Below are 61,100 nucleotides of genomic sequence, written 5' to 3'. Positions count from 1 at the left end.
TGTGATGTCTTTAAGCTGCTGCTGATAACTTCTATATAATGTTAGCAGTTTATTCACACACACGATTTGCTACAAAGAGAAACCCAAAAAAGGATCGTGACTTCTTAAGGAAGGTGTTTTTGCTGTGCAAGTGCTACTTTTGCTCTTCAAGTTGAAGTGGTCCTTTTTCCCTGGGTGTAGTCCAAGCCGAAAGCAGACAGTTAATCGGGTTACAAGGAACATAGTTGTGGGTATGTGGTAGACTTGCTGTGCAAAAGCACTTCTGGAAATACACTAGGTCTTGATCATCACAGCCATGTAGCAATTACAGATAAGATTAAAGCATTGTCAGGTAAACTGACAAACAGTAGAAGTAAAGGCGAGTTTATATAGTTGGTTCTTTAACGAGAAGCATCTCAGCGGATATAGATTTATTTTGTTTGATGCCAAACAAAAATAACACTGTTCATCACGGTCTTACTGGAGTGTTCTCAGTTTTTACAGAAGTAAATAGAATTAGAATGAGCAGTGAAATTCAATACCATATTTGTGTTGTTTGCATGTTATGTGTGCCTGAAAACACCTTGCAAGCATTGGCTTTGACTGGGCATTTCAGTGTTAAGATTAAAACAAACAACTGAACCTAAATATTTTAGTAGTAATGGAGTATGTCCAGCCTGGGCTATTTTAGTACTGATGAAATATTTTTATCGATCTTCTATCACTGGGTACTAGTTCCTGCTGTAGAAACCTGGAAGAATTCTACCTTCAATTGTTAAAAGGTTGCTTGTTTTTTCAATAATGCTAAGGAAGTCTGGTTTTCTCACTCTTAGAAAACAAGCTGTGTTTTGTTGGTATTATGTTAAGCTCCTAAATGCTTCCTAAATGATTGTTAATCTTTACTTTACATAATGAAACCAAACCGTTTCCCAGATTAGTTAACAGTAGTTAAATGATAGCTGCTGCTATTCTGACTTAATAATTCTTGACAAGTGTTGCTCATTCAAGCAGAGAGAGGAGTCCTTTTTATACATGAGAGTGTCAAGCCATAAATGGATCTAAAGTTTATTATACTGAGGTATTTTCTTATCCTAAGTACTACAAAGATGTACCCGGTGTATTTCAGTGGTGATGACTTTGGCTTAATCACATCAACGTCTTGGAAATACTGATGGGTTTGCGTCTGCCTTCAAGTCCCTTCCCCGAAAGTCTTTTTTACATTTTTTAGTATAAGTTGCCTCTCCTGAGAAACCTGTGTCACTCTGAGTGTCTGGGACTTCTAAAAATTACGCAACACTTATTTGCCTGGTGAATGTTCTTTTCTAAGAATGTTTCTGAGTTCTTTCTGAACTTAGAAAATAGCCTTGTTCCAGACTTACTGACTTCACTGAAGCTTTTGTTCACAACCAAATGCCTCTTAACAGATACATACTCAAAATGTCTGAATATTTTTCTGCTCTTTGTCTAGGGGTGACAGAACAGGGACAATTTTCAGTGTACAAAGATCAATTTAAAGAAAGTGAAATTGCGTTTGCTATTAGCCTTAAAAGACCTTTGTTCAACGTTCAGCTTTTCCATGTGTTTTTCAATGTTACCTTAGATAAACAGGTTAATCTCTGATTTAGTTTTGTTAATAATAATAATAATGTAGAAGTTCTGCTTCCCTATAGTCAAACTGTTGTGAGATGTAATTTTTTTTTTCAGACATTTGGAGAGTCTTGACGCTCAGGAGCTTAAATGGGACAGTACAGACAGTGAAACCGGTGATGGTTGCATTTTTGATGCTCTTGCATTTTTGATTACTGTTGCTTTCATCAGTAGCATTAATTACATCACCTGTGTGAAAGTACAGAGACAAGACATGTAATTTTTATTGCTGTGTTTTTTTTGCGCATGTGTAATTATGGTTAGTACTGGGACCAAAGGTCCTTAAAACAAGAGCATTAGACACAGTAAACAGAAGAACACACATCACCTTCATCTTGCATCAAAAGCTTTGTCAGATTCTCCTTTACGTGTAGCAGAATTCAAGTAGAGCCCTGGCTCTAGTTATGGAGGAATGAAATCAGCTGGGACAAAGTCATTGAAACCTCTGACAAAACCATGATGTGTTCCTTGGCACGTTCGTAGTCACCTGGAAGAGAGACAGTGCGTTTTTCTCAGTGGGATTCTTCAAGCAGTAGGAAAGCAAAACACTTCTGCTGGCTTTTCATGGATGTGGTGGGAGAAAATGAGGCCTTGCAGCAGTTCTTTGAAGGTAAGAATCGAATTTGAGAGAGAGTCTTGATAATTCCTGGTGGCAGCAAATAATACAATAATTGTTTGGAGTTAGTTGAAGAAGAAGGAGCCCCAAAACCCTATTTACACAAAGTTATTGTGTAAGTTGATACCAGAAGTGCCTTTATCTTTGTGCTTCGGCCAGAAGACCGAGGGAAGGGTGGACCCAGCAGAGCCTGCAGTGCTGCCGTGGTAGTTGTCAGGAAGAAAAACCGGGAAGTGGCTGAGGTCTCCTTGCAATTTATCACTTCTGAAATCTTAGCCGTTTTCATGAGGTTAGAGAGATCCCTCCCTGCTCTGTCATAACATGTCAGGTTAAAAGAGGGTTTTCTTTCCCCTAATATCATTCTTCTGAAATGGCCTCGTTATAATTGGTGAAATGGTAATTGTGGCAGTGTCCTTGGGATCCTTCTGAGAAGATGAAGTCAGATTTTTTAATATTTTTTTTTTTTGTCTTTTGGCTGGGATCTGCCCTTCTGCCTTTTTCCCAAGGACATTTTACATTCAAGTAAGGTCCCATTAGTCTCCTGCCTTTCTCTTAACACAAAATTTGCTTTCTAATAGATTCCATAATCAAACTGCATTTCTCAGGCCCTGGCATAACATGATTCAAAATGGCTGTTCAAAGGCTTATGTTTTGGAGATTTTTTACTATTTTACTAAATCTTTTCTTTCCCTTCCTCCAATTTACACTTTGCCTTTTTTTTATATACATTAACTTTTCAATTCCAAGCCTCTCTTTCTGTATTTGTTTTCCTTCTGTTACCTGTGCAGGTACTCATGTGATACTGATCTCAGAGTAACTTGGAAACTACTTTTTCTGTTTTGGATAACGTGGACAATTTTTGTTTCCCTGCATTTAATTTCCATTGTGCTAAATAAGCGATTTTTTTTAAATTTTTTTTTTCCTGGCAGCCTGTTGACCAAAGTGAGAGGTGGCAACTCAAACTTTTGAGTTTTAATTTCCAACTAGGAAAGTAAAGATTCTCTGGCATTGATAAAGAAAATGTATTTAAGCCAAGAAATTTAAATCAGTGAACCCCAGTCTAGGGCTGCTAGCCAGAAAATGTGTCCATAGGTTTTAGCAAATTCATACCACGTTTCTTAAGTTCACCTTCAGTCACGGGGATCAAAAGCTAACAAACGGACTTGGCTTTGCTTTCAGAAACATATTTGTTTTTATCAAGCTATTTGTTCAAGTACTGCACTGTAGAGCTGTTAAATGCTCAAAATAGGGTTGGACATGAATTATATAAAATACCAGGAAATTTTTTTAGGAACTGACTTGGAAAACAGGACTCTCTAGGGAGTTCGGGCTAGGTTCTGTTGGCTTTTGTGACAATGATACTTTGATGGTAGAAGGTGTCTCGGATATTTTAACTGTGTGTGCTCTTTACTGAGAATTACTGATTGTAATTCTAGAATTACTGATTTAACTCTTTTTAGAAGGTAGTTTGATAGAACATCTGTCTGGGGCGGTGTAAGGAGGAGAAGCCCTGTCAATTCCATTTAATTGCGGGAAAAAGAAACATCTTGGGAGGTTTCCTCAGTAACGTTGTGTGGTTCTGTGCTACAGTATGACAAAGGTCTGCTAATGCCGTGCAGGGATGCTGTCAGATGGATGACTTTAGTTATCGGGACACTGAGATTAGTTAAGTGTCAAGGCTACAAGAGCTAATCATTCATTCAGCACGCAGTAGCTGGTATCCTCTTGCTGTTAAACCACAGGTAAGTTGGAAAAGGGAACAAGCTGATTTAAAAGCAGGGTTTGCGTTATTTTCAAGCAAGGGTTAGCCTCACTGTTGAACGTTAAGGCGAACTTTAACTGACGGCCTCTCTCCAGCTTAGCACTACAGCTTGTGCGTTGCCTTTATAATGCCACCTCGTGCAGCAAGAGCAATAAACTGCTTGGTGGCCTCCATGATTAGTCATAGCAGTGCTAGAACATTGTCTTTCAAGGCTACAAAAAAAGCTGAGTCCTGCAGTATCGGGTGGAGAATGCCGCCACTGAGGAAGTCTCTCTGCTTCGTCAGTGGTTCAGGTTTGGCTTCCAAATGCATCCAGCTGGCAACTCAGCACACTTATAGATCTGTTTTGTAAGCTTATTTGAAATTAATGGCAAAACAGGTCCCATTTCCCCCATTGCTTTAGTTCCTTACAGTGCACATTTCTTTTGACACTCATTAAAGTCCTGTTTACAATATCGAGAGGGGACAGTCTGAAATAGGAGGACTCTTTCAAGGACAAGGAGATAATGTTTGTTTTCCTGTTGATCACTACTTTCAGTAGTCAATAGGACTCTTGGATTAGATACGACTCTGACTGGGATTTGACCTTGGCTTTTTCTTAAGAGTAAATGGCTTTTCCTTGTGTGGCTGGTCTGGGAAGTTCTTGTCTTTCTCTGTCTCGTTTCACTTCTCCCACACTAGAGATTTCATCTTCGAACAGTTTTTTCTATGATTTCAGTTGAAATGAATAATTTTTAATAAAAATACTTGGGTTTTTTAATCAGTAACTTCCTGTTTGTCAGGAGAAGGTCAGAGCTCCTGATTAGCTCCTGTGCCTGTCCATGTGTAGCAAAGCTGTCTGTTCTTGCTGATGTTATCAATGGGTTGAGAAACAGAATGAAGGCCAACCTAGTTACACGGATAAACTCTGTCTTCTGTTTTTTGTTGTTGTTGGAAGGAGCACTGAGGTGCCTGAAATGCGTGTGTTTGGTCTTGGTGCTCTCTGGGCTCTAAAGAAGGTTCTTAGTGGAATCACCATCTCCCTGTATATTCATGCTCCTGGTATTATAGTTAAGAGCTCTCTGTAAATAAACTAAGCTACAGAACAGACATGCTATTAAACACAAAACACTTAAACCACAAAGGTGTCTCATGCCATTTTAAGGATGAGAGATTGGAACAGGAATAAAAGATGAAATGAGAAATTTAAAATATTCAGGATAAGATTTGTTTCTCTGGACAATGTTACTTTGGGAAAAAGCCATCTACCTTGACAGAAGCTCCCTCCTTACCAGCTGGGGTGTTACAGGTCTTCCTGCAGTTGACTGTGGTATGTCCTGGCTGGCTGCAGTTCTGCCACCTGCAGAGGTTTTGTCCTTAACTCTTTCCTGTTTATTGCTGCCGTGTGCCTGACGTTCCCCTCCGTAGTTCTGCTGGCCCAGCAGCTTTTACCGGTGAGTCCAGGTCTGTTCCAGTCAAAATGAACTAGACTATCTTGAACAGTTCAAGCAGTCACCAGTACGTGGAGTCCTTTAACATGAAAGAAGCTTATGAACTATCAGCTCCCTATGTAAGACTTCCTGTAAGTCCATGAGGTTCAGCTGGACTTTCCACTGAGCCCATATAGCGGAGCTCATAAAAGTACTGAGGCCTGTTTTAGTGGTAAACTATCTTCAGATGAAAATCAGTTAATAATTCTCAAGCAGAAACATTTCCCTCAAGTTGCAAGAGTTTGTAGCAAATGTTATTTGTCCTTTCAGCAACCAGCTGTTAAGGATCTCTGTGGGTTTTTTACATCTCGAGCTGTTATTTAAGGATTGTTCCCTGTATGGAATAGCTGATGTTTTAATACAGATTTTGCTACAAATAGTTGGACTTGGCTGGGAACCTCTTGGCATCCTGTTTTAATGTCAGGAAATGATCAGTTTATTACTGACTTTTAGTCAATATAAAAAGCTTAAGAGAATATTTTATTGGTCGCGGACTGAATTTATGTTTGCAGAAAGGAAGGAGCTGGGACTGTTTAGTTTGAGGAAGAGGAGGCTGAGGGGAGACCTCATCGCGCTCTACAACTACTTGAAAGGACGTTGTAGAGAGGTTGGTGCTGGTCTCTTCTCACAGGTAATTAGTGATAGAACAAGAGGGAATGGATTCAAGCTGCAGCAGGGTAGGTTTAGGCTGGACATTAGGAAAAAATTCTTCACAGAAATAGTGGTTAGACACTGGAATAGGCTGCCTGGGGAGGTGGTGGAGTCACCATCCCTAGATGTGTTTAAGACTCGTTTAGATGTGGTGTTAAGGGATATGGTGTAAGGGAGAACTTTGTAGAGTGCAGATGATGGTTGGACTCGATGATCCCAAGGGTCTTTTCCAACCTAAATGATTCTATGATTCTATTCTATGAAAGAGCACCCTAATAGCCTGGTTATTTGGGTACTCCTTTGGAAAGTGGTGGCTGTGGTTCAAGCCAAATTCACAACTGCATGGGACTTTCTCTGAAATAGCTGTTCCATTAAAGACATAAAACGTACTGCAAGGAGTTTCTGGTTCTCTGTCCCCAATCCTTCCCTTTGCATTTAGATACTACTGAAAAGGAGGCAATTGATTTAAATGCGGTCGTATGTAAGGCACTACATGGAGGTGCTGGGAGAATTAATCGAGGTGGGTGATTCAGGGATTGAGACTGTTGGCTACTGAAGAGTGGAGTATGAAGTGAAGCTCAGGAGCCAGGTGACTACAGCCTCTGGACTGGAAGAAAGGAGGGGGGATGGCTGCCGAAGAGAGAGATGAAGCAAGCGACTGCCAGATCAGGAGGCTGGAGTTCAGACCGCTCCTTGGGGGCCTGGGGTTGGGACTGGGGACAGGCTAGGCGAGAATGGATGGGGGAACAGAAGCTGGTGGTAGAACTGAGAGGTTTTAGACTTCAGATTGAAGGAGAGATAACAACAGAATATCAAGTTTATGGAGAAACGGGAAAAATACAGTCATATGCTGTTTATGACTGCAGTCTGTTCTGCAAACAACTGCGTATGAAACACAGTCACCATCTTGGCCTTTCATCTTTCACCAGTTTCTTGGGTAGCTGGCAGTCCTCTGCGCAGTGACACTCAACTTGAACGTGTCACCTGGTGCAGACTCTTCCTGGAGATATCTGGGCACACTGCGGTGTGGAGTGTGGACTGGGACCAGAGATTCCCGAGCACAAGCTGATAAAGGCTGCTGACTCCGCGTGTCCTCTGGCAGCTCTTTGCTGGGCACATAGTCCTGCGCAGGAGGCTCTGTGTTCCCAGGGGCCTCTGGGCAGGGCTCATCCCACCACAGAGAACACACAGTTCTCTGCTCTTGCAGCCACCAAATGTCCAGGGCAGCGCCTGGCTTGCGTACTTCCAGAGAGCAACAAGAACACTAAACAAACTCCCAACCAAGTATTGGTGTGCTTCAACATCCTAAAGCCCGTATCTATTAAGTACTTACTGTGATAGAGTGCCTGTGAAATGGAGGCCACTATTTTAAATGAATTTGCATATTCTACCAGCTCCTCTGCTGCTGAAACAGATGCCAATACAAGCATGTGATGCCACAGGCTAGGAAAATACATCAGAAAGGAAGACAGAAAGTTCTTAGAGTCAAGTTCTACAGGGCGGCCAAATGTACTGGCCCCTCTGTGAACCTGCATTGAGAAGGTTTCATTAGTGGTGGCCGATCTTCTTCCTGGTGTACTTTCTTCCGCTCCCAGCACTGGCATTACTTATTCCTTCCTTCTCCTCCTCCCCATTTAACTGTTTATGCAAAGTGGAGAGATTAAGAGGGGATGATACATATTGCTCTTGTCACCACTTAGCAACAGAGCCGATCTCTGGACTGTGGGACGCCCATATTAAAGGCCCTGTCCTTGTTTGATTCATAGCTGTGCTTCGAAAGACCTTGTCTCTGGCCAGAATAAGGAATTCTTAGTTTTGTGGTACAGGAAAAACACTTCGTATCTGACCTCTAGCCTCATGTTAATAACAAAATTATTCTGCATGAGGGCCAAGCCCTTTGAACATGAGGAACAGATGGGTAAAAGGAAGAGAAGGTGGTTGAATCATTTCCCTGTGGACTACATTACATTAGCAAAAGGAGAAGTGTTTGACATTCAAGGGGGGATATCCTAAATTCAGACACGAAGAACAAAAAGACGAGAATCCAACTAGTCTGAGGAAGGCTGCAAAGGAAAGCCAGGCTCTTTGGTACTCTCCAGCTGGTTTTGCAAAGCGTGTTACCACTACCTCAAGTCTTTCCATGTTACAATTTTGCTGAGCCAAATAAGTACGCTGCACTGATTGAATCTGTCCTTCTCTGATGTGCGGAGGACAGATTTGTATGTGACGCCAATATATTGGGATCCAAGGATGCAAGCAGTGCACCTGCGAGTTGCTATCTCGCAGTGAAAGGCAGCCAAAATTAAGTCTGTGATAAGCAAACGATGCCTAGATTAATCTGTGATCACAAAGCAATTGATGTTTATTAGCAATGTGAATTTATGTGTTAAGACAGACACACGAGGGAATTCCCATGCAAGGTGGTGGAAGGATTTTTAGATGCTGCTTGCGGTTAAGTAACATCTAACCATTGGGTCAAGAAGGAACCGCGTCAGACAGAGACATCGGGAAAAGAACAGAAATTTTATGGCACGAGTCCTTGCCATGCGGACATCTGATGCTGGTACAGCAAGAAGACAGTAAAAGCACCACTGGCAGTTACTGCTCCTGCGCTCAGCAACAGCGATGGACCTTTGGCATCCTCCCCCTCCACTGCAGAGCTGAGGGGGAGAGGTCGGTGTTAGCCGCTTGGGGCTGAGCCAGGCAGCTCCGGGTTTGTAGGCCAGTCCATTTCATCTGGTGTAGCGGTGGGACAGAGCCATGTGCTGGAGAGAGCAGTAACTTCCATGTCCTTATCTTGTTTGCTTTCTGACTGGCCTCACCCGTGTTTATGGAAGGTTGGCTGGAGAGGTGGGGAGCCTACAGAGTGCTTCTCCGCGTGTGTTTTTTTGTAGAGTTCCGGTTGACTTTCTACAAAAGTTGTCATGAATTCCGGAGACATTATAATCATAAAATCTGTTTACAGCCTTTAGTTACCAAGCAACAAAGGACAAAGTACTGAACCTTTCTATTCATTAAAACGTTTAACATGTTAGTGGGCTGGTTTTTTGGGGGAGAATAAAAGGAAGCCACCGAACATTTCTAAAGCTTTACTTTTGCTTTCTCTAAGCTCAGGATGGTGTATTTTTAAACTGTGTGTTTCAGAAACCCACTTGCAGCTCTAATGCAGAAAGTGGATCTGTGTGTGACAATGGCTGAGCTTTGACCCAATCACCTGTTTTGATCCAAATGTACGAGAGTACAAACTTACCATCAAACCCCCTTCTTCCAGTAGCAGACTGGGGCCCTTCATCCCCTTGCTGTGGCAATTCAGTGAAGCCTTAATGCCATGCATGCGCTGGGGCTTGCCTGGTTGCCATGGTCAAACCCTCTTTGTCTTCCCCTGCACATCCCCTTTTACTTTGCATTTCCCATTGTCCTTTCTCCCAGGCTGACTACAGGACGGATTTGGTTTTCCTTTGCGCAGGAGAGCAGGCAGTGTTACTTCATCTGAAGTACTGATGATCTCCTCCAAATTCCACTCTCATAAATTCTGTCTTTTTGACGTTTTTAATTTTAGGGCAAGATGTCCATGGCGCCTTGGAGAATCCCATGGTGGATACAAGTATGTTGGAAGAATTCATCAGTAGTGACGTAGAGTTTGGAACTTTGTAAGTATTACAGCAACATGTACTTTCTCTCCTTAGCAACATCTCTAGAATTGCTTTCATTAGTGCCATGATAAAATCAGAACGCAACAGTCAGAACTGAAATTGGAGCTTCAAGAGAACTGTGGCACTCTCGATATTGTTACTTACTTGAAGCTGTGTAGGATGACTTGGAAAAATGAACTGAAGACAGTAATGAAAATATGGTTGTTGTCTTGTTCAACAGAATGAATGATAATGAAGTCTGGGATAATTCACAACTGTTACGCTGATTGTGGCATTAAATGCAAAGCTGTTATTTTAATGTTCCTGTAAGTGCGAGTTTAGTGTTTATGTACAGAATAAGTGATATAAGTGAGACTTAATGTATAATAAATTGAGAGAATAATGTAAATCTCCCAATTTGAGGGAAGCAGGGCTACTGTTTTCATCCTAATGCTTCATTCAGAACAGATAAACTGTCCATTAATCTCTTCTGAGATTAACTTTAAGAGATGCAAAGGGTCATGGTCAAGGGTGGAAAGTTATGCAGCACAGATCTATCAAAGACTTCAAACCCAAATCTTTCATCTAGACAACTGTCAGGTGACTATTGTTCAGTCATATTATTAATGGGCTGACACTTGCACTTGCCAAGAAGCAGAGGAAGAGGGGATGTTTTAAAAATAATTAAACATGGGATTCATTCGGGACACACTCAGCAGCACACGTATTTACTTACAGTAGGCTAAATAGGCTTCTACCCCCTCTAAATCATGAATAATGAATTGATTGTCTCTCTGCCCATGCTATAAAAGAAAAGAAGAATGAAGAGGTGGTTGTATACAAATATACATAACCTTTATTTTTAGAGTGACTAAACGTGATGCAGGTTAAACAGATTATTGAACTCCTGTATGGCAGCATTAAAATGTTATTCTTTTGCTTTTATACACAAAACATAGCAGAAATATAAATGTGTATAGATATGCTATTATGTAGCCTAGGTATGTTAGATATTTTAGTTGCAGTGCTACTAAGTATTCACATGCCAAGAAAACAATCTGGAGGCCCAACGGGATTTTACACTGATACTACAGTAATACTTCATTAATTATGGGATTAAGAAGAACATTTACTGAATCGTTAGATCTCTAAAAGTAAAATTATGAAGTATTTGTCTGTACTGCAGACTATTTGTGCATAAACAGAATAGAATCTCATAAAGGAACTTGCCAAAACATGTCAAAGAAGAAAAATATTAAAAGCCTCCATCTATATACCTTTACATACATATATATATATGTAAAAAATGCAGATCAACGTAACGGCACACGCAATACTGAATGCAGTCCGCAATGGAAAGGGTGCTGTTACCACCAAGGTCTTGGGTGCATCTGGAAGTCTCCATCAAAGACCATCTTGCATCAGACAGGCCATTGCCATTACATTTATTGTCCTACTGCACCACATGTAAAGCACCATGTGATCTCCTTGTCTTTTCCTGCAGTACTAGCTTACTCTTCAGCACTGAAAGGAGAACAAGGGTCGCCGTGTCTTTCCCACGTAGGCATTTAATTGATATACTAGGTCTGTAATACAGAATCATTTCAACTACGGAACATTTTTTCCTCAAAAAGCACAATACCAGTTTCAGTAAAGTTCTAACTTGCAGAAATATCCCTACTATCTCTGTACTTCACAAATACTTTCTTTCTCCTAGAAAGCTTCTGTCTGTGCATTTTACTGAAAGACTAACTTAAAGCAGAAATCGAGTACCCAAGGCAGCCTTTGAAAATAGGAACATGAACCAAGTATGTAGAAGGGAAGTTTTGGACTTCTAAGGATGTATCTTTTTAAATTTTACGCAGCACATTTGGCATTCAGTAGCTACGGATCAAGTAACCCACAGAAAAAAATAATAACTCAAATGTTTACTAACTCTCTATTAAAAGTTGAAAACAATGTTTAGAGCAGTAGACACAGTATTTAAAAGTATCAGAAAATTTGTTTTGAAGGACACCAAGGATTATTCTAATTTGGAATTTTTAAATTTATTTTTTAAGAATAACTATGTATTTGAAGCTAATGCAAAATGTAGGGTTGTGGATGTGGTCTGAAGTGGTCTGCTGTTGACTTAGGATGCTCCTATTTTCAATGCAGAAGGAATGAAGTGGTTTTGCTACATAGTGTGGGAACTCACCCTAAGAGAGTAATTTTTTACAGACTGTCTGACAGGAGAAACACTGTAAGTGTAAAAGCACAACAAAGCATCACAGGAAGATGTAATACAATATAACCAAGCATAGGTACCAAAGAGTAAATTACCAAGAACCTTCTCTCAAACCTCAGGTATGTGAACAGGGTGAGCTGTTGGGAGTCAAGCTGAGAGCAAAGCTCACCGTCAGCTGCACACAAGGGAACACTCACTTGCTGCCTGAAAATCAGGCGAATGCTGCACAGTAAAATACGGGCTGACATGTTCTTGTACACAGTAGTGTGCCTGAAGTTCTTTAGAAAGGAATAACGAGAGGTCATGTTTTCAGAGATTTACCTGTTTCAGTGACAAAACCCAGTGAGCACTAAAAATCACAGCCCACGCTTAAGTTGTTTGGCTTTCCACAACATCCTCTCCAAGCCGAGGTGTTAAAACATAAATCTTTCCTGCTTGGCTACGGGGTTTGGCAAAGAGGTGGCTGTGAATCACGTGGAATTTCTTGGTTCCCAGCCAGGATTCCTCTGTCCTGCCTCCAGTCCCTGGCTCTCATAATGCCTGTCAGTGCCTTCCCCTCGCTCTGCCTCTGCACTTGCTCCCTGTAATGCTCCCACCTGGGGTTTGAAGGTGCTGTGCCATGCAGGGACCTTGCCTCACCAGGGTGACAAGGGCGTTGCCCTGTGCAGTGCTGATTACCAACAACCCTGAGCGTTTGTGGAGGTGGCCCTGCATAGGACGTGAACTGGGAGATGAGCCTCTTGCTTATGTAGCTCTGTGTAGCAGGGGAAAGCAGCCCAGCTCTTCCTGAACTTGGCATGGTGTCATGTTGTGTCAGCAAGTGTCTTTATGGCAGGTGACATGGAGGCCGCTGGACGACGGTACTACATGGGGCGCTGCATGGATCTACGCTTTCTGAGCACCCTTTGCCGTGGGCAAGAGAGCCTAGGCTCAAGAAATGTTCACTTTAATTCGTTACCAATTAACACAACCTTTTGATCACTGGTTCGTGCATTGAGAAAAAGAGAATATAAATAATCAAACACTTAGGGAAACATCCCTTCCCTCACCCCTCCTTCCCTTGCCTTTTCGAGGCTCAATTTAAACCGAGCGCTTCTCCATCCTTCCCGCTCCCCTTGTCACCGCCCTCCCTCACACACCCCCGGTGCCTCCCACTGCCGCCGGTGCGCTGCGTAACGGCTTCTCCTTCCCGCTCCTCGCTCCTTACTCGTTTTCCTCGGCTCCGGCGTGGGTCGCTCCCAGCCCGCAATCCCCTCGGGGGTCCCCGTTCCGGCGTGGCGCACGCCAGGGTGGCCGCTGGGGCCGGAGCGCACCCCCCGGCCACGGTTCCCCCCGGCCATGGCCTCCTCAGCGCCGCGGCCGCTCGCCCGGCCAGCCGCCGCTCCGCGCGCGCCTCCGCGGCCGCCGCTGATTGGCTGGCTGGGGCTGTGGCGGGCGAGGGGCGGCTGGGAGCGGGTTATGGCGGCGGGGAGCGGCTAACGGCCGGCGCCCCACAGCGCAGCGAGCGGCCGCCGCTGCCCAGACCCTCCCCGTCCCGCCGTGACGAGTTATTCTTTGTTCAGGTTTCAGCAGCGCGTCGAGATCCGCCCCGCCCCCCGCAGTGATAAATTCAAGCAGTATAAATAATCAGTCAGCAATGGTGTTTGTGTTAAAACGCGATGGAATGGCATGGCTTGTTTTCTGTGAGGAATGAGAGGTTTTTTTGTTTGGTTTGTTTGTTTTTGAAGCTTTTAGGAGGCTTTTGGGATGGACTTGTTAGTACTGTCTATTTTCAGTTTTTTCGTGATTTAGGCATAGAATATACTAACTATCAGTCCCCCCATTATGTTCTTACAAATGGAACTGGAAGATTGTGTGGGACCGGAAAGAGGGAAGAGAGCTCGCCACCTGTGGAAACCCCACATTAAGCTTCTGGATTGTTTCGATCAGCTTGTAAAAGCTCTTGTTTCAAACTGGGCAGATGGACTTTCCCCCCTGTGCGGCAGCCACTGCTCCCCTCCAGGCTTGGGCTGCCCCTCCTGGTGCCGAGCGAGGCGCTAAAATGGGGCCTGCTACCGTCTGACAGGGGCTGAGAGCGCTTTGGCCAAACTAAGGTCTTAAGAAATCAGCCAGCGCATGAAGGTGCTACAGATCTTTAACCCGTAGTCTATAGAGAATGGGTTTAAAGCCCTCATGATCTCTGTGCTCAGAGTCGCTGGTGTGCCCGGAGGTAACTGAAGAATGGCTCATGGGAAGGAATGAGGCTTGAACTCAGCGGGTCATGGAGGAGGACATGGGCAAGAGCTGGTGGGGACGGGGCCTCCCTGTGCGGGGGAGAGGTAGAGAGCCACAGGAGATGGTCTGATGAAGTGTAAGTGACATTGCTCCTATGAGAAGGGGCGGCAGCCATGGTGATTAATGCTTCCTGGAGGCCCTTGTCAGTAGCCTGGTGGTCCCCCTCCAGCTGCTTTCAGCGTTGCCTTGTGGTCATCCTCCATGTCTCCTCCCAGTAGAAATTAAAATCTCTCTTTTTCATCCCTAGGCAAAGCCAGTTGCCAGACTCCCCACCAGACTCTGGATCGGAACCGTGTTCTCCGCCACAGCTCCAGAGTAGGTCACATGTATCCTGCCTCTCCCAAGCTCATAGGAAGGTTTCTTGCGCCTCTTCTTTCTCCTTACTTTCTTGTCTGTTTACTTCTTGCAGCCACATGGTATGACACTACGTGGCCCAGTGGGCTGCAGCTTCCACTCCCGTGCCCATCTGCTGTGGCACCCAGCAAGCTTCCCTGCAGGTTCATGGAGACTAACTCTGACCCCAGTGCTGGTGGGCCTCCCTGTGGCATCCCCCAAGGCTGCTGTCTGAAGACAGACAATGCTATGACTCCTTGGAATCATTCTGCATCCTCCAGCTGTTTGGGTTTTAATTATTCATACTTTCAGCCAAATGCGTCTCAGATTTCTGGGTAAATGATAAAGCTTTTATGCAAAGGATGAGACAGATACAAAAAAAAGTAGAGCTGGTAGAAGACACGGTTTAAGACTGGTGTAAAATCCCCGTGGGTGTAGGGTTTTCCACTGGATGGCAGTGTTTAGACGTTTTTGAGACACTTGTGGTTGAGGTTTCTTTAAATACCTTGATTGGCGTTCAGATTGGAAATAGGAATGGATTTCAGTCGTTAAAACATTACAAGGCTAAGGTGGGATCAACAGGTGCTTCATAACTGGATTATAAAAATATTCAGGCGTTTTGCAATACCTATTGTAGGGATTTGTCCATAAGTATCTTGTAAGTGTTCTGACAAGTGGCATGAGAGGAAAAAAAGAAGTCATATCTATGTAAACAAGTGAAACGGTATTCATATCCCATCTGCCATATTCACCCACTAGCATGTTGTGGATGCTTAATTATTTAAAATACACTGGCTAGTGCAAGCATCCAGCCATGATACCTGATACCATGATAACTGACTGACGCGTGCCAGAGGGGTACCTCCCTGGTTATGCAGAGAGAAATGTGAATTCATCAGCGTTAGTCCTGGGCTTGCAGATGCTCTCTCTCCTGTACAGACCTCAATTACGTGTTACATGTGATGTGGGGGAAGGAAGCTGGGCCTGGGTTTCTCACTGCAGCTATTTGTGTTCTTTGTTTTCCAGTAGAAGGTGCCCCGCTAGTCAAAATCATTATTTTTTGAGGGAATACTTTGGTTATTGCAACTTAAGATACAAAATACTTCTTTACCAAATGTGGAACTTCGGAACAAACCTAGAAAAAGAATAACAATTAATGTGGTGGGAAGGCTTTTCTTCTACTCGTGGAGAAACCTTAGTTTGAGTACCTACTGGGCCTGACTGAGACCTGGAGTTTGTCTTGGTTTTTCCCCCATCCAGAAGGAGTGACTATCTGTCAGGATATTCTCGTTTATATTTTGTAATAGCAGAACTTTGGAACAAGGTTTTTTTCCCTTTACACAAAGGAGCATTTTTGGAAATCTCACTTCCTGGGAAAGGGGAAAACTGTTACCCAGCAGTTTCCCCTTGAGATATCTTCATTAATGCATTAGTTTAACTGCTGCTGGTGTTTTCTGTATAAGAAGGAAAATGAGCTCATGTTCGGTGCAGTACAATTACTCAAGATAAAGCTGTGATTTTACTGCAAATGTCAGGAAACAGTAAAACCCTGACGCTTATGCACTGTGTAAATTTTTGAAAAGAGATCTATTCTCTATTCATAGGAAATAAAAAAATAAACTAACTTATGTTTTGGGAGGAAAAATTGCATAATTCAGTTTTAAAAAGCCAACAACAGTCTCCTCTCCCGGCAAATCAGAATTTGGATGACAGTACAGTTAGAATTAGATACCTTGGTGTTCTCTTCTTGTGATTCTGTAACAACTGTATTTAAACTTACAAATGAGTAATGCAATGTGTGTTTTTAAAGAAGTGTTTCTGCAGTGTCAGGCAAAAAAAGGAAGCTCTCACAATTACTGGGAGATGCCACTGATTCTCCAGTCCGGTCTCAGGACTCCAGACAAGGTAAGCAACTGTGCGAAGATCAAATTTAATGTTTCATGCCATAGACAAGTAAATATTTAAGAGCACAGCTCCTGCTGGCTCTGAAAAGGTAGTGGCATTAGCAGTCTGTACTCCACTACCAGGTTTGGAGGAATTTACCTTTTCAGCATTTTTGAAAACCAGGCCCTATTTATATTTGGCGAAGAGAGAAGGAGTGTTACAGGTTCATGTTTCCTGAGGACTCTCTGGACGAAATATTCTGCCCTTCTCAGTGTGTGAGCCTGCAGTACACAGATGATACCGTACACTGCTGGCTTTGCTTGGCGCTAAATTGGCTGGGCAAAGAAACCATCTTGGGTCAGTTTAACAGGGAACTGATGTGGTAGATGAGCAATCAGATTGCAGTTTCCCTTTATCATCTCAAATCCATGTTTTTTCTACAAAGTGTATGCATGCACAAGCTTGGTAAAAGCTGTGTGTTCTTCCCCGCCCCTTCCCCAAATTAATTCGGTTCATTGTTTTATCAAGATAAAAATCCTAAGCTTATACCAATTGATACAAAAAAGATTATCAGGCATGTACAGAAATGTATCAGCTTCTATGAAGGGTGAGGCTCTCTGTGAATGAACAGTTTATAACAAACAGATTATCTGAGGAATTTCACCCTTGTCTGCTTGTGGAAAATCTGAGAGTTGCATGTTATTTCTTCCGAGTAAGTTATTTTTCAGCATTAAATCAATCTTTTAGAATACTTTTAATGAGTAGCAACTGGATTTAGTAGGTTACTTTTCCTTTGGTTTCTTTTATTTGATCAATGTTGCTTGATTGTGACTAGTCCTCTAAGTCTACCACTGCTGGAAAGAGAGGATGAGCAGATGCTTCTGTATCTAAAATTGCTGTTACTGTTTTTGATACGTAAAGCTTTGAAATATGTTTTTCTTGGGAGTCACTGTTAATAAAATCACACAGACACATGCTATTGGAGAAAGAACGCAGCCATTGGTTAAAATAGCATGGGGATCATTTAGAAATGAGGTGTGAATTTCTTTACTGTGGGTTTTTTCTTATATTTTCACTCTGCTGTATGTCAGAAGTGGGGAATTGCACATGAAGCTTGGGCCTGAAATGATTCTGTAGGCCGTATCTTACTGTGTTGTCTCTGGCCGTGGGTGGATCTTAGCTTATATGCTCAATGACATATTTTCTCCTGACCTTACTGTAGTCCATATATCTGTGTGTCTCATCACATTCTCCTCTATTTTCATAAAATATATAAAATCTCAGAAAGCATTAACCAGTCAAACAGATGTAGTGATTAATGTGCTTACTATTTGAAAACCATGCCTCCTGCTCTAGAACAAAGTACCTGTTGCAGTGAGTTGGAGTATATTCAATTTAAACCTGTAGTAGAGAGAATGGGAAACATATGTAATTATTTTGCTAAATTGCTTCTTGCAGTGTTGCAGATTTACAGTAAAATGCATGGCTTCCCTCCCGGCCCTCGTCCCCCCAAAGGAAACTATCCATCCTTTTGGAGAGAATAAAAATAGGAAGTGCTTCTTGTATAATATTTTGCAGATCAGGAAAGCTGAAAAATTTATTTTCTGGGGCAAGGGAATATAACGCATCTTTTGGAATAACTGCGAAGGACAGTCAGATTTAAATATATATGCAATAGATTTGTGCTTTATATGTATGTATATATATGTAAATATATTTATAAAAATGTTTATGCAGGGTTTTTGGCTAATCAAAAAAGTAATAACTGAATTGTCACTATCTCTCTGCAGCAACTGTTAAGGACTATGCAGCTGAAATGCAAGAATATGACAGTGATGGACAGAATGCAGCTTTGGAAAAATGCTGTCAAGCTCTAACATGGCAACCGTATCAAACTTCTCAGTGGAACAGCTTATTTAACTCTAATTATGAAAAACTGTAAGCACTGATGTTTGCACTTGGAAAAAAGTGGTTTCTTGGGTTTTTCTTTGGCTGGTATTGTAGTTTTGTAGGAATAAATTATACATTTGGCATCACTTGTTCTTACTGAAAATAAGACTGGAGAAGGAAGTATAGCAGGCGTGATGGAATATGAATCTGCAGATATATCAGATAAGCAGAACTTTAAACACTGGTTGAAATTCATGCCAGGTTTTCTGATTTCCCTTCAGGGATTTAGGGGCAAAAAGAAAATTAGTTTAACTTAAAATACCTGTTAATTTTTGTTTCTTTTGTCAAGAACCATTGGGGTGAGTAATTACTGAGCATAACATTGAAGAAGAATGGAAATAGAAGATACCTGTGTTACTTCTGGGCTCATATAACCTAAGTTAACAACTATAGAATACATATACGATACATATGGTAGTCAAAGATTTAGACTTTCCTGTATAAATCAGTACTGTAAATAATTTTTTTGCCACATGATCTGGCAAAGGTCATTCCAAGTTCATTTTACATTCCTGGTTTTCTCCATTCTAGTATTTAGTGAATGATCCCTTTTAACAAAAGCCCTTTTACAGTGTCTGTTTTATTCCCCAGGATTGGTGCAAATAATTTGTAACTGTCTCCACAGAACTTAAATAGCATAGTAAATTTTAATTTTCCTCTAGCCCAACCTGCTAAAAGCACTCATGGGAGTTTGGAGTGTATTGGTGTCGTGGCTGGACATTCCTTGTTTGTGCACAGCCTGTTAGGGGCAATACACATCTTACTGTGTCCCACACAACCCTTCTGCTAAGGTCTTGACATGATAAGACAGTAGACAGCTCAGTGTCCGCACCTTTCCATTCCTTGGGAGCTGGTTGGGCCAAGAAACCTCCGGCTGTGTTTGTCACATGAATTGTCACTCTATATGGAAGTGGCTTCCAACTCCTGTTACACTTTCAGTCAATGAGTACATGATAGCTGTGAGCTGATGGTGGGAGATTGCTCTCCCGCCACTACCCAATTACTTATTGGTTTCCATGCACTTAAAACTGAAGTTTCAGACTCACATTTCTTGGTGGCTTGTGTCAACAAAGACAATGTGATGCTGAGCATTAAAGCATCCAAATACATGTTACTGCTGCCGTTACTGTGCAAGCGGATTGAGATATTATTTGCAGAGGAAGTCAGTATTACTTTTAAGTGAGGTCAATGGCAGTGCCTTTGTTCCAAGATGCACTATAATTATGGCACAGTGCACAGATTTTCTGAGTAGTGATCCTGTATTGTTAGCCTCAAAAGAGTCTTATCACTGCTCAGTGTGGATGGATTGGTCCTGTACCTCAAAATTGCTGTGCCCACTTTAAGGGCATTTCTCGGGTTAATTTTTATTGTCCATTTTATTGATTCACTATTTAAACCTTTTGATTATTTCATTTTCACAACAAAATGCTGTTAACTGAGGTAGATTCGTTAGGAAAGGTTACTCTACCATTAATTATGGCCTGCATTGTGTCTGCTTGGCACTTTCTTAGCCCCTTGCCCCATTAATATTGTGATTGGTGGGACTCTCTTCCAGAGGTGCTGTCTGAAGACTCAAATTCTGAATAGGCAGAGGAATTCGAAGTGTATTTCTAGTAGAGATACTTGTGTGACAGGGATATCCCTTGCTCCCTAAAAGTCCTTTCAAGTTTTACTGTACTGCTTGGTAAGACTGACCATTCCTTGTGCTATCATCAGATCAAAATAGTATTTGCTCTTAATTACTGTAAATGGCATACTCAGAAAATGAGAAACATGAAATTCCTCTTTGGGAGTCATTGTTCCAAACAACTTAACTTGGAGAAATGGAAATTTGTACTTTGCTTCTCACTCTGCTTGCCTGCATGTAAGCAAATACTCTGTAATTGCTTTAAGAATGTCAGCTAATGAACTTGCTTCACACCTAAGTCTGAAAAATGACTCCTTTCCTTACTATGAAATACACATATTTCCTACATAAATAGAAGGAGTTAGCAGTTGCAGAAAGAAACTGAAAAAGTTTTCCTTCTTTAATAATGGTGGTTTGAAGAGATGGTAGACACTTCATTATAATTTAAAATATGAATTAACATATGACTTAGTAGTTTTGAAGTAGTTACAAAGTAGTTTTCTCTTTATTCCCTGTCCCTGATAATCAGTGATTGTTTGAAAGGGGCCTTTTGTTCATAATTTATGAAAAGATAATAAAGTCTGTACGTTTCTTGTAAAGTCTTTACATTTCTTGTAAAGTCTGTACATTTTGATTTTTACAGCTATTAATGTGCAAACGGATGAGTTCTGAAAAGCCATTCTTCAGTAATTGTGTTAATGAGAGGTTCTTAGTAGCATCAGACGAGATCATCAGTATCAAACTTTCATTAGCAAGAAAAGCCAATGCCCATATAAGAGAACCTTGTGGAGTAGTCCTATTATTTCAGAATTATCCATCTCTTAAATCAGGGGACTGGAAACATTGTTGGGATGGTGAATTCACTGGCTCTTTTAGAAGGATCTTTTGATACCTTTCCTTGTTTGCTGTGAATCGTAAGGACAGAATACTCTTTCCCTTTGGGTGAGAAATTAGCCCTTTCAATAAATAGAATAGGGTTTCCTTGGTTGAGGTAGGATGGACATTATAAAGGAGAGTTTTATAGTCATCTGGCCAGAGGGTCAGTATTGATAGCTTTTCTTTTAGCCTGAGTAAAGCCTTACTTGAGTCCCAGCAGCTTCTGTGGAAGCACTTGGTGTGGGAATTCGTGAACAAAATGGGGAGTATTGCTGGCTCATTAGCACATTGTTGTCTGCAGCACTCATTCAGCTCTGTTGTTTGTAGCAATGTTATAATGAATGCTTGAATACACTAAAAGGTTTGGTTGTGCTTTTAGGTGAACAGAGTTCCTTTATACTAGATTTGTAAGTGAGGATTATGTAAGCTTCCCCACCTCTGGTTTTCAGACATTTCATGTGTCAGACTAAAATTGGGGTACACGTTTATGCATTTTAATTTTTACACTTCCAAGAGGCTAAGAAGAAAATACTGTTAGAACTGGTGATTGTGAAGATGTGTTTTGGTTCCCATTTTGTTAGTAAAAATCAGATGGATTTTCAGACCACATAAAAAATAGGAACTCAAGATGTCACTCAAATATGCCTGTACTTAAAGTTCCTATTCTTCTTGTTTTTGTAGACCTGCTGTAGGATATCATATTGTCACAGACAAAGGATTTAATTTTTCAACAACAGATGATGCATTTGTGTGCCAGAAGAAGAATCATTTCCAAATCACAGTCCATATTGGAATCACTGGACATCCAAAATATGTCAAAACTCAGCTAGGGGGGAAACCAATAGAAAAGTTTTACTTGAAAGCTTTTGGAATAAAGGCAAGTATTTCTCCTCTTTGTGATTATTACTTTTAATTAGTTGGTATGTGATTATCCATAGAATAAGGTAAATAATTGAAATGAACTCTTTTCTTAGTCAGTTTTGACCAAGAACTGACAAAAGAGAACTCTTTTAAGTTACTAGTGACTTATGTGTGGAACTCTTTTGCAAAAAAGTGACGTTTTCTGGTTGCTTATGCTGTTATATGCTGAAAGACATCATGTTTGCCTGTTTGCCATGGTTTCACCGGCTTCCCTCTCTTTGGCTGAAATTTTGTTCCCTCTGTGGGCAGTGCAGGGGCATATTCTGGTGTGTAGGTGGCCAGTCTACCCATTGGTCAATAAGAGGTCTTGAAAAAAACAATCCACAAAGCAGAGAAAAAGAATCAAACGTGTTTTTTTCAAATAGTTCATGTGTAAACTGAATGGGGAAATTTCCCCATTTCTTCTTGCCAGGCTTTCCATTTTCATTTTAAGAATGAAATTCTTCCCAGCCAATATGGGTCCACAAGCTTGCATAAGCAGAAGTAGTAAAAAATTTTAATTTTTCTGAAAAAAATTACCAGGTTTTTTTACTTGCTACCAAAATTCAGTGATTTAAAAAATCCATGTAGCTGTTTTACAAGGCAGTTACTACCAGTTTTGCTTAATGCATTCTAATGCAGAAGAAATTAGTGAATATTACTGTCATCTGTTCCCATCTGAAGCAAAGTGATGCTTGGTACCGTTCCAGAAAGGTACAGAAATGTACATTACAATAATTTATGGAACTACCTTGCACAGGTTCAGTTCTCATGTTAAATAGCTACATTTATGCTTTGGGATAGAATGAACCAATAACAGACTAGATTCAGAAAGCAATTTTTCTTTTGCAAATTAGTGCATAACTTTTCCTTTTTTTTCCCTTTCAAATTACATCCACAGAACGATTTGGGGCTTCAAACTAGCTGGAATGCAGCACTGTTAGGCGTCCGTTAATCAGGAGTCAATTCCCATGTTACTTTCTATACAGATCCATGATAAATGAGAGAAATTTTACTGTTTTGGACACAATTTGCCTATTGATTTCTGTGGAAAATGTTATGCGTTTGTAATATTCTTGTTATGTTTGATAATTCTTTTTTCTTTGTAGGTGGAAGCTCCAAATCAAACAATTGCTATTGAACAGTCTCAGTCAGATCGAAGCAAAAAAACTTTCCATCCTGTTAAGTAAGAATTTTCATAAATTTATTCAATTTTATTTCAGTACTTGATGGGTTGGAAATGTAAAGTAGCTGTTTCTTGGAAACTTATAGTAGCTGTAAGCCAGTCTCCCGATCTTTATCCAAATTCAATTCTGGGTGTCCACATAGAATCACAGTAGTAATATATACCTGGTCTCCCTTCATTAAGGAAAATTTTCAGCAGCTTTACAAATGTGTTAAGTATGCCTATACAAAATATTTATATTCAGCTAGCGTCACTGTTGTATGGTGTAGAGTGTATGGCAGATGCATTTCCCATCTTAAGAAATGTCAGTAATGTTCCTGTTCTACATGGGCATGAGATCTATTTGCAGTGCTTTTAAGGGGGTAGTGCCTCTGCTAGAAACATATGTGCAGCTTCCCCCTGGAACTCTCTGCCATTCTTCTGCATCTTAACTCACTGGCAGAATCAATGTTTGTTCTTCTGACATAAGTGTCTTCTGTTGGAGCTGTTCTGTTCTCTATAAATAATTAAATAAGCCTTAAAACAGGAAAGGATAAGACAGTGTCAAGTTTGACAGGACAGTGCTGGGATAAAGTCTGCAATATATAATGTGCGAAAATGAAGTTTGAGCTAGGGAGAAGAGCTTGATTTTCACTTGATTACCTCTGTCATGGCATTTGTCTTCATTTTGCTGATTCTGGGACCAAATTGTTTCATGGGTGACGTTGGTGTAGTTTTCATTTATACTAGATGAGAACATAGTCAGTGGGTTGTTGTTTTCTCCATGCAAACTCTTTATTTGTATTATCACTTACAGGAGCAGAACCACTATGTATTTGGGACATAGGTCTATATTTTATTCTTCCAAAGATAAAAATTAGGTGCAGGTGAAAAAAGGGTCAAACAGTAAAATTTACTTATTTTAATGTGGAGATTCAGATCCAATAATACGCAAAGTTACCCTTGGCAAGCAACAAATACCCATCATATGGAACACATACGGTTTTATTACATTCAAGACTGTATACAAACAGAACAAGAAACACAAGACTCCTATTACTAAGAACAGTTTCCCACTGCTGGTGCTTTATCCTGTTTATTTATCTCCTTGACACAGTCATTGTGTTTTTAATGTGTTTTTATAAACCAGGGTTACTGGATTTTTACTGGGGTTCCTCTGTTTTTTTGTTTGTCAGTTTTTCTCAAAACTGTTTTCATGAGTTTGAGGAAATCTGGCTTGAGCCAGGTATATCTCCAAATGTTTGTTTCCCTGATCTTGTTTCCTTTTGTATTTTAGAGTTGATCTGCCAGGGGACCAGACAACTAAAGTAACACTAGGAAGGTTGCATTTCAGTGAAACAACAGCAAATAATATGAGAAAAAAGGGGAAACCTAATCCTGACCAGAGGTATTGCTGTAGCTAGTTCGCCTGTGTGTGTGTGAAGCGGAAAAGAGAAGGTCTGCTTTTCAATAGAGCTGATGTTTGTGAAAAATCTTAATTTACCAAATCCTGTGATTTTTTCAATTTCAAATTCTGTGATACTTGTTATCTGCTTGAAGGCCTCTCTTCTAGAGTCACAGAATGATGTCAGAATAAAAGAAAATACCTCATCCTCAAGGTTAGAGATTGTTTCAGGAAATCACAGACAGAATGTTGGCTGATGAAATCAGGCAGGCAAAAAACCCAAATAATCATTTTCTTCTGGGAAAGGAAGGGTCTTCATCTTTGAGTCTTCATTGCTTAACTTGTCAAAATTACTGTAATCTTTATTCATTTTTAGTGATTGTGGGGCTTGAAAGAGCGTATTACCTGAGAGTGAAGGAAATATTTTTTCTTTCATATTGTAACATAAATATGTTTTAAGAAATGTTCTGGCTATCTTTTTATGTATTGTAATAGTGGTTGCATTTAAAGCATTTTATTTTTTTCTGTGAGAAGACCTTACTTTAATTATTATCATGATTAAATCAATTTTAAATTAGATACTTCATGCTGGTAGTTGGACTGTATGCTGTTTCTCAAGACCAATTCTACCTACTGGCTGCAAATGTCTCTGAAAAGATCATTGTGAGGGTAAGCAGAAATTTATGTTGCTTTCATGTGAAAAGTATTTACAAAACTCTTTAGGTATACAGAGGAGACTGGGGGGGGGTGTGATTCTTGGGTATAAAAATTACCAATGAATCAAAAATATTGAGGAAAAAAAATTACAGTTGCATATTGTATGAGTATGTTGTTATCTTTTAGTTATCAGGATTTTAAAATGTTAAAAGTAGAGCTATAGAAGAGTTGAAAAAGAAAACTCGTGAATTCCAGTGCAAAATAGGTTGATTTTTCCAGATTGCTTTTTCTTTGCGGTGAAACAATTTCCTACACTTGCCAGGAATTTGGTAAATGCTTTCATTGGCTAGATGCTTCATTTTCAGAGGAGGATGACAATGAAAAAAATTGCAAGGAAAGAAGGTCAAGCAGCTCTAGGAAGATTAAGACCCATAGCTGCTCCTTTCCGGCGTGTTTTCAGAGTGTCACCTAAAGGATGGTGTGGGCCTCCGGAAGATTGCAGCCCAGCAAACTTTTTCATGTGGGCCAATCAAGGAGCTGCTTGTCTGCAGGGAGTCTTTCTAGGCCTTGGCTTATGGCTAGGAATAGGCTTAGCATTTTGTTTTAGAGTTGAATAAGGCCAAGAGCCTGAGTGTATTAAACTTATTAAGTGGGCCTGGAAAGGGGCTTCCAAAGAAACGTGAGGGCTGTCAAAAGCTTTTAGTCCTGGCATCATTTTTGTAGGCCATTGCTTGGGTCCTTTCTGGTGGGACATCATCCACCTAGGTTTATGATTACAGCCTGGTTTAGGATTAGGGTTTGGAGAGAGCAAAAGTGCAAATCCCCAGTGTGTGTGTGGTGTTGCACAGGGGCTGCCAAACGAAGACGAGGGCTTTCAGATGATTTGAATTCTGGCTCCTTTTTTGTCTGGCACATAACTTTGTGTCCTCTTGTGCCATAAGCCCTCTTCCTGCAGTTACGGTTGGGTTTTTGGAGGGCAATACAGCCAGGAGCTCCTTTCTGGGTGGAGCTGCGAAAGGGTTTTGAAAGCAATGTTTGGAGTTCAGTAGTTTTCTGCCCTGCTGAGAAGTTTTATCATCCTGGCTGTTGCTGTGGGTTCTTTTGTTTCAGGACACTGAAGCTTGTGTTTGCGTCACTCCTGTATATTTAGTTATTTTCCTTTTTTGACCATTATTTTCCACAATACTGCTTTCGTCTGAATTTCTCTTTCTGTATCTCTTCTGTAACACTGTAGCAGTGTTACAAATATCTCTTTACTATTTTGGGAAAGCTGTTGAATTTTCACATTTGACCCATCCTTGGGATTACTGTTACCTTATAAGATATATATATTTATGTAAGATTCAGAAATTTACATTTTTCTACCATTTTTATAGTTAGATTCCTTTGAAATTTTAATGAAGACAGTTTTTAATAAGAATCCAGGGAATGAGGTTTTGCAAACCTGGCCACTATTCCAGACAAAGAAAAAAGAAGGCAGAAAAGCAGAAGAATCAAGAGGCTGTGGTTTGAAGTGGTGAAAACATCAACAGGAAAGCTGGAAAGAAAAAAAATAGTCATTTTCCAGATGTCTGACAGGGCTTCAGTGGCAGGGTACAGTCAGCCAGCCATTAGCTACCTTGAAGTGGCAAAGCTGTGCAAATGCACTGTGAGAGAGAGCAACTCATGTTCTGGCCCTTTAGACACTCAAACATAACATAACAAAACTACCGGCTGAGTAGTGGTTATCAGGCATATCGGATCATGCTCTAATTGTGGCAAACAGTGATAAGTGCACAGCACCGTGGCTTGTAGATGGCAAAGTGTTGTGAAAGCCTGGCTTCTTTAATTGAGTACGAACTTTTTATCGTGATAATACTTTTTGTTCAGCCTCAAATTTTAAAGCCTGAATTCAAAGTTAAAAAAAATATATTAATTACTGAGTTCAAATGCCTTTTCTAATTATACACACTCCATTGTTTTGTTGGTGTTCTTTGAAAGACCCTGTTTCCTTGACATGAAATTTCTAATATGAGTTGATTTTAAACATTACGGAGGATTTTATGAACACATGTGTTTAATCTCTGCGTTGTTTGCTCTTTTGTGATTTCCAGCCTCAGCTAAAATTTGCTGGTAAATAAATGGTTATATGGCATAATGTCAAAGTTAAAATTTGGAAAGCTTTGGACATTGATAATTTAGCTTAAGGTGATGATAAAGTAGAATTGAAGGGAAAAAGCCATGTGTATGGGTAGACACACTTACTTAGAAGTGACTCCGCTCTTTTTTTCTGTTGGTGTGTTAGAAAAGCTCTTGAATACAATTTAAATATTAAAGATTTGACATTTCGTTTTCCCTGAATTCCTGATGGAATAAACAATAGTACATCTATGTTATACTATATCTTTAAATATAATTTTTTTTCTTCCAGGCATCCAACCCAGGGCAGTTTGAGAATGACAGTGATGCACTGTGGCAGCGAGGACATGTTCCAGAGACGATAGTCTGTCATGGTCGAGTAGGAATTAACACAGATGCACCAGACGAAGCACTGGTTGTCTGCGGAAATGCAAAAGTTATGGGCAGAGTCATGCACCCATCTGACAGCCGAGCAAAACAGAATATCCGGGAGGTGAGGGCTATGGAGTATTTAGGGCATTTATGTTTGCACCACAGCACATGTGTGGATCATTGTTCTGGCATGTGAAGCAGCTTCTTTATCTAGGGTGTGCTGAACCGCTGCCTAAAGAAATCGCGTGTACTGCTGTGCTCCGAAGAGCCACTGCCTATGGACTTTGGAAGAGGCTGACCATAGAAGCTGGGGATATCTGTGTAAATGGGAGTTGTCAGACTGAAGGGGAGCTGGCAATACAAATACAAATAACACTTTGCTAATGGGGAATGGGAAGATTGTCCATATTTTTTGATGCAAAGATCGGCCAAGTGGCCATGTCAGGCTTCTTGCTATCTCACTGAAGTCCTAGATGCCATGATCATTCTTAGTGTTTCAGCATATGAATCTTGGTATTTGTCCAACTAGGTCGATACGAATGAGCAGTTGAGAAGAATAACCCAAATGAGGCTGGTGGAGTATGACTACAAGCCTGAATTTGCATCTGTTATGGGAATAAAAAATACCCATGAAACAGGTATTCAGTCAGCTCTGTTCCCATTTTTCATTAACTTCTGCTATTGTTCCTTGTATCATAGTGCCTTTTTAACACCCTGCTATTTCATCCTCATTTCTTAGGATAGTACAATTGCACACTTTTTTGTGTTTCTCTTGTGGTATAAAAATGCCAAAATTAAGTATTTCTGGTAATTTTCCAACTTCTGTTTCAATTTTTAAAGATAGAAGGTTACTTTTCCAGAGGTTTAATGAAAATGAAGTAAGTGATCAGAGAAAATTTAGTTCTTATTGCAGAGAAATGGGAATTCTAGAGGTTTCTGTTTGTTTTCTGTGGAATGGAAAAATAAGAAATCCTGAATTTTCCAACCACAGAGAAATTCTAGATCATATTTGGTCCTACCTGTAGCTTTAAGAATGGCCAACTGAAAGCACACAACCATGGTCAACAGTATGACACTGTGTTTCCTGACTTTAGTTTATGTTATCTTGTGAACAGGCATAATAGCCCAGGAAGTGAAGGAGCTTTTACCTCAAGCTGTTAGAGAAGTTGGTGATGTTTCTTGTGATGATGGAGAAAAAATAGAAAACTTCCTCATGGTTGACAAGGTATGGTCTTGGGAGAGAAAGTGGAGGTGTGTATTTAGACTGTTCCTTTCGTCTATGGAGCTATAAACACACACTAGGCTTTATACAAAGCTGTAGGCCTCCGCATGTATTTACAGAAATAGTGTTTGGCAAATCATTGAGAAAAACTGAACCACCAGGTGTTAGTAAATGGCTAAATCTTTTAATGACAAAAAGTATTTACATTAAAATCTTGTTATAATAATAAATAAACATACAATAAAAGAGAAAAGGAAAAAACCTAACTTTACGGGATAAAGGTGGATAGCGATTTCATAGCATTGGTCCAACAAGTGGGACTCCAAAACATTCTTTTGTATTTAAGTGTTTAAGTTAATTAAGTGTTCCAGAAGTGAATTAAGCAATGATGGCATTCTATTTGTTAAATAAAAACATCCTTACTTTAATCCTGGAATAACTACTTCGTACCAAATACAAATGCTAACTCTCTGTGCTCTGTGGGAAGGTTTTTCTGTCCATCTGAAATCCTTACTATAGCTTCAAAATCATATACTATAAAATGTTTATGGCATACAAAGTAATTACTATGCTCCTAGGTTGGAAACAATGCCTTAGTCTATTGTCCTGTGCTCTCTTCCCCTACATTTCCTGTAGAAATAGGACTGCAAGGGACTGTCAGTCACAGAGTCCAGTCACATGTGACTGCAGACAGTGTTCGGCCCCAGCTGCAGAGGGGCAGAGCGGCCCTTCTGTTGTGCACTGGTTCACTGCAGGTCAAGGACCACTTCCCAGCTTTTTCCGCTTACAGCTGATAATGGGAAGAGGGAGGTTTTGCAGATTGGTAACGTTGTCTTGTCTGGATGATGTCGTGAACACGATCCTGTGTTCATTATAATCATGCATTCTTTCATTATTCTATAGAAAACACAAGTTTACACCATCAAAGTTGGAGAAAAGATCTGTAAAAAATATTGCATTTCACTTGTATTTTGATAGGCTACAAATAAGTTAAATTTGTAGGTTAAATCTCCTAGGCTATATTCCATGTAAAGGAAGCATGAATTAGACACATTGAATAAAGCTGTGGAAAGAGCACTTTCTAGAGATACTATTGGGAACGAGATTTGTAGAAAATTTGCTGTATTTGGTCAAGGTTCCAGCCTGTAGCTGATTTCTAGATGCTCATAGAAGAGCAGTGGTGTTAGATAGTGACGTTGGGTTCATTTTGCCCTTTGGCCCTTCCTGTTACATTGTGTGGCAGCTGCATTTGCATTTTTGAGCCCCTGCAAAACTTCCCTGGGGTAGTCAGTTTTTTCATGACAAAACTTTTAGGTTGGACAATTGAGTGTTTGATTTAGTGAAAAAAAATGCTACAAAATGTATGTGATGGAAGTATCTCTCTTTGCTGAAATATCACACAAAATGCTGCCTGTAACAGTGTCTCAGCACTGCTGTTTGAACCCATCATGTTCCCTTTCTCCTCTGTAGCTTCAGTCTCTGGTCAGTGCTTGCCAGGATGTGCTCCAGGGATGTGACCTAGCAAATGGAGAAAGCCTGCTGCAACCTGCAGGGTGATGTGGATGTGGCCCAAGCAGGAATGACTTGTTACAGCAATGGCGTATTTACTGCTTAGCTTTTTCTTGACTAATTTGCTAGGTCTGAGATCACTTCACAAACACTTTGACGTTGTTTTAATATGGTTAGGTAAATTACTGCAGTGCAATTTGTGCTTTCTCCTCTTCCTCCAAACACCCGTGGCAGTTGGGAAGTGATATTCTGTGACCGTTGGGGAGACAGGGGCAGGATACATCTATGTCTAACTGATTCAGATGTATATTGAATTCAGATGCTTGGGACATCTGATGTCCCAGGTGAAATATCTGCTCTAAATCTCTGGAGCTCCCAACTCCAGAGTAGCTTGGCACCTAGAGTAGTAAATGGACAGCGCTTCATATCTTTGCTTTCAGTTAGGCAGGTGATGAGGCCTTGAACTTTGTTATCTCACATTCCAAGTTTAGGTACAGATAAGCAGAATATTGGCTGATTTGGTTGTGTCTCTTTGTCAGTTACCTGTTTGGAGCTGTCAAGCTCTGTAAAATTAATTGATTGCATTACACATTTGAACTAGGCTCTGCTACTTTTTTGAGAAATGTCTCAATGGTGTGGAAATTTGCTATTTTGGGACAAGAATCTCTCTTCTCAATCACACTGTACTCAGTACTTTGTCATCAGTGAGGCAGTAAAAATCAGTCCTTTTTTCTCAAAGTATTCCTACATTTTGCCAGATGAGCCATTTTTTCAGTGAGTTGAAGTTACCTAGAAGAGATCCATGCATGATTTGAAGAGAATGGAAGGGGCAGCTGCTACATATCATTGGTATGGGGACAAGTGGTTGTATAAATGATTTCACAGTTCTAGGCACAGGAGGGTATTTTAAAGTCACTTTTTAATTAAGCAGGCTGTTGGTCTTCTGGCAGTGGAGAAGTTTGCAGCTTACCACTAATACTGTGCTCTGGTTCTGTTTATACAAAATACTGTCTGTTTTTGTGGAATGCAGTCACCTTTGAAAGAAAGGTGTGCATGGCATTTGCAACGTGAAAGGCAAAACTCTGCTTTTGCCTCCCTTCTGCGTGACTTGACTAGACTGGAACACTTAGCAACACTAACTGCAGTAAAAGCTTAATCCAAGGTTTAATGGAGTCATTCTGGTTGTACATTAGTATGAGAAAGCCATTCTTTCAAACACAGCAAAGAAAGCATGCTGTTACCATGCTCCTGCAGTGGATCAGTAACCATTTTTGTCTCAGAAATGGATAAAATACTACCTGGTGGTTGTACTGAGGGTGTCTTCATCAGCAGATCGATACCTAGATGATAAGCAGGGGTAGAAGAATAGAGGGCTTTTCCTGGGTAAAGTATTCAGATGGAGTAAATGGAGGATGTCTGAACTGTGTTAGTTGCAGAGCTGATCACGGTGTTGGAACTTATAGGACTCCTGTAAGAGGCTGGAGAGGTTGAAGGGGAGAACAAAATATCATGCGATCACAGCCTGACTTCTGGTTTGGATCTTTCCTTGTCTCACTGATTCCTGTGTGGTTCATGTTATATGTACGAGACGAATAGCCCCTCTGGCTTGTCTGAGCTAGGCTAGTCAATCCTGTAGGTAGGTGATTGGATGTACATTTTGTTAAGGGATGCAGCACTACAAATCAAATAGTAGATGCCTGTTGTGATGGTGTTAAGGTTTAAAATTCAGCACCGTATGAAGGTAAGCTGTAGTTTAAATTCTTGGTCTACAAAGCCCTTTGGCTTCTTCAAATTTCTCTGCAAGTCCCCATTTTCAGTTTACTGCAAATTGAACATAAACAATTTTTACAATCTAGCAAAAGGGTTACATAGTCATAAGTGTATCTCATTTACAGTGACATAACTTGTGTTGGCATTTTAAATAGTCAGTGTATCCTTACATAGGTGAATTCTGTACTCATTATGGCTTGTTACATCTGAGTGATGAATATACTGTATCTACTTCTGTCATTGTTTTACTTCTTAGGATCAGATCTTCATGGAAAATGTTGGTGCTGTAAAGCAACTTTGTAAACTAACCAACAATCTTGAAGTCAGAATAGAAGAATTGGAGCAGTGGAATAGGAAACTGGCCAGGCTGAAACGGATGAGCAGTTTAAAGTCAACAGTCAGTGAAGAGAGCAAAGTCAGGTACCTCTGTCTGGAATGTTCTCTGATAGTTGTCACAGAAATTGGTAAAGGGGTCTCTCTGGTAGAAGTGAAAACCAATTTTACTTGAGAGTGGAGTTCAGCTCATTTCCAGCGTTTAGGTTGTGCAAAAAATGCAAATTTCTCATATTTTTTAACTCACTGACAAAATTAATGTTTGAAATGGCTGTTAAATGCCAGTCATTTTTGTAATTGCTTCAGCTGGATAAAGCAAGGGTAGATTACGTCCAGTTACAGCCCTGGAGCTTGTAAATTGCTGCTAAGAGAAATCTGCAGAGCTGCTTCTGCAAGAAAGAATCTTCATTATTGATTTGGTGGAAGTGATGGGCATTTCCTATTTCTAAACCATTTCCCCAAGTTTTCTTTGAAATCAAATGTAGCATTTAATAGCATTCACCTGAATGAGTTAACTGGAGGCCTTTGTTCTTGAAAATGAATCTGATGAGACTTTTGCCTTTCTCTTTATAAACGTTAAAGTTGCAAAGGCAAGTGACATTAACACTCTATTGAAGATGACCCTTTGTCATTTATTAGTTGCTGAAGCATTTGAGTATTAAAGAGATTTTGTCTCTTACAGCAGGTATAGTCGAGCTACTAGTCTTTTGCCATCAAATAAATCAGTCTCACTAACATCCAGCAAGGTGAGTGAAATTAAATATATGAAATATGACTATGAGAATTTGTGTAAGTGTTGAAACATTGGTGACAGCTTTCATGTTTCTAAATATAAAATCAAATTCCTTAGCCGGAATTATTTAGTGTCATGCTAGAATCTTAAAAACTGACTGTACTGAGATAGAAAATATATATGAGACACTTGCACTTCTTGCCTATATATTGTGTGTGAGAACAGATCCATACTGTGTGATGGTATGAAGGAAGAGACCTCAACAGGAGAGGATTGTTGAGCCTGTAGCTGTGCTCACATGGTGCAGTGCAGCCTTAGACAGAAATGCTCATTTTTGCTTAGAAGTCTGCACAGTGATAATTCTTCCTCAGCTTTCTCCTTGGACGAGTCTTTCACTGTGGTTTGCAATTAGCATCTCCTGTTTCGTACTGGATAATGCTGTCTTTCAGGTGGTTAAGACCTGGATAGGATGTCATTGCTATTGCTGAATAGAAATAGAAAGAGGAGACCCCTTTTCACAGGGATTGTTTGGAAAGCGCCTGCCTTCAGTATTTACACCAGCTCTGGTTTAACATGGTCTGAGCATATAGTGAAAGCTGCTCATCTTTTAGTTCTGGCAACTGCTTACTGAGTTCTTAATTTGATTTTGAAATACTTCAAGAGTACGAAAAATGGCAGGAAGAAAGGAGAAGGAGCTGTTATTTTTACCCACGCTTTCTTCCTGTGTAGCGTTTGTGTCCCCAGACTATCAACAGTGTGTGGTGCGCTTGCAGTTTGAGGGAGCCGTTCATTACTTAAGTTTTTCTCTTTAGATGTTGACCCCTGTATAAGGATAACTTTTATGGTTCCTCTGAAAGAAACAAGGTTAATTTAAAGTCAGACTAGTGTAGTATTTCTTAATCTACTACTAGTAGCTTAGTTTTGTGCCACTTAAATTAACCAGACATTTTTTTTTTTCTAGGTTTGTTTATCAAAGAGGAAAGAGTCTTTCTCCGTGAAGATTTTCCGGGTGACTATAATAGCTTTGGTTGCTATTATGGCACTATGGTAACAATTAATTATCAACCAATTGACTTGTTTCTCCCTTCCCCTTTCTACTTATCTCATCAGAAAGAAGATTGCAATTTTTTTTCTTCTTCTTACCATTCTTACTCAAAAGAACACAGTGTATTAAAATTTACAGTGAATGTGCCTGGTAATATTGTAAAGTTGAAATTGTTTTAGAAAAGTGGGATACTTTTGTGGTGCACAAGCAACTAACCTCTGTCCATGTCACAATGTATGGTGCACCTTAAATGCATCTTGGTGGCTTGTGCTACAGGTCCAAAGCTGGACTCATGAGACTTTGCATGTTTTATGCAATCATTCTGTGCCTAAGTATGATTTCTGATGTACAGAGTGATTCTATTGTGTGAAATGAAGCTGGACTTGTTCCCAATGTAGCAGGCAGTCCTGTGACTCTGAAAGTTTAACTTGTGACATTGGACTTGCGGAAAGGAAAGTATGCTCTGGACTTTTGAGACTGCCATTTTCTATTTCCAGTCCAAAATCCTGTGCCTTACAATGTCTCTGTGAATTGAGTACTTTGAACTGGTGTTGTGATTCTATTTACAATGGAAAACTGACCATATTTTATGTTGAATGTAGCTGTATACGAGTATCTGACCTAAAACCGATTAAATTTAGTCAATTTTTTTTCCACTAAAGGGGAAGTGATTAGATAGTTAACTCTTAACATTACTACATTTGGACAAGGTGCTGTCAAGGTATTATTCACATTATGTTACATAAGAGTTGGATGTAAATCTACAGAATAATTCTCTTTCTACAGTGCTTTGACAATATCAACCCTCTATTTACTTAGTGTTCATGACAGACGTTTTGAAAAACATCCAATATACAGGCAAGTAGTTGAATTAGTGTTAATGAATGGGAATTAGTAATAGATTGTGGACCAGTCTGTTTTGGTCCACAGCTCTGATGTCCGTTTCTTAATGAATTGTTTTTCTTTTTCTTCATCAGCAGTACCTCAAGTTCTGTTATACTCTCTCCCTCTACCACTACAGCAGGTACTGTATCTCTGCTGGTCTGCATACACGTAACAGGCTTTCAATTTCTATGCTATTATAAAATGCCAATAGACACAGAGCACTAGTGAAAATTATGTCTTTTTTTTTTTTCCTTTAGCATTGCAGGGGGAAAGCACAATTTCTCAGAGCACGCAACCCATCAGTAGGATCCCTGAAGTGAATTTCTGTGGCATTTTGCCTTGTGACAGGGTCTATTGTTGTCCAATTCACCAACAAAAAGTCCAATCTCTAAGTTACGAGAAAACCAATACAAAGGAGACACGTAAGTTGAAGCATTAATTTCTATTATTTACCATTTGAACAAACACTATATGAAGAGTGCAGGGAAAGAGGCAAGAATCTTTAAAGACAGTTACCTTCCACCAAAACAGCCCAGTCCAGAGGATTTAAAAAAACCCTGATATAACTAATCGTCACTGCCATCAATATGTTTTTGAAAAATCTGTCCTGTTTACTTTTATGAGTTCTGGGTCCTAAGATGTTTTGTCAGGTGTCGCTGTTCTTCCTGTCCATTCATGGTAAATGATTTCACGTGAACCAGAAAGTCACTAATCCTTTTAATTAACCTTTGGCTACAGTTGGCCAGGAGTTGACTAGGGGTAGTGGAGGGTGAATTAACAGATGTAAAAAAACCCAAAACACACAATGGTGTCCCAGTGTGGTGATATTACACATTCTCTGTGGGCAGAGAGAGAAATTTAATTGCCAGAAAGCTTAGAATTAAAACTCCACTCATTCAGGCTGGGTTTTTGAGTAGAGAAATGTTAGTTGAAGGCAGAGTTCTATGAAATAAATTACTTTTACTGGAATGAATTCTCTTTCAGATATTGTCTGCCAGATGTTATGCGTGTAATATATGAATAGGTGTATTGTTTACAGCTTTTATAATATTTATAAGAAAGATTTTATACATAAAGGTATGTACAAGTTGTTGGAATTTGTTTTCCTCTTTCCCAGACCTTAACTTTGTCAGTGTCTAGAAGCAAGTGTTAGTATTACTAAGGCCAGCTTTCGTACTCTTCTTTTCTTGGCCTTGGGAACAATTCTTGCACCAACACAGTTGACAAGTTGAGGTGAAATTGGGGATGGATGCAGTTCAGCCTCTGAAGTACAAATGTCTACCAGGGCAGGCATTGCCAACTGCTGTGACACTCTTATCACATGAACTGTTTCAGTGGGATTCACCCACTGGCCATTCTTTATACTGCAAAGTGCTGTTGTCTGCAGACAAGCTGCATGGAAGTGGTCCTTGTGATTCTTGTGATTAGCGTGCAGTAAGCCCTGTGGCACATACAGCTCAATACAGTGCTTTCAAGAGGTCATACCTAAGTGATTTGTATTGCTCCGATGCCTGAAAGAGTGTTAATTAATTAAAAAGACATTAATCTCATTTACAAATGAGGGAGCTGTAGACAGATGAAAATGAAATATGAAAACCTTCCATCCCCAGCTGACTGCTTTTGATATTAGGTGGAAAGAGAAGATAAGAATAAACACAAAGCATTACCTTCTCAAGGTCTTATGCTCCAAATAGCATTAAGTGTGGATCCAAGAGTGAAAAATCAGCACAGTACATAAGCTACTGAAAGATTTCAGATCTGCACAAGTTTAATGAAGCTGAATGTATCCCCAGATGGAAGGTAACAATGTCAATATGAAATCCAAACAGAAGGAAAACCAACAAGCTGCTTAATGTAGCTGTAGCCAAGATAAATGAAAAGGAAAATTTTTTCAGAACAAAAAGCTAAGAGTTAAATATTGGGAATAATCAAGATAAACAGTGGATATTTTAAAATCAGCTGATTAGTCCGATTCGTGAAAAGATAAAACTATTTAAAATTGCAGTTGAATTAAATGCTAATTTAGGAATTCGTGTTTGGCAGACCTTTTACTGTTCCACCGTACTCTACCTGAATTCTATGGGTGCAGGCTATTACTTAGTGCATCCACTGTAGCTCCTAATCCCTTGCATCTCAGATTTGTTGAGGAGAAGGCTGTTAGGAGTGTTCAGGTAGGAATAAAAGCATTCATAAGCAAGACAAAATTTATTAAATGAAAATTCAGCACATCTTTATGTAGTCTAGTTGAATGTGGCCTTTTTTCCTCACACTTTATTTGGCTTAAGAACTGAAGGATTTAGACTTTCGAACTCCTATTGATTTCAGCAGAACTGAGGAGCGTGAATACCCTTCAGCAGTTTCAATGCATTGCTAACATATCTAGACTATTAAGAGAAAACAGAAAAAAGTGAAAGGAAGATGTGACAACTAGTTTGTAAATTAAAAGGAAGAATGAGAGAATGAACAGCTCTTTTTTACATCTGCCCCAAGACCTACTGTACATGTATAACTGATTGTATGTATTCAGTAGCCATTTGTCTAGGTGCGTGGCAGCAGATCACAGTGTAATGAAACGTGACAGCAGATGGCTACTAAATGCAACAGTTACCATCTAAGTTGGCAGAACTGGCAAATCGGAATGATGAACAAGTAAATAGAAAATGGATTCAAGGAATAACTAGGAGCAGTATCACAGATTCATATCAAAACACAAAAATGATGGAAATCCCAGAGATGATTTTGTATTCTGGGTCCTCAGATTCCAGTTGTTAATGTTGTTCCATGCTCTCAGTCACCCACTAGCATGAGGAAAGTCTGAATTTTCATATCTCCCAATACTGAAATGAAAACAAAAATCTGGAGTGAATAATAAAACAGTAAGGTCAATCCAACTTACTTGTTTCAGTCTCAGTGAAATTATGCATTTTGATCCTTCTTTTTGTAAAATAAATTTTTATACAGTGAAGCAGTGACTTCTGTTTTAAACAGTCATTTTGAAATCAGAATGTTTCCTTTGAAAAATGTGAGAATGGAGCATTTTGGTATTCTAGAAATACATGATTCCTTTTTTTCCCAGATGAAATGGTATTTGATGAACAATGTTAGTTTAGGTAAGATCAATATTTTGCGGTGCCAGTTTATTGGTAACATGTCTCTGGACAGATTCTTGGCTGGCAATTAGTGTAAAAGCACAGGAATAGCTTTAAACCATTTCCCATGGGCTTGAAGGGTCTTTTGCCTTCCCCAGGTTGTACAATGTGGTCATTATTCAAAAGATCTTTTAAAGCTCACTTTTCTAGAGAAATGCTGGGAAAATTAATAGAGTTAAAGCTTATATTTCCCAACCTACTTCAATATTTGAAATTACAGAGGTGACATCAGTGAACGTGGTGATCATGTTGTTAGAGCTGTGTATTAGTTTCTTTAATTATGACTCAGCCTTCTCTTTGTGAAGTACTGTGTCTCAGTTGGGTCAGTCCTCAGTGTCTTACATCTCATATTCAAAAAGCTAAGTTATTCCCCTGGCCTATGTTTGCATGGCAGATGCCTATTTATTAATTTTCTCACTAATAAGAAAGATGTGGCTTTATCATCAGATTTGTGCTGAAGTGCCTGACTGGATGTTGGCTTTCACTTTGGCTCTCTATTATAACAACTGGTGATATTCTGTGTGTGGTATGAAGTCTTTTCTATTAGACTATTTTTTGAAGGGTTTCAGATATTCTGTAGAATTTCAGAAACTTGTTTCTTGTTATCTACGAACTTCTTTTGACTGTGTATATCTTCTGAATAGAGGTATTCTTTATTTTAAAGGTTTCTGTCGTGGTTATGTATGCCTTTATCAAAGAGATAATTAACAAAACATTTCCTGATGTTGTATTTATATTTTGCTGTTACAACTGTACAAGGCTAACCTGGGGACATTTGTACATAGATCCTTCCACAGGAAACAGAAGTGACATGCTACCCAAAAGAAATCTGATCAAAAAACCTAACAGAAGACCTGATCTTGGAAATGACTGTAAGTCTCATATTTTTTTAAAAACTGTTGAAATGTATAATTGTATAACTTTGAAAAGCTACCTTTAGGCTTGGAATTCTGCTGCTGTGATTTAGAGAAGTTTCATTTATAACTGGTCATTATAGAGAATTAGCACTTAGGAATCTATTAAATACCTGTGATTCACTATAGTTTTCTGGTCATTTCAATGTATTCTTACATCCTCATTAGATGTAGACGTTCTGGCTGCCCTCTCTAGGGAGCTCTTTGACTTGGCTTCAGGTGCAATAAAATGATAACTGACTTTTCTCTTGACAGGGGCTGAAATCTTGTATGGTACTCAACAGTGCTAACCCGTATACAGCAAAATGCTTAAGTGTGTGAGTGTGGTATTTGTGTGCAGGAAATGCATGGTACGGTGTAAAGGAAGTGTTTGGGCTTTGGCCCATTTGACCTAGTGGATTAAAAACATCAGCTGCTGAGAGAGACCATGTCTGCCTTAGGATCCTGACACTGCCTCCATCAGTGGAGATGAAATGAAGTTTGTTGACGTAGGACATTTGGCTTGATTTCAGGCTCACCCTTTTAGTGACTGTGCTCTGCTGTCAGAGCCAGTCTGGGCTGAAAATATTGATTCTTTACTGTGAAGATGAGTATAACATTACATATGCTGTAATGGTATGCTCTGGCATTCATTCAGTATGACCAGGGTTATGCCTTGTCTTTTCTGTTTAAGGTTTAGGGTTTTTTTATAAATGTTCAATTAAATCTCAGGCAACATGTGGATGATAAAGCATCTATACACCGGCATGCACTTAAAGCAGGTTGCTACCCAGGGCAATGAGAGGAGTAGAACACAGGTTCTACTTGTTGTCTGGGTATGCTCCAGTGGGATGATCTGGGAAAAATCATTCCCCTTCTGATTTTTTTGCGTGGCTACACACCTCAGAAAAGGGCCTCTGTGGCATTACTATGATACGTGTTGTAATGAGATGCTCTGTCAGAGGGAAATGTTCTTCTGTGCTAGTTCTTTGGGATGAACATGCTCAATTAAGCATGTCACTTAAGCACACGTGTGGATATTTACATGCTGAGAGTTAGGTATATACTACCACACAACTATTTTATAATCAGAGCACGGGTCAGCCTATATTCATCAAGTTTCTTTGCAATGCTGGGAGCTGTTGCTGTGGAACAGAGGAACAGAAACACAAAACCAGTGTTCGTAGTACGATGTGAAGAGCAGGCTTGGGCCTGCTGAACCGGGCTGTCCTTCTGCTTTCTGCACCACATTGCAAGACTGAAAATCAGCAGCTTGATGCTGTAGGTAACAGCTGTAGTCTGGCTATCTGCTGATGGCTGAGACACTCCCTCCCCACCTGGCCCTGTCCCAAACCTTGGCAGTGTGAGCCTAGGTCCACCTGGGGGGATTAAACCTGTTCAACCCCTTCAGTTTGAGGCCCTTCCACAGTTCAGACTGAAATGGGCTGGTTTAGGGGTCTGAGAGGGTCCTGACTGTGAACCTGCACTGTTCCAATGCTGTAAATGTATTCAGAAGAAATAATACACTTTCCAGGATGCAGTTCAGTGCAGTGATTGCTAGGCCAGCTGTGAAAGTAGAAGCTGTGCTGCTGTGTTAGCACACTGGTTCTTGCTGCCTAACTCTCTGCAGGGTTAATCTGCCTCGGGGAAGAGCCATGCCATCATGGCTATACCCTTCATCTCACCATAACTGGCCACCTTTGAGAACACCTGCATAGCACAGAGATGCTAATTCTAAAATACAAATTTTTGTGAGTTTTTATTCCATATTCCCATTCCTCAGGCTCTAAACTTCCTCCAAGTTCAAGATATAAGTGTTCAGAAGATAGCGATATAGTATCCTGCTACCACTGTTTTTAGTTGTTCCTATTGCCACGGTTTACTTAGGATCAAAATGCATATATATTTTTGGTTAGCTGAGCATATTTCATTCATATTTCCTGGTATTCGTATGTGTAGAATATTGCAAAACTCTAAGTTCTTGCGAGTTCAAGGCCACATTTTATGAAGAAATTATACTCATTAGAGTTAGGTAGTTTTGCTGCACATAGGATTAGATACAAGTTTTGTTGCATTTCAAATTCTCTCTCTCAGCAAAGATAATGTTTTTCAAATTAATGGTTACTTGCATGAGCATGCTTTCTAGTACATCAAAATGAACATTGAAATGTTGTATCCTACTTGGACTACCATCAAAATAGCCTTCAATGTCTGCCCAAAATAAAATCTTGTCTCCCCTGTAACAGCAGAATGAAGGCAATCAGCCAAAGGCTTTTTACTGAGTGGTAATTGAGGCCTGTAGCAGCTCCTGTAGTGGCAAGCAAGGGAGTAGATGCCACTATATTAACTACAATTTTATTATGCTTTTATCTAAGATTTCTGAAATAATCAAGAAGAAAACATTATTCTTAATGTTTTTAGGGATTGATACAACAATCAGTTCCATACAGATTTTGGAAACTCAGCAAAGGATTGACAATCGCTATTGTAGTAAAAATCTACAGTGCAGGTAGGTAAATTGTTTTATTATGCTTTATTGTGGTGGAATAGAATACCGTTAATGTGACATTGCTACTTGGCTGGTTCATTCTCATGGTTGTTTCTTCTAGCGTGCAGGAGTTTTTTCTACCTTGTCATATTTTTTCTTTTTAAATTTAAATGCAATTTCCATGTTTTTACAAAGATACTACCTATCTCAAAATCTTACGTGCATTAATGCCATCTTTTTCAGGTCTGGAAATTACAGCTATGTTATTCCTGTTAACAAATATACACCCATGGATGTAGAAATCTCACTGGAAATAAAGTAAGTACAATTAAAGATAATACATACATAACAAGACAGTGGTTCATTTCTATTTCTGTTCTGATTTCTATTGTGACACTAATTTGTCCCTATTCAGAGGAGTGGGACAAATCTATGCACGACTAAGTTATTAATGTCGACCTTTGGGTAGATCTTTTGCTGTAGCATAGGCCCAATACTGTTCTCAGCCCAATAACAATTTCGCCCATTAATGCAGATAGTAAAACCCAGTAGTCTTAAGGTTCAGTTTAACAATCTTTTCAGCAGACATGTATGCATGTATTAGCAGGATTGTGGCCTGTATACTAGGGATTTGAGCTTTTTTGATATAGAGAAATATTATTAGGTACATAGATCTATAACTCCACAGAACATCTTTTTTGGCATGTTGTGCCAAGCACTGTGAAAGGGGATTTTTGTGCAGGAACATCTTGTAATGCATAAAATTGTGACTCAGAGTGGGAATAAACAGCAAACTTATTCCTCTCAGCAAGTATTTTCTCCTCAAATAAAAGTCTAGCTCAATTGCGTTCTCCCAGAAATAACAAGTCCTTTCTTTTGGGGCTCTTCTCTGAGAAAGGCCAACGATAGCCAGAACAGCTGCCAAACACTCTGCTTGATGACACTTCATGACCCCTGTCTGTCCAAGAAGGGGCTCTGTGAAGTTATGGTCTTTAGGTCCAATCTTTTGATCTTGAATATTATCCTTGTAAACATCCGCCTTTTTCAGATAAGAGGAAATATAATAGTACTCCTGAAATGCCTGCTTGTTTTCTACAGCCACTGAAAACTTGTCTTAAGTGAATGTCATTATAAACTAATAATGCAACCCTCCTGTGTAGGGACTGATACATCATATTCAGAGTTTTACCGTTGCTGAGTTTATTTTGGATATTGGTTTTTGGTTTGGCAGGAGGGGGATTTTAGGATAGGACTTTGCTATAAACTTTACTAAACAAAGCTGCAAACTTAACAAAACCCAAAACGCTTAAGAAAACCCAAACATATTTGGATTATTGCTGTGTCCAGATATTGTAAGACATTGTAACTACTTCAAAAATTTGGAAAACTTTTACGCCTGCTGAATACAATCAAATAAAATCAACACACACTACTGACAGCTGTGTAGGACAGAGAAACTGCCATATATGAATTATATGCTTTAAAATTGATGTTTCTTAAATATCTTAAGGTTTGAAAGCACATTTTGCTGGGGTTGCTTCATTGTTCCCCGCAGCATAAACTGTAAATATTGATGTCACGTTTTTCCCGCCTTCTGCTTTCATTTTTCTGCTAGACATTGCCATATCTGAGTTCCTTTGGATCTCCAAGACTTTTTGTTTGTTTATACTCTTCTCAGAAAAGCTATCTGGTACGCTAGGAAATGCTTGGAAACTCTAGGGATAGTTTTGAGAAGAACTGACCATGGGGTATTTGCTGTTAAACAATTATGAATGAAATTCTGTTTAGCACTGCTTTTCCAGACAAAGTCTGGGATATTTTTACTTCTTTTTAATGATATATTTGCATGTGTACAATAGCAAAAGGGAGTTATTTATCTAGGTCCCTGTTTTAAGTCTTATTATGGATTTCTTCCATATCCTCTGGCACAGGTATGTTATACCTATGCATGATGTAAGCCATCATGTCATGGCCAGCATGTCATGACCATTCATTTATATAAAAAGTTATATACAATAGCTTCTAGTATGAGCACGCTTGAGGTTTGAGGAAGTTTAGTGTACATTTCTAGATTTATCTTAACAACTGTAAAGATCACCCAGATTTCTAAATGCAAAACACCCTCCATCCATGGGAGGGAATGGGAGAAGATTAGAGGTTGGTGGCTTAGGTATATCTCCTTTATATCAACCAGTGAAGTAAGCTCCTCTGCTTTATTTCTTCACAATTCAATTCTTTGGATCTTTTTGCCTTGTATGAATTTTGTATTTATATATATGATTCTTGTATTTAAAAGCAGTCTGATAGATCCTTATTTTTCTCTGTTTCTTGAAGTACCACAGAACCGTTGATTATATTTCTCTGCAAAGTCACATTTGGAAATTATTGCTCCTATTATTCTTCAAGCCAAAACAGTAGGAAGGATTTCCTAGAAACCACACAGGTAAGTTTTTTGCAGCAGTACTCTGTCTTGTGGGGATCATTTTTATATGCTGCCCAGCACATGGCTCCATTTTCATCTCTCACATTAAAGGTTGTGTGCAAAACTGAAAATAAAATTGAGCTTTATGTAGGAAAAAATGTGTTCATTCTTCTGATAGTTTTGGCGGTTGAAGCCACACGGTGCTGAAATAATTTGTGATTAGCTTTAACCTCCCCTTGCTCTCCAGAATGGTGTTCGCTTCTACTAGCTCTGTCTGCTTTTCATAAAAGCATCAGTCTCAGAAGTAAGATGTCATGATCCCTTGAATGATGCTCTTGATTCAAGCAACATTGTGTGGATGCATTCTGGAGTACAGGGAGATACGGAAGGTGGATAAAACTTGTTATAATACCTAGTTCTGCTGAATAGCCTTATACACCACTGTTTGTAAGGAATGAATGAAGAGATAAGAGAGACCATGAAGATCTTTAGCTCCAGAGTGTGAAAAGGAGGGTAGCTCATGCCAGATAGTCACCTTGGCCTTGTTAATAGTGTATTTGGAAAAAATAAATAGTCCATTAGAACCTGACATATATATTTCAGCCTAACTCACCACCACATATATATATATATATACACACACACACATATAATCTCCAGAGATACTTGAGAAGTAGGAGTACTTCTCACCCAGGGCCTTAGGAGACAGTCCTCAAAACTCTCATCTACCCTACCGTTTCCATTATTGTCTTGCGGGTAATGAATTCCAGTTTTTAAGTCTTGAATTCACTGGAAACAATGGTAGTATTCCCTTGTATTTCTGTGTGAACAGGAGTTTCCCAGTAAATCTCTAGGGAAAGTTCTTTGTTGTAGAAGCAAGAGTTGTTTACATATCATTCTCTGGATTGCCTCAAGGGGAATAAAAGCTGTTACAACATATTTGCTTTTCCCAGTAAAAAAATATTTAGAGACCGGATCATGCAAACTTTTGATCATCTCCAGTAAATTGATGAAGGCCTTAAACTCCCTCCAAATTAGCTGGAAAAGTAAGACTCTTTCAAGGCCTCATTTTTCCACATTGCTTGGAAATGTTTATTCCAGTTAAAACAGTAGGAAAGACAGAAGTAAGGACAGCGTAATTTCTGAACACATTGCAGGAGAAACCTCCCTGAAGTTGGAATTAATTTCAGAGTTGCCTTTAGATTTCTGATCTATGGTGCCATACATGATATGTGCTTAATTGATTTTAAATTACTTTTTTCGTGGTTTGTCAAATTAGAGCACTTGGGATATCCCCACCCGTAAGCCGACTTTCTGATCAACTTTTCAAATGTCATTGCAAAAAGTTACAGGCTTATCTGCAACTGCTGCAAAGACATTAGAAAGCCAAAATTGTCCAAGTTTTGACCTGTCTGCTGTAATTCCAACAGAATTGAAATGTCAGACCCAGAGAGTTTCGCAAGGCAGAAATATCCTTGAAGCTTACTGCCAAAACTGGTCAAAGAGATTTCCTGTGTCAACCTGAAATCCACATCAAAAGACTAAAGCTAACTAGCCTCCAGCAGCAGCGAGCATTCAGGTTTGATGTGACTCAGAATAGAAATGCTGCCTAGTTGAAGAGTTTTTTTTCAAGAGAATTTTCCTAGGTACTGGGAGGCTTATTCCCTGCCAAAGGGCAGGACAGCAATCATTTGGACTCAGCAGTCTCACATAACTTGTATCATGTGAACACATCATCTCCAACAGAGGGAATGTATCAGAAAGTGAAGGGAGGAGGGAAAGATGAAGGAGTTGAGACACTAGAAACTGATGAAATAAAAGTTACCATGGATCATTAGGTTAAAAAGAGGTGAGGATTGACTTTTATTTTGTTTACTGTAGCATACACATTTCAGACACAAAATATATTGTTTCATTTCTACATGGCACAACACTGCAATCAAAAATAGCATGAAATCTTGCCTGTATCTGTTTTTGAAATACTGAGTGAAGATGCTACTCATATCTTTAGATATGAACTTTCACTGCCTTCTGAGGACTACTAAAGTTGCTGTTTCAAAATCAGAAGAATTGCCACATGCTACTATTACACGTTGGAGCTCTCGGGCCACCTGGCACATCAGGAACGATCCCTATTTATTGTGGGTTTTGCTTGGAAAACTAGAGAGGGAGTTCAGTTATTCAGAGCCAGATGAGTGTCGCTGGGAGCCAGATGTCTGTCAGCTCCTGGGCAGAGCTGCTCAGAGCAAACCCACATTTGCAGGGTTTAAAGTCAGCACTTTGTCTTTAAATGCTCTGACTACAGCTATCAGTCTTGTTATTGTTGATTATGATAACAAGACTACAGTCTTGTTATCATAATCACTTTGCACTGCATTTGTCAATGAAATGTTTCCAGAGCCTATTCTTCTTTCCAATTTCATGTGAAATAAGGTTATCTGATCTCTCTCTCTCATTTATCGTCTAGGGACGTCAGCATATTTGGCCTCTCCCTGTAGCTAAATTGTATGACAGCGCATACCATTTCCGTGTAGCTGTACCGGTAAGCCTTTTCAAATGGCAGCACAGCAAAAGACAAATAGCATTCGAACTGAGAGAAGTTCCTATATGAATCTCCTTTATTTTTCTTCTGCAGGGTTTTGCAGGCTGCTCAACAGATCCTTATTTTGCTGGAATTTTTTTTACTGATTACTACTTCTATTTTTATCGGCAGTGTAACTAAAATGTTGCTGATCATTCTGTTCTTTGGGGAAAAGACAATGAAGCTCTTGATATGAAAAAGAGACTTGTGAATGGCTCTGCGTATTTTTTTAAACCTCTTGCTGAGTTGTATGACACTTTCTTGTTTGTTTCGCTTTAAATTAAAAAAAAAAAAGGAGAAAAATAAAGTGTTTGACAACAACTGCCTTTCCAGGAACTGTTTCTAAAAGGACATGAGGCAATGGAGTATATGATGTGTAAATAAATAATCCCATTGATCATAGTGAAGTTATATGATATTGTACATATAGCAGACAAGAACAAGTGGGTAGGAGCTCTGCTGAGCTGGGATACGCTCCAATCCTCAAAAGATGGTAAGATGATAAAATGTTATTTGCAGTCAGGAGACATGCTTCTGTCCTACAGGCATATACCTTCTTTTAGGATCTGCTGCCCTTTATTTATATATAAAACTATTTTTTTTGCTAACAAAACCAAAACCAAACAAAACTTTGAGAGAGAAATGTGGCACTGTGCAAATGCCCTCTAAAATAAGCGCTATTAAGTTAGGGAACAACGGGTCAATTCAGTGGTTTGTGTAAGTATTTCCATTTCAGAAAGCAATACCATCATTACCGTTACAATTATGCGATTTAACGACGTTGCTGCTGTTTGAATGAGATATGTTTCAGCTACCTTTTTTTTTTAACTGTATGGCAGGAATGAACTATTTACTCCTAAATTCAGGTAATTTTTTTCCTTGGTGTTTGTGATTTGTGCTAATGTGATGAAAGAATAGAAATATTTGAGAAGAATAATGACTTACCTGTACGGCTTTCTAAGACGCGTATGGATACACACTTGCATGGAAGAAATCTTTCTGTTTAGATTTAGAAAGTACATTTTTAAGGCAAAGCTATTTGAATGGAATTTCATATTAGTTACTCAGGCAGAAGTAAAACAGATGTAATAACCAAGTACAGTATAAATAGTGTTGTGGGGTATGTTTGGAACAATCATTCATTTTGTGTAGAGAAGAGAAAGTAAATATAATGGAGAGACTGTAGGCTTTTAAAGATTTATAATGTAAAAGTTACATTTGAAAACCTTACTCTGAATGAAATTCTTTATTTAGCAGTGAAAGGGAAACATTAGGAAGAAAAATTAATCTCTGAAAAAGAGCTGACCACAGTCTTTGTAAACACCAGTGTGTCTTAATTGTATATTTATTGCCTGATGATGCAATGCGAGAGTTTAATTTGTTTCTATGCCTTCATTTGGCATTTCTTTTGTCACTATTTCGGGATTTCCTTTAAGGATGACCTTCTCACGGGTTTTTTTAGATTTATGTGCTTCATTTGGGGTTAACTGCAATGTCCATGGGGTTTTTTTGCCTTAAATGACTCACTGCTTTGACCGTAAACATATAAGGGTTTGGGTTTGGTTTTTTCTTTTTTTTTTTTCTTTTTTTTTTTCTGGGAAGTATTTATGGTGTAAACCACATGTTCTGTAATATCGCAGAGACTAACTGGACTTAGAACTCTGGATCCAAAAGCACCAGAAGTTTGTGCCTTTAGTTTTTTTATGGTCCATACTTGAGGGTAATTCCTAAGAAGTGTCACCCGGTCACAGATTATAATGCATGTACATTTTGAACAGAAGTTGTACGTTTCTAGAACGACCTGGTTTTCATCACAGTGATCTGGGTTGAAATACCCTTCCCAGTTGTCCTGGTTTGAGGACAGAGCACTGCAGTGGGAGAGTATAAGCTCCCAGTGTTTCCTGTCGTCAAAAAACTTCCTGTGATTAAAGTCTGGGGTGAGATGCCTGTGGGATAGCAACTCTTTTCTTTGTGAAAAAGCTTGTGGTGATCTTATTACACGTTACTTTGCCCATTCAAGAATTTTCAACTAGTTTTTTACTCCTGTCATACATTTTTAGTAAGGTACTCTTGAAGATTTTATTCAGATTTAAGGTGACAAGTTGCTGTACGAAGGCTGTGTTCTAACATGTCCGAGGTAACAAAAATCCTCCTTGGCAAAAGCTAGGGAGGAACCGGCAGAATTAAATACTTGGCATTGAAAAAACTGTGATAAATGGTCTTCAGGTTCCTGAGAAAATCTGTGAATGACAGTGAGCTGAAAGAATTTTTAAAATGAGATGACATATTAACAGTAGTGTTTTGATCTGTTTTGATTTTAAATGGGGATTGGATGTCTTCTGTCCCTTTGTGACACTAATTATTTTATATTGGGATTACCACCGAATGAGCTAGTGGATCAGGGGGCCAGGAGAAAATACTAGTAGTGTAACAGAACCCTGAACATCCTGAGCAGGCCCTGTTTTTACATGTAGAAGTTTAGTCTAGTTAAAAAAGAAAAACTTTGCTATTTGCCTGGAATTTCACATACACCAGGTCCAAAAGTGCAAGAGCAAATGCCCAGTGCATGATTCAGCCTGTTACGTGCATTATGGCTCTTTTGTCTGAGAGTCAGCCAAGTCCTTGGTCACTTGTAAATCCCAGAAAATGTATTAGTTCTCCTTTGCCCTGGATAATGTCTTCAGACTACATTGAATTGCCAGGCATGTGCTGGCTGGCTGTACAGTGCATGTACGGCAAGCCCAAGGAGTGTCAGCCTGTACTGGTTTTGTCTGGGAGAGAGCTAATTTTCTTCATTGTAGCTTGTATGGGGATATGTTTTGGGTTTGTGCTGAAAACAGTGTTGAGAATGTTCGGTTGATTGAATTGATTGAATTGATTCGATTGAAATGATGGTTCGGTTACTGCTGAGGGTGCTTACAGAGGGTCAAGGCCTTTTCTGCTCCTCACATTGCTCCGCCAGCGAGTAGGCTGGGGGTGGGCAAGGAGTTGGGAGGGGACACAGCCAGGACAGCTGACCCCAACTGGCCAAAGGGATATCTCAGGCCATATGATGTTGTGCTCACCAATAAAAGCTGGGGGAAGAGGGAGGAAGGGGGGCACATTTGGAGTTATGGTGTTTGTCTTCCCAAGTAACCGTTACGTGTGATGGAGCCCTGCTTTCCTGGAGGTGGCTGAATACCTGCCAGCTGGTGGGAAGCAGTGAATGAATTCCTTGTTTTGTTTTGCTTGCATGCACAGTTTTTGCTTTACCTGTTAAACTGTCTTTACCTCAACCCACGAGTTTTCTCACTTGTGATTCTCTCCCCCATCCCGCTGGGGGGAGCGTGAGTGGCTGTGTGGTATTTAGCTGCCTACCGGGGTTAAACCATTACACAGCCCCACTAGATGCACAGTGGGTGATGTACATGCCCAGATCTCGGTCCATTTTGGTATGGAAATATGGAAGCTCTAGGAATCATTCTCACTCCCGTATCTGCTGAGCCTTCACTTTCCTGTGTTTGGGGAGGTGAAACTCATCTCTACACCACTAGACTGGTGACATTCTCTACCTTGTGCAGTCCTTCTCCCTTGTACAACATTGAACTGGGACTGTCATAGAAGAATACCATGGGGAAAGCATGTCCGGCAGCATTTTCCATCCTGAACAACTAAAGGAAGTATGAACTGAGTTTTTCAAATGAAAAACATGGTTCTAAAAAGTTCGAGTGTCCCAGTTGGTTTTTTGCCATTTCTGTGTGATCGGTGATAAAGTTGCAACAATTTTTAATAGTGGTCATTACAATGTAATTTGAAACAATTTTTGTGATACTGAATAACCAATTGTTGATGTTTTAAGTAAATTCTACCTGGAACAGGAAATTCCCTTACCCATTTTTAACACAACGTGGATGAATTGTAGAGGCCTCCGGACATCCATGACTGGAGTTATTTCCCTCTAACTTGAGCAGGAGCTGAAGCAAAGCAAACTTCCAGTCTGGGTGATCCACACAGCTGTAAATGGCAGGATAGAGCTGGAAGGTAGAGCTAGAACAGGGCGATGTGGTACCATCTGATCTGGGTTTCAAACCATGCTGTTCATACCAAGAACGTTATATGGTGATTCATGTTTTTACTTGACTGTAACACAAATTACGTACCCTTGCTTTCAGTAAGTTTGATCTAGCGGTGACAGCGGCTTTTGAAGTGAGGACCTGAGTCCCCTCGAAAGCCGCGAGAAGCTAGTAATCCCAAAGCTGAGTTGGGAGCCCTGCACAGCACAGGTCTGGAGGGAGACCTGGAGGCGAGCTTTTGATCAAGTCCTGCTTATCTACGTTTTTCTAGGATCATACCTTGCTTTCTAGAATCAGAAAAATACTTGCATTAAGAATTGTTAGCGGGTTAAATTCTGCCCACAGTGTGAGAAGTTGCTCACTCAGGAGTCATTCACTTCTTAAATTACAATCCAGCTGCGAAATGAAAATGTGATTTACACCAGGTTTACTCTCTCTTGATCTGAATGCTAGAGTATGTTTAAAATAAAGCAGTTCATTGTAGGTCTGGAAACTAGTTTCAAGATACCCGGAAAATTAATCATAATTTATAAACTAGTTGCAGTGCTTTAAGACTTTTGTATTATATGTTGCTTTATATGAAGACATGGCTTTTATATATGACATTGTAGTGCACTTAAAAACATTGAACACAACTGATGGAAAGTCATTATAGGATTTTCTAAGGAAAGGCCAAGGCATAAGCATGTCCTCATCCTAGATTACATATATTTTGTCCACTGACTTGCTGCCCCTCCTGCTATCATCTGAGCTTTGGGGATCTTGGGTACCCGCCTGGCCCAGCCTCGGCGCTCCCCAGCGAGACTCAGGACATGGGGGTTGTTGAGCACAACCAGAGTGGCAGCAAGGTCTGGACCCGTTAAAGACCTTTAGTTGGTCCTAGTGTGTCTTGTCCAGGTTAAAAAAAGAAAAATTAATGCACTCATAGCACTTTGGGCAGCTTGACATCCTCATAAATACAGTCACCTCTCCCCCCTCCAGCTCCCCAAATAGCATGTCTTCTGTCAAAATAGCACATGGACGAACATTTTCAGCCTGAGCCCAAGCCCTGTATTCAAAATAACAGGTTTCACACTGTCAATCCTGACCCAATTTTAACCCTGGTTGCTATGGCGCTCTGCAGGCCGGGCGGTCGGCGGGGCAGGGCGATGTGGCCGTGGCACACAAGCCTTTTGTTGCTTCTTGGCCTGGGTCCAGCCAGCTCGTCCCCCGCCTCCTTCTCCCTCCACCCCGCAGCAGCTGGCAGCAGCCTACATCTGCCGGCCAGGAGCAACAGCCACGCTGCAGCCTCTGCTGCCTCTCCGGGTCGGTCTCCCGGAGGAGCCACCTTCTCCCAAGCACCCAGAGCTGTTTCCCTGCAGAGCACAGCTCCCATCCTTTGGCTCCATGCCCCTGTCTTGGGAAAGCCTCCATCATCCTGCTCCCAGGCTTGTGAGCAGGCTCCCTCTCCTCTTCCCTCACCGGTTGCTTTCCAGCCGCCCTGTGTCCTGCTGTACTCCCTCCAAAAAAGGAACTCATTGCAATACTTTTAAAGGATGAGATTTAAAATGGGTCATCTTCTTACTAATGGGTAGAAAGGAAAGGGACTTTTATGAACAGGATTTAAAACAAAACTCATTATTTTAAAGGCGGATGTTTTAATTTCTAGTTGATGTTAAATATATCGCAATTGCCTACACACAGTAATATAAGCACAGGATTTGCAAATTTGAGTTTAATGTTAATTTAACTGCTAGAGATACTCTGCGGGGTAATCAGTGCTTTGCATTTTTCATTCAGTCTTAACGTTACACTTTCCCTTCAACAACATAATCTAAACCACAGACCAGCTGGCTGTGTTGATTAAAATCCTCTTTCTGCTTTTTATTAATCTTCATGGTTCTGCCCTAGAATTACGAAATGGTCATGGTCTATCAGGAAGGAAATCTGCTGGGCCAGAATGCAGTATTTACAAATCAAGATTTCTGCCTAAAGCATATTGCTGATTCCTAAAATAAATTGTGTCCTGAATGCTTTGTTATATCCACAGAGCCTTACATGAGTTTTGAACAAAGCTCTTTGGATTAAATTACTTACAAATAATTCATTATGTGTTTGACTGACACATTTCCTCACTGAAAACCTAGATTAAGAGAATGTTATTAGGGGATAGAGGGTGACAGAGGATTCTTGTTGTCAATAGGCCTAATCCTGCCTTTTGGAGGTGTGGAGTCGTGGAAGCTCTTCATGTGGAACCTCATTGCCTTTACCGTGAGGGAGAATGGATGGGGTCAGGGTGTTGCTGCAAGGGGGGAGCACTGATCCAGGAGTCAGAGGTTCCTCGGGATGCACAGCGAAGGGATGGGAAGCGTTCTCAAATGGAAGGTGATGGAGCAGTGGGAAAGATGCTCTCATTTCCCAAATCCATCCAAAGGCTACTCGGGCACATCCTTGATCTTCCTTGTGCTGCAAAGCTCCTTGCACAAGGGCCATTTGTCCAGACTGGATGAGATTCACCCCAAACAAGTAATGTGCTCTGCGTGTTGTTGCTTTTTTTGTAAATAACTATTTGATCACGATGCTTTGACTTTTTTTTAAACTAATTTGATGTGATGATTAGGCAATCACTTTAGCATGTGTTTTTTCAATTATCTCTCATTAACAAAATGAGGCAGTAACTAAGCATAATCTATCTTTTCCTGATTTCTCACAAGGTTAATTAAGACTGCAGATATTCTTGCTGAGGGGTTTGGGTATCTTTGGATCTAGGGATGGTTAACGTGGTTATATCCCGTAATTATACCGCCTATACTTTGGCCAAGATCTTACTCTCAAGGATGGTACCCAGTGAAAAAGGTACACAGGTAGAGACATCTGCCTACAGGTCCTTGCTGCACTCTTCCCTTTCCTCCTGTATGTTGCTGTTGGGGACTGTGTCAGTGTGTACATTTGGGGCAGAGAGAGCACAAAATGATAAATAAATAATACATGCTAATGCCGCAGAATTTTGCTACAGGGAGTGAAGTTTGGTCTTAGGCTTTACTCTTGTGTTTCCATAGTTGCGCTTAACCACAAACACCCATTTTTACTATTCAAAATGAATTGCCCTTCAAATCCTACGCCATTGCTATCTGGTTTGAGCTCTAGCAAGGGGCTTTAAGACTTGCAGGTTGAAGAGTCAGGGCCCCAAAGTTTTCCAGAAGCTTTTCTCTCGCTCTAAGGAATGGTGTGCCTTACCTCAGAGTGTCTCTCACCACTGCAGGGGTAGCCAGCCTACAGCAGAGTAGGACAGAGATAGGCCATAAAGATGTGAAGTACCTGGAGCGTTAAAACCACGGCTTCCCATGACACCAGGATTCTTCCTGGAAGCTTCCTATGAGCCAACTCTGCTCTGACTTGCACCGTTGAACACAAGCTCTGACAATTTGGGAATTAGTCTTTTGTGAATGGAGCTGTTCTTTCTCCATCTTCTTGCGGGTGTCTTAAGCCTTCGTAGGGTGCCCCTTCCTTGAGGGCATGTTTCTCAGTTTCTAGGCTGGTTTGCAGTCTGCTTCAACCTTATGATTTTGCATTTTTAATCTTCGAAAAGCAATTCCTTTTTCTCACTTTGGAGGGTCTTGGTTGCAAAAACGTCAGTTCTGACTTCCCCTCTTCCCGATTTACTTTTGTCATATTTCCAGGCATTGATAATAGCTTTTGAAGCTCTGATTTCTTCAGATATAGAAACTGGCACCGGCAGCTTGCTGTGGTAACCTCATTGCTGGTAGGGTGCTGGTCAGGATTGCTTGGCTGGCTACTGAAGGTTCATGGGCACTACTCAAAAAAAACAACCCCAAAAGGCTACTGGCTGGGACAAGTTAATTGCCTAGTTTTTCTCCTCATGACTGCACAGTTCTTACTTTGTCTGCGCTTTTGCCATCTCAGGCATTTTCTTTAGTTTCGGGCACATGGTGGCTGGGCTCCAGCTGCAGAACTGACTGGTAGCAGCATTCAGTTGATGCTCTTCCCCGGTGTTCCCACCTTGCTCCCCCCTACAGCATCATGGCTGAAGCATCTCAAATTACCCTCTTGACATTTGTCTTATCACTTTCCTTTGTGATCTTCTTGCTCTAAGGTTCAGTCTTTCGACTCACCTCTTGGTAAATGTCATGCCAGCTTCAAAATTTGTGCCCTTATCTTCCAGAAATATTCAGCAGCTTGGAATGTCTCTGCTGGCGTTTGTGTTTCTCCCTCCTTTTGGGCCATCGCTTTTGTCCCTGTGCTTTCTTGTGCAAATCCTTCTTCCAGTTCACTATTTCCTACAAATACTAACCTAAATGATCAGAGGCTCAGCCACACCGCCAAATATGTATTTCATGAGGTTTCATACTGCAGTGTTGTTTCTTCAATGGGCTTCTTGTGTTTGTGGATGATTTTACTGACTTCAGCTGGTGCTCCACGTAGCACTGGTGGTGGTTCCTCGTGGACCAAGGAAGGAGGCCTTGGGGACAGCAGACCTCTGGGTGCTTTGTCCACATGCGCTCCTCAGCACGGGGCACAAGTGGAATGCTTCACAAGCAGAAAATACAAAAATGAACAGAACTGCTTGACAAAAAGAATGCAAACTCTGTGTTTCTGGGTCACTTTACTGTCCCTTAAGGATTTCTTTTTTCATTAAGTTATGTGGTTAAATGTAGTTTTCAAGACAACAAAGAGTGACCTGAAGGATCTCATTCAATTCATCTGTCTTGGTGAGGTTTAGTTTCCTTGCTTCTGTTCAGACAGCTGCCAAGAACCATATACCCGTGTTTACTTATTTAAACTAAATTAGGTATCATGGTTACACAAATCAAAACAGAAACAGTCTGTGGATACAAGAAGAAGCTGATGTTCTGTTTCTGGAGTAAAATATATATATTTTTTCAATGCAGAAAGAAGAAAAAAATCCAAACCTGTCAAAGTCAAGCATATTAAAGGAGATGTTTGCAGGAAGAAGACCCATATGCTGTACATAATATATGACTCTCTTCCTCTTCTGTGTCTGCCCTCCGAAAGATGAAAAATTACAAGGGCTGAAACTGAAAGCATCATTAAATGTTAATCTGCTGGGGCTTCCTTAGTGCTAGCGAGGTCAGGCTCTGCCGCAGAACATAGTGACAGATGGAGCGTCCTCTGTGAAACCACTCTGCGTTGCCAAACGCCGTCGGTAGACGGGCTGTCTGTCACTGTGCACGTGCTGCGGCCGTGCAGCACCGGCAGCTCCATGCCCAGGGCTGGGAGCGCTCCGAGGGACCCGGCCCCCCGTGCAGGAAAACGACGGTGTGGGCATGTCGTGTGGCCAGTGAATCAAGAAGGACGGGCTTGAGATTACTGCCTCTGTGAGCGTATCGTAACCTGCAGGCAGGAAAAATGCGGTTTCAGAAATGGTTTGTCCTGGCGTAGCGCTGAGCCGGGGGTCTCTAAATGGCTCTGAAGGGCACTCTCCCTGCTGACCCTGGTTCCTGTGTTTTTCGTCGCCTTGTATGGAAAAGACTCAAGCCTTGGAGATTTACCGTGTTTGCAAAATTAAGTTGAAAGCTCCTGACTGAAAGCCTTAAGGGCTTTTCCCAGAAACAAGGAAAGCTATACTGCAGCTGAGACAGAAGGATAGGTTTTGCTTGGTGTCTAGATATGCCTACTTTTGACCAGGCTCCCTACATTATCGTGCTTCTGGCATCATAACGTGCCAGCTAATTTAGTGATGAAGCTGCTGACAGGAAAACAAACCAGTCAAGTTCCTCCCTAAATCTTCGGCATAGCAAAAATGGGAATGATCCCTGAATCAATGCCTGCCCCAGCTTCTTTTTGCCAAAGTGTTTCGCGGCAGCAGAGCTGAGGCTGTTTCCCAGGGCTGCCAGAGCCAGCGTTGCAGACACTGTGGCCTTAGGGCCTGTCTGCCCTCGCTCAGGAGGGAGATAACATGAGTGCTATCTCAATGTGACCTACCCCAGTGTCATTACACACAGTTGGTCTGCAAGCCTCATCCTCTGCCTCCCGTATGGAAGAGAGCTCCCACTGCCCTAGCAGAGGAGGCAAAGAAAGTCTAAAGCTGTAATGTCCTGGTTCTGGTGTCCTAAAGCTCTGGTGAACTGGTGGTGTCATTACCTCGGTGCTGCCTGCTGCATTTTGGTGATGGCCTGGGTTACAAGTAGTCCTGGTTTCAGCTGGGATGGAGTTAATTTTCTTTCTAGACATTGCTCTGTTTCAGATTTGGTGTGAAAGGAATGTCAATAATGCATATTGTTTTAGTTGTTGCTACACGATGTTTATACCATTTGAGGACTTTTTTTCAGTTTCCCGTAGAAGCTGGGAAGGAGCATAAACAGGACTATGGAATGGCCAATGGAATATCCTGTACCACAGACATCACGCTCGATATATAAATGGGGGCTGGCCAGAGGGTGGGAATTCTCAATTACTGCTCAGGAAGGTGCCAACTTCATCAGTTCACCGGGTGGTGAGAGTGACTTGTGTTAGTGTGGTTATCGTTATTTTCCTTTTCTATTATTGTTCTATTAAATTGTCTTTATCTCAGCCCATGAGGATTTTTTTCCTCCTTCCTTTCCTCTCCTTTTCTCTGTCTTCTCCCTCCCCTTCAGGGGGGAAAGGAGGAGGACTGTGTGAGCGGCTGCGTGGTCCTAGCTGCCGGCTGGGGTTAAACCTTGACACAAATGTAGTTCAAGCAACTTGTGAGAGGCGCCGTTGCCATCAATAAATTATCTAATGTTTAGGGTTTTAGCAAAATCCTTGGAAAACAGTGGAGCTTTGCTCAGGCACTGCTGCTTATGAGCCCACCCATTTCAACTATGTCTAAACTGGGTTGTACGTTTTGCCAGTGTGGGCAATTTCCAGAAGTCATGTGCTGGGCTTGATTGCCTTGTGAAGGCCAAGGACGTTTGTGGAACCTTAAAGTGATGCTTTTAAACTTAAGTGTTAGATCAAGAATTGAGTTTTTGTATTTGAGCCTCTTGCCTGAACAGCATAAACCTGAAACGAACAGGTTGTGCACCTTCTCCTATGCATCACAGCAAAGAGGAAAGCAACGTAATCTTTGCTGAACAGAAAGACATTATACTTGCCAACAAAGGTTGTACTTATTTACGCTTTTGAGGCAATTGCAAGCTTTCGCTCACAGCGGTTGTAAAGTGGTAAATACCCAGAATATAAAGGTAGCTCAGCCCTGAAGAGAATAATGTCTAGAGCAAACCAGTCCTGGTGGTGGGGTACCTTAGAATAGCAATACATCAATGGCAGCTTGACTGACAGGCAGCTCAGGTGTCCTTGAAGTGGGGACAAGGTGATACATTGTCAAGCTGAGCTGGGGAGCAGAGGCTGAGACTACTATACCTGAGGCTACCCGAGAGGGCCCTGGCAGAGCAAGGAGCAGAAACTGCATCTTCCAAATTGCAAAACAGCCTCCAAGCCAACAGCTTACCTTTACTGTCTCATGGATGTTTCATGGATGTCTACGAAGCCCTCTTCATAAACTCTGCTGCGTGCCTGACTTTCGGTAGGTGGCAAAGAGCCAGCCCACCTAGGCTCATGAGGAGGTTTGTAGTCCGATAATGTTTCTCAAAACAGCAGGCATCACGCCGATGATGTGACAGACACTTTCGTGTTGGGTGAAATCTCGCTGATGGTGGGATTAAATTTATGTTTCTCCGAAAAGGCTAGTACGAAAACATGCTTATCTCAGAAGAAGTGAAGTTCTCCCTTGGCTGTGTGGAGTCGCTGGCTCATCTTCTGGGGCAGGAGGAAAAGTGGACATTGTTGCGTGGGGTATCTGGGAGCACAAACTCTACACAGGATGGCAAGGGAGAGCCAAGGTTGCTTCCCTTATGATTCATCTTGGACTTACAGCATTTCTGGTGATTGGGGAGTTATAAAATCCTGGCACCTGCGTGTCGTGTCTTTGCTTCCTCTTCCTATAGATTTTATTCAGACGTGTGTCAATTTTCTTCTCCAGATATACGCCCAGCTGGATTTTGATAATGCCTCCAGAGGCTGCTGTGCAGTTCTCTCTTCAATTACTGCCTCCCCTCTGGGAAGGTTTTACTTTCCAAATTGTGCTGAAAAGCGCATGTCCCGCATTTATTTTAACAGCGCTAACAGGGCTCCCTCCCCGGGCGCTGGAGACTCCCAGGACACAGGGTCAGTGCTTTGCTCTGCTTCAGTGTAGCCGTGTCAGATTTTGTTTTTAAAATGCCTTAATCAACATATCCTGGAATATTACCCCTTTCTCTTCGATAGATAAGCCCATGTTTTTGGCAACAAATGCAAGAAAATAGCCAGTACGGAGCAAGAACAGCGTGAATTTGCCTCTACTGAATGCTGCATCATGCTGAGCTGCTCTGGTCCAGATCAGGCTCCAGATGGGGGTCAGACATCTCCTTTTTTATGTCTCTGGAGCAAACATTTTCCTCTTTCCATGCTTCCATTTGCAGGGAGCGTGCTGCCTGTCTGCGCAGGGAGGTGGCCATTTGTGTAACAGAGCTGGTGCAATGTGCTGCAAACAAACCATGCGCTGTGCTTCATCCTGGAGGCCTTGCTTTTTTTTTTCTTTCTTCTTTAATTGTTTCACTGGACCTAATTAAGCCCCTCAAACAGGATGCCTGGCATTGTTCCGTGTGCGAGAAACGCACAGTAGCCATCGCAAGTGGGTGATGCGGTTGGTTCCTGGAGCTTGGCAGTGGCCACCCCGAGACCAAGGTGCTGTCATTTGGCTGTGTCCATTATTGACCTGGAGAAAGAGAATTTGACTCATAAGCTTGGCGTCCTTGGCTGCTGGGTGCTGCAGTGTAAGTCAGAGCCGTATGAGTGGGGGTTCATCTGCGTGGTGCTTTTCAGGGAGAAGTGGGCAAGGCAGCTAGAAGCCCACCCCAAAATGTAAGCGAGGTCTCCTCAAGTATGGCTGACGAGTCCTGCAGAGGCGTGACTTGAGAGCCCTCACAGCTTGCCAAAGCTCACTTGGCTTTTGTGTCAAGTGTTGGGGAAAGAGGAACAGCCCTCTTGACTCCTCAGGAGATGTCTTCTGACATCTGCCGCAGGGTAATGGTGGTTCTTATCACAGTTTGCCTGCTTGAGGAGAAAGTAATGGAGTTTAGTTACCTTAGGTGCAAGCTAGATGGTGCTAGAGCATACTAGTGAAATGATGTTCACCTATTAAATTAAAATAGGATGGTCACAAGAAACCATAGTAAGGGAAACTCCTAAGGGTTAGAGACTTTTTAACACCTGGTTTTGCTTTTTTTTTTGCTTTTTAACTTTGTTCTGGCTGTGTAAAAGTAGTTTCTACTTCCCTGATCCTCTCAAAATGCCCTATCAAATGTATTAACTTATGTAAACCTCTCTTTGATATTCTTGTATGGAACAGATTAATAAGCCGAGCCTGCTCTGTGATTTGAAGTAAGTTTTTTTCTCTCTCCTTCACTTAGCTGTTGGCATTACACTGCAAGAGCAGTCAGACGTTCCCCAGTGCCAAAGGGCAGCGCTGCTCGATGTGGAGGTTACAACGAAAGATGTGCGTTGATGGAGTAAGTGTTCAAAAGCATTTGTGGGACCGAAGGCCATAATTCCCGCTGAAAACCAGTGGGAGCTGTACTTCAGAGTTTCCTACACCGCAGAGCTTCCCCTGGCGTGTTTTCCTGGCCGCATAAAGCACCTTGTTCTTTAGAAATGGATCGCGCTGTGACACGTGTGTATTATTGAGTGTAGCAAAAGGAGTAAAGCTGGAAAAGCTGAATACGTTCAATGCGTTTAAATATGCCTGGAGGTTAATAATTTAATTGGCAGAGTGCCCTAGATTTCTGGCACATGGGCCTGTTCTCATGAGCTCCTGCCGCGTCTGACATACTGGCCCGCTGCTGTTCAGGCGCAGTTGTACATCTGGTGATCCGAGCTGCGCTGCTTCTTCGCTCCCACCCTTTCGGTGAGCGTGTCGGAGCCGGAGTGATACTGAAATACTCAGCCGAAGATCTGTGCTTTCGTCTGAGGCTTGAGGACGTGCTGGAAATGGTCCTTTTTTTTTGCAGTGTGCAATGTGATAGGCAGGCACCGTGGAACGCTGCCGCGATGAGCGGAAGAAATGGCGCTTGTGCAGCACCGGTGCTGCTCTGCGAGGCGTACACGTGGGAATATAGGTCAGTGAAACATCCAGAGGGGTGGCACAGCTTGCAAAGGGCACATTTATGTGCACAGGGTGCAGATGGCGGGCTTGAGCTCTCCAGGCCGCTGCTGAGCATCTTGATGTGTGCCTGGGGAACGGCGTGCCAGCACGCACCGGGAGAGCCTGATCCTCAGAAATGGCTACGGCACTTTGGTCTAGAGCTGCCCGCAGGCTGGCACAGCTATTTTGGCTCTGGAATGGGCTATCTGTGACACAGGGCTGTGGAGCATGTGGACTACCTGGGACCCGTGGTTCCCCCGGGAGTCCCGGCAGGGGTATGGTGCCTGGTTCTCCGAGCTGCGTTGAGCATGG

The 61,100-nt window shown here is 40.9% G+C and overlaps 1 protein-coding gene across 1 annotated transcript; it reads left to right on the top strand.

Annotated features, from left to right (window-relative positions):
• Window positions 1-2,102: 2,102 nt before the first annotated feature.
• MYRFL (myelin regulatory factor like) lies at window positions 2,103-46,715 on the top strand. The gene is made up of 25 exons (XM_063322958.1): window positions 2,103-2,236; window positions 9,684-9,774; window positions 14,505-14,572; window positions 14,667-14,925; window positions 16,404-16,495; window positions 18,265-18,412; window positions 21,609-21,804; window positions 22,937-23,013; window positions 24,290-24,400; window positions 24,976-25,066; window positions 27,465-27,665; window positions 28,074-28,182; window positions 28,660-28,769; window positions 32,302-32,465; window positions 33,061-33,124; window positions 34,073-34,158; window positions 34,943-35,014; window positions 35,134-35,180; window positions 35,299-35,463; window positions 38,988-39,062; window positions 41,505-41,592; window positions 41,815-41,889; window positions 43,906-44,014; window positions 46,461-46,535; window positions 46,629-46,715. The coding sequence occupies exons 1-25, from the start codon at window positions 2,191-2,193 to the stop codon at window positions 46,713-46,715; spliced, it is 2,706 nt and encodes a 901-aa protein (XP_063179028.1). The 5' UTR covers window positions 2,103-2,190.
• Window positions 46,716-61,100: the final 14,385 nt, after the last annotated feature.

The sequence above is a fragment of the Chroicocephalus ridibundus genome, chromosome 1 (genome assembly GCF_963924245.1).
Source record: "Chroicocephalus ridibundus chromosome 1, bChrRid1.1, whole genome shotgun sequence".
NCBI classification, from domain to species: Eukaryota; Metazoa; Chordata; class Aves; order Charadriiformes; family Laridae; genus Chroicocephalus; species Chroicocephalus ridibundus.
The sequence above is the reverse complement of the archived record's forward strand: the minus strand, read 5'-3'. Positions and strand labels throughout refer to the sequence as shown.

What these genes read in the sequence shown, in the direction of transcription:
- MYRFL (XM_063322958.1), top strand. Translation starts at nt 2,191, where the DNA reads ATGGATGTGGTGGGAGAAAATGAGGCCTTGCAGCAGTTCTTTGAAG. An exon ending in ACTTCCTCATGGTTGACAAG is followed by an intron (nt 28,770 to 32,301) that starts GTATGGTCTTGG and finishes TTTACTTCTTAG; the next exon opens with GATCAGATCTTCATGGAAAA. An exon ending in GAAAAACATCCAATATACAG is followed by an intron (nt 35,015 to 35,133) that starts GCAAGTAGTTGA and finishes TTTCTTCATCAG; the next exon opens with CAGTACCTCAAGTTCTGTTA.